The 72,089-nt window shown below is 37.6% G+C and overlaps 1 protein-coding gene across 1 annotated transcript; it reads left to right on the forward strand.

Moving 5' to 3' along the window:
- The first annotated feature begins 15,669 nt into the window (after positions 1-15,669).
- LOC131162023 (transcription factor VIP1) lies at positions 15,670-53,950 on the forward strand. Its single transcript, XM_058118119.1, has 4 exons — positions 15,670-16,485; positions 26,264-26,396; positions 52,645-52,729; positions 53,375-53,950. Exons 1-4 carry the CDS (start codon positions 15,869-15,871, stop codon positions 53,620-53,622), a joined length of 1,083 nt encoding a protein of 360 aa, XP_057974102.1. The 5' UTR covers positions 15,670-15,868; the 3' UTR covers positions 53,623-53,950.
- Positions 53,951-72,089: the final 18,139 nt, after the last annotated feature.

Here is a 72,089-nt window from a genome sequence, read left to right on the forward strand (position 1 = left end):
GTATGGTTATGGCAATGAGAGCCTGGAATCAGGGGAGAAGATGGACGAGAGTGAAGAGCTTGGGGAGGAAAAGGTTGGAGAGGGAAGCAAAGCTGACGACTAGAAAGTTCAGCTTATTATTTTATTATTTTTGATAGTGTACTCTGGCTGTTGAAGCTTCTAAAGCTTGATTGTACAACTTTTTCAGTAATGGAAATTTAAGAATAGTACTTCTTTAACATATCAAAACTTCACGTGTTTTTCATTTCCCTTCCCTCTATGTCTTTTAGAGTGTATGTCATTGGCTTGATTTCTGACGCAATTTTGTATGGTCCCTCTCAATTGGGTTTCAGTTTGTTTGAATTGGGCTCTGCGAGGTTGTTTCGCACCTTCCTGAGGACCAGGTCTCCTGGGTTAAATGTTCGTGCCTTTACCCGAGCTTTATAATACATGGCCACCTTTTTTTGGTATGCCGTGATTCTCATCTGTGCTTGGTCCTGTCTTTGCTCCAGGAGATCTAATTCCACTCTTAACTCTTCATTGTTGCTCTCCTCGTCAAAGTGTTGCCTTCGACAAGAGGGGATTCCGACTTCTGCAAGGATGACCACCTCTGCTCCAAAGGTGAGCATGAAAGGGGTTTCACTTATAGTTGCTTATCGAGTTGTATGGTATGCCAAGATAATTGACAAGAGTTCTTCTACCCATTTCCAATGTGAGGCCTCGAGCCATGTTCTTAGACCGATTTATATTCTCCACATGTCTATTACTTTGCAGATGTGCAATGGATGAGAATAAAAGTTTTATGCCTAAGTTGGCACAAAATTTATCGAAGTGGTCGTTGTCGAACTGCCTCCCGTGGTCTGTAACTATAGCTGCGTGGATACCAAACCTGCAGACTACTGAAGTCCAATATGAACTTGGTAATGTTGCGCTCTGTTATGTGGGTCAGGGCTTCTACTTCTACCCACTTAGTGAAATATAAGAATTTCTGTTGGCCTGTCGCTCATGGTAGTGGTCCGAGGATATCCAGTCCCCATTGGGCGAAGGGACAAGGACTCATCAAGGGAAAGAGAACACTGGCTGGTAGGTGTGGTATGCTTGCGCACCTCTGGCATCTGCTGCATCGTTTGACCATCTTGACTGCTTCTTTCCTCATAGTGGGCCAGTAGAATCCCTGCTGCAGAGTCTTGTGAGCTAAGGCTCTACTGGCCAGGCGATTCCCATATACCCCTTCATGTATCTCTTTTAACACGTACTTTACTTCTTTATTGCCTAGGCATCGCAGGTATGGCAACGTTAGGGATCGTCTGTACAACTCCTAATTTATGAGTGTATACTTGGTTGTCTTCTTCCTTAACTTCACATACTACTTCTTGTCATCCGATAAGGACCCATCTCGGAGGAACTATATTAGGGGGGGTCCTCTAGTCTTCCTCGTTAACTTCTATCGTTGCCATATTGACGTCGATCTCCTCGTAGGAAGGCTTCCCAATTCTTTCTAAGTAGATGGAGTTTTCCTAATCTGGCTTTGATGCTGAGGCCAATCTCACCAGTGCATCAACCTTTGAATTCTTTGCTCGTGGTATGTGCTCTATATCAAATTGAGCGAATGCTTTGATATGCTTTTGTGCTATTGCCATATATTTCTTCATCTTCTGATCCCTAGCCTCAAATTCTCCTTTGACCTGCTCAACTACAAGCTGAGAATCGCTTGAGACTTGAAACCGAGCTACCCCGAGTGATTCTACTAGATGTAGACCCGCTAACAAAGCTTCGTATTCTGTATCATTGTTCGTTGTTGCGAACTCCAACCTTAATGCATACAAAATTTTGGAGTTGTCTAGTGTCATAAGGATTAACCTTGCTCCCCCTCTAGCTTCATTCAACGATCTGTCCACATGCAGTATCCAAGACCTCGACTCCTCTGTTCCTTTGTAGGATTGTTCTACTATGAAATTGGCCAACACCTGAGCTTTGATAGCAGGCTTCGACTTGTAATCTATATCGAATTCTCCTAGCTCAACTGACCACCTTATCATTCTCTCCGAGGTCTCCAACCATTGAGGACCTGTCTTAGCGGCAAGTTGGTTAGCACTATTATCTTGTGCGCCTTAAAGTATGGTCTCAGTTTGCGCGGCACATACGATGGCAAAGGCTGCCTTTTCAGCTGTGGTGTAAATAATCTCAACCCCACTTAGCACCTTGCTGGTGTAGTAAATGGGTTTGTGCTGCCTTCCCTCTTCTCTAACCAAGACTGAGCTAACCGCGTGTGGAGTTGAGGCCACGTATAAGTAGAGGTCTTCTCCTGCTTCCGCCTTTGTTAACAATGGGGGGAGAACCAAGATATTGCTTCAGTTGTTAAAAGGCCTTACCTTGTTTGTCACCCCACTTGATTCCTCCCTTTTTTCTCAACACTTTAAAGAAGGGTAGACTCTTATCTCTCAAGCAGGAGACAAACCTACTACGCGAGGCAATTCTCCCGATTAAGACTTGGATCTCCTTCTTGGTTCGAGGGACCTTCATCTCCAGCAACGCTCGTATCTTGTCAGGGTTAGCCTCTATTCCTCTGTATGTCACCATGAAACCTAGAAACTTCCCTGCAGAGACGCCAAATAAGCATTTAAAATGATTTAACTTCATTTGATACTTATGTAGTAGCTCGAATGCCCCCCTTAGATCTTTGCAGTGCTCCTCTACTTTAAGGTTTTTCACAAGCATGTCATCAACATATGCCTCAATCATTTTTTTGTGTATATCTTTAAACATCCGATTTACCAGCCTTTGATACACTACCCCTGCACTTTTCAATCTGAAGGGCATCACCTATAACAATATAGCTCCCTTTCCATGATGAATGACGTTTTTTCCTTATCTCCTGGGTGCATTGGGATTTTGTTGTATCCCGAATATGCATCCATGAAACTGAGGAGCTCGTGTCTAGATGTCGAGTCTACCAGCTGGTCAATATGGCGAAGAGGAAAACTATCTTTCAGGCACGCCTTGTTCAAATCCGTGAAGTCAATGCATGTCCGCCACTTTCCATTTGACTTCTTTACTAGGACCACATTATTGAGCCATTTGGGGTAGTTGAATTTCGTGATGAACTTGGTTTTTACTAGCTTTGTCACCTCTTCATCTATCACCTTGACCTGCTCTAGCGTGAATCTCCTTTTCTTCTGTTTGACAAGCTTGTGGTTAGGGTCAACCTACAAACCGTGCTCCATGATTTTAGGGTCAATCCCAGCATGTCATCAACCGACCAAGCAAAGACGTCCACAAACTCACTCAGTAACATGCTTAGCTCTATTTTCAAAGTATTTGATAAGTGACTTCCTATTTGGACACACCTCTCCTGATCGCCATTTATGGGGATATTCATAAGATCTTCGTCAATCGTGCTGATTTGTGGATATTCTCCCCTTACCTCTAGGTCTTCGATAGTCAGGGTCTCTCGTGCCTCATTCTTGCCTTTAAGTGCCATCACATAACAATTCTGGGTTGCTGACTGATCTCCCTTAATCATCCCCATCCTATGTGGATTAGGGAATTTTACTTTTAGGTGGTAAGTGGATGTCACGGCTCAAGCCGAGTTGAGTGATGAGAGGCCCACTATAATGTTGTATATTGATGGCCGGTCAACCCCCAGGAAGTTCGCCATCAAGGTGATTTGTTGTGGGGACATCCCCATAGTCACTGGGAGCGTTTTTGTACCCATCGGATGTACCATATCTCCTCCAAATCCAACCAATGAAGTGGAGATGGCTTTTAGGTGTTCTTTACCTATTTTCATCTCTTGGAGCGCCGACCAGAATATTATGTTGGTCGAGCTCCCATTGTCTATCAACACTCATCTCACCTTGTAGTTGGCCACCAGTAATCACACCACCAAGGCATCGTCATAAGGCTGTTGTACTCCCTCATCATCTTCTTCGCTGAAGGTGATAGTGTCATCTTGCTTTTGTTTCTTACCGTCCGACTTCCTTTCCTTTGCTAAGAGTACTTGTTTGGCATACCACTTCCGAGCACCCCCGTTGTCTCCACCACTAGCGAGTCCGCCGAAGATCACTGCTATCTCTCTGACAACCTGCTCTTCCTTCTTTTCTACCTTACACTTTTTTTGTTCGCGAGTCTCCCTTCGGCGATCCCTTTTTTTCACGAATCCTAATAGATGCCCCCTTTTTATCAAGGTCTCAATTTCATTTTTGAGGTGAATGCATTCCTCGGTATTGTGTACGTGATCCCTGTGGAACTAACAATACTTGGACATATTTCGCTTATACGAGAGTGTTCACATAGGCTCAAGCCATGAAACGTATCCATTCTCTCATATATGAATTAACTCATTGGTGCGAGGCGCTTTTAAGGGAGTATAAGATTGAAACTTACTAGTATGTCCCAATCCCCCGGAGTTGCTTTGTGGCTTGTTATTCTCCTATTTTTTTGCGGCCCTGGAGGGTTCACCGATATCTCTAATCCCTTTTCTTTTCAATTTGGCCCGGTCTCTCCTCGTTTCCATCACCTCCTCCAAGTTGATGTATTTTTGTGCCCTAACCATCAGCTCTCCCATGTCGATTGGTGGCTTCTTTCCATATGAGTATAGGAAGGCTTCGGGTTGGAGGGTCATGGTTAGGGTTGCCAGTACCACCCCATGATCTAGGTTGCGAATATCCAAGGTTGTTGTAACGAAGCGGTGTATAAACTTTTTCAACGTCTCCCGTTCTCCCTATACCAAACTCATCATATGGGTCGTGGTTTTGGCAATCCTTCGACTGCTGATGAAATGTGTTAGCCTTGGTGTATTCCCAAAAGGGGGTGAATTGGGTATTTAAAATTTTGTCCTACCTAGGTTTATCCAAATCCGCAGTATTATGCAACCTAAGGTTTGTCTATGCAATTATAAACTCAATCAACACATGTACTACATATAATGACTCAAGCATACAACATACATGTGCTGAAAATAAAAGTGCGGAAAATAAATTTTCGAAAATATAAAGAACACGCACAATATGTTATCGGGGTTCGGCCAACTGTGCCTACAGCCCCACCTTGGCTACACCAATACAAGAATTCCACTACTGCTCACTTAACGAATGGAGCGACACCGATTACAACCAGTTCAATTCAAGGGGCTGACCCCAACCAACACGCCTTACCAGGATAGTGCACCTAGCTTTCCTAACCGGGTCTAAGCTAGTTCGGAACTATTCAATAGGGTTAGTCTCCCTCTTCAGGCCCATGCCTGGAATACAACAAATGTAAATTTACGTACATGAAAATGTGCTTCTCAACTAAGCAGGTATGTACTACAATACGCACAGTATAATCAATGCACCTCAAGAATGTAAGAACTATAAGTTCGGTGCTCTATGTGTGCAATCAACACTCAAGGATGCATAATCTCAAATATGTGCAGAGTGTTCTAACAAGTGAATCTTTGAAAGAAAAGAACATTAAATCTCAATATCATATTAGTGTTTCAAATATATTAGCAATGATATTCAAACGAACTCAAAAAATATTTTCTCAAATGTATCTAGCACAAGAGTTGTTTGAAATCTAGTTTTGTAAGATATTTTGTACACAAAAATAAAGTTATAGGAATCTTGCAATGACAATGCAAAGATCCTTAAGCTTATGAGTTTATCCCAACACAAGATTTTATCAATAAAAATTTGTGGGATAAATTATGCTAAACTCCCTAAAATAATATCAAACAATCAAGTCAACCAAATGAGAGTATTAGCACTATCTAATATATACAAGAACAATAAATAAACTCTCACAATATCAAGATGTATCAAGGGAATAAATATTTGAGAGTATTTTGGGCAAAATGAGATTTTGAGATAGAGAGGATTTTTGCTAATGATTTTTGGCTTATCTCTTCTTAATCTTTACAAATGAACCTATATTTATAGACAATGTCAAAAATATAACTGTTTGGGACCTATTGGGTATTCTTAGAAAAGTCTAAACACACTTAAGAGTAATTAACCCATTTTAACCCTTATTTACCTCGGATAAAATAAATTTAACCTGAGAAGGTTTGGGTGGCTGAACCAAGGTTCGGTCGCTCGAACAGAATCATTTTAAAAAACGTTTTAATACATTTCGGTAGCACGAATATTAGGTTGGTACCTTGAACCAAATTCTTCATTCGGAGTTTTGGGTGCCCGAATTCAGAGGTTCAGTCGCCCGGGCTTGTTTTGAACTGTTTTCCTCGTTAGCCCAAGTTGGTGAGGGGTCCCTTTCAGAGGGTTTGGGCACTCGGGGAAGATATGTTTAAAACATGTTCGGTCGCCCGAGAGCTTGGTCAACTGTTGACTTTTCAACAGTTCGGGCGCCTGAGGAGTTTTGAACCCCTGGGGTTCGGTCGCCTGAGCTCTTTCAAACTTCCCTATAATGTTTAATACAATTCATATTTAACACTCGTGATTGTGAATTATATTTGTGTATAAGTGTTTGGGACCTAAGGTCTTACTAGGGTCTTTTCTAAGGCCGTTTTAAGATAGTCCCAAAAAAATCCGGCTTTAGTCGACTGCCCTAATGACGTTCGGTACCCTATAGTCAGTCTATGGTCATGGTGAGCTTACAAAACCTATATGAATGAAATGCAGAGATTATTACAGATTGATATAATTTATTATAGACCCAAATAATATAAATTACAACAAGAAATAATCTTCAGGGTCTTCGGGCTTTATTTCGTGTGCCATCAATTGATTTGTTAATATAGAACTGCACACAAACTTGAAAGCTATCAAATACTAGAGTATTTGTCATTATCAAAACCGGGTGTGACCTATAAGGTCAACATTCTCCTCCTTTTTTATGATGACAAATACACCATGTAAAAAGTGGGTATAGCCTTGAAAGGCTCCCCCTGATAATATGCATAATGTTAAAGATTTATCAATAAAACAATTTTTACTACCTAATTTTTGCCTCTCATCTTTATCTCCCCTTTTTGGCAACAGTAAAAAGGGTTATGAAATAAATAGTCATAGGCATTGGGTATGATGCATTAATATACAAGATAAGTTTGGAAAATTTTAGAAATTTCGGCAGCATGTCATTTGAAAATAAGACATTTTCCCAAACATAACCGAATAAAAATGACCTGTTTGGAGTTTTAAAATTAACAGTTTATTCACAACTACTTAACCCAAACAGTCCAGTATGATTAAGACATAAAACATAAAGCTAATTATCAATTAAGTAAGATATATGAAAAACATGCATTTCAAATCACAACCAAATTCATAAAGTCTAAAGCAATTATAGGTTTAGCAGTTAAGCACATGAACTATATAACTAGTCATTTAAAGATTTAAATGACATGAAAACAAAATTAGACCATAAATATGCACAAACCATTTCAATTGAAATATATCATAAGAACTGTGGAAGATATGAGTTTAAAACACATGACATAAGATAACAGGTAGAAGGTTTGAGCATAAAACAACCTAACTAGTTTGCATGCATTTTTATGTGAAGTTACCAAACCAGTTAAGCAATTTAAAAACATATAGTATATAATAATAAGGCAAGAGATTAAAAGTTTTTGATTTGAAGGAATATTTTTCCAAATAATAAAGATATATGTAAATGTATATATAAAAAAAAATATATATATATATATATATATATATATATATATATCCCCCTTAGGATGTTGTCAAGAAATACTGGGGGTGCTTGCTGAAAAAGAAACTTTAATTTAAAACAAGCAAGCAAACATTATTTTCGTTTATCAATTAAGCACACATTGAAATATAACCAGAATCATAACCATATGGATCCAAAGAAGATATTAACAGACAAATGCAAGATCATATGACAAATCAAATTACCGTGGCAAATCAATGCGTTTCAAATTATGATTTTTAATAAGAACACTACATTTAAGCACATGCCACACATGATTTCAAAAACAGATCTAAGCTAAACATATGGGTGAGCAAAACAGGGTAGTAATTTAATTCTAAATGCTCCCCCTATCAATTTGATAAACTGCTTATACCAGTTAAAGACTAATTTCATTTAACATGTCATGTAGTATAAGCCTTCATATTTAAGTCTTTTAAAAAGGAGCATACTGGATTAAGATTTATTCATTTTACTATGCGTCTAGTATAATCGTCCCTATAGGTTACAAATGCATCTGAAAATATGTATTAAGGCATACAATAGAGTTCATGACCCAAGAACATTCCATATCAATTCATAAAGCTTCAAGCGCATGATATAATGTTCAAGGTTTTCAGAGGAGTCTCAATATTCAATGAATATTATGATGCGTATAAGTTCTTTGAGCCTTTTCTATAGGGATAGAGCTGAGCTCCTCTAATTAGTTTGATGATTACATGAGGATGAAATTTAATTAATAAATTGATTTTCACTCATCCTTTCAAAAAAAAAAAAATTTTAACATTAATTTTATCATAATCATCTTTAACACGAGGTTTTATATGGGAAAATCCTAGCGAAATTTCGGCAGCATGCCGTTTGTATATAGGACATTTTCCCATAAAAACTGAACCTGATAGTGGGTTGTTTTCAACATATAAATTATATAAAGCAAACAACAATCTAATATCCACTACCATCATGCAATACACAACATACTGCATCAGCCATGCAGTTGGCATTCCATGCAATCCAGTATTATCAATCAGTATATTCGATAACAGTTCACAATACTAGATAATCAGGAATCACTATCCATCAAGATATAATATGAACAATAAACAACAGTGGATAGTTATAAGTTTAGTACTGTGTTGTTTTTCATAAAGGCATATGGAAATATAATAATGAGAGCATTTAGAAGAGTCATGAAATTTTGAAAAGAAATGCTCCCCCCTGAGTTATGCACTTAATCAATTTTATGCTTTTTTCATCTCTAAATGTCTTAGCCAAGGATCTTAAGATTTTTAATGGTTTAAACTTGGCATTGATTGCATTAGGCTTATCAGACCAAAAAGTCACAATGAGTATTCATTAAGGTAATAAACCTATGTCTGCCTCTTTTCTTATGAATCTCAATACGTGTGAGAGGCCCAAGCTAGAATGGATTTCGATTTAAAAATGCACATGCGTAGGTCTACTTGAATTTTATACATTCATCTAGATTGAGACCTAGTGCAACCCATTTAGCCATTCAACACAGTCAAAGGAGAAGTAAAGAATAAATACTCTTAATAGTTAAATTTCTATTAAGTTCATAACATTATTTAAAAGAGGTAGGACATTATTAAATAGTTTTATGATAGTGAATATGTCCAAACCATTTAGACAAAAAGCAACTAGGAGTACATGAATTTTTGAACACTGCTATTTAGTGATTAGAAAGTATCCTTCAAATATGATCATATAGAGGAGTAAGGATACGAACCAATGAGAGGATGGATCTTTACTTGATGTGATCGTGGTATGGTAAAGATTTCCTATGAAGGAGATAGGTGAACCACGATTAGAGGATTTAAATATTAAACTAAAAGGGAATAATTTGATTTAACAATAAAATTCAAATCCCTTAGTAGATGCCTCTAATTTTGATTATGAGAGGGATGTCTTATTGTTAGCACAAGATAGATATGGAATTTATTATCATTGCTTATTGAGTGATGACCAAATTTTTGATTAATGAGATTAGGGTTAAATGATATAAGACAAGGCGAATTCCCTAAAACTCAATTATGTGCAATGGACAATAGTATGCTTAAGCATGTGATTTTCATGTTAGCATGGGTTAAGCATTTTAAATTAAATACTAGGCATAGATGTCATGTCCATTTGGAAATGGATAATAATTCTTAGTATAACAAGATAGTGTTTAGTGAGTGCGTATACTAAGATTTTTATTTTAAGCGGCAACCACTTCCCAAACCTATAGTCATCACAACCCCCTAAACCTAATCCTAAGATCTAAGAAAGCTAAAAATAATTAGGTTATATCTATTTGACTCCGGTCTTCCTCAGATCCTAAGGGGTTTGCCTTCATAATAACCCACATCATTTCTTTGTCTATACTTTTAGAATTTCTAAGTTGGATACGCCCTTTCATTTTACAATATAAGCGAAATTTATATACATGTGACAGATTATGCTTACTTGTTTTATTTTTATTTGATGACGTATGACTGTGGAACTTATAATATGAACCCTTTTTGAAAAATTTATTTCTCTTGGCTCTTAAGGGTTTATTATGATTATTCTTTTCATATTCTACTTTGGGTGCAACTATAGAATAATCATCTATTTTCTTTTCTAAGCAGATAATTTTCAATATCTTCTTAATCTTTCTCTTCTCAAGGATAGCATGATAATCTTTTAATTCTTTTAATTGTATAGCTATCCCCTTATTCTCAATTTTCAAAAATGATTTCTGCTTAGATATCCTAACTAGAAATTTATTCATTTTCAATAAAGCCTTTTCTAGTTTTTCAAATAACAACATGCTTTTATTATTCAATTCAGCACATGATTCATCATAAGAATTAACACAATAGTTTTCACATGAATCATTGCATGCATGTTCAATAGGACTATCACAAAGATTATCAAATGATTCATCATACGATATGCTGCAATACTTTTCACAGGAATCATCTTATACATCATTAACAATATTATCAACAGATGATTCAGCATGAGACACAACACAACATTCAACATAAGAATCATCAATCGAGCTAGAGTGAGAATCATATACCTCATCGTTGATTGCTAGCTCATGATTTACCTCCTTTTCTTGGGTCTCTCCATATCTCCTATCCAGCTCAACCCAGATCTTCTGTGCACTACTACATACCAAAATCTCATGAAGAATATTAGTATCTAAAGCACAGTATAGTAAATCCATGGCATATGAATTTGCATGCATCAAATTAACATCATTTTCTACTGGCATACAAATTCCTTTATCAATCACCAGCCAGACCCTCCAATTCTTAAATTTTACAAATATGCTCATTCGAATTTTCCAATGGGTGTAATTAACACCACAAAATAGTGGAGGACTAGAAGGTAATCGTCATTCTCCGAATGGGGATACACCAAAATGAGTCATCCTGATCTTTAGCAAAAACGTTTAAGTCAATGCTATGAGACTCTGATACCAATTGTTAGCTTTGGTGTATTCCCAAGAGGGGGGGTGAATTGGGTATTTAAAATTTTGCCCTACCTAAGTTTATCTAAATCAGCAATATTACGCAACTTAGGGTCTGTCTATACAATTACAAAACCCAATCAACACATGTACTACATATAATGAATCAAGCATACAACATACATGTGCTGAAAATAAAAGTGCGGAAAATAAATTTGCGGAAATATAAAGAACACGTACGATATGTTATCGGGGTTTGGCCAACTGTGCCTACGTCCTTGCCTTGGCTACATTAGCACAAGGATTCCACTACTGCTCACTTAACGGGTGGAGCGGCACCGATTACAACCAGGTCAATTCAAGGGGCTAACCCCAACCAACACGCTTTACTAGGATGGCGCACCTAACTTTCCTAATCGGGTCTAAGCCAATCTGAGACTATTCAACAGGGCTAGTCTCCCTCTTCAGGTCCATGCCTAGAATACAATATATGTAAATTTATGTACATGGAAATGTGCTTCTCAACTAAGCAGGTATGCACTACAATATGCACAATATAATCAATGCACATCAAGAATGTAAGAACTATAAGTTTAGTGCTCTACATGTGCAATCAACACTGAAGGATGCATAATCTCAAATATATGCAGAGTGTTTTAACAAGCTAATCTTTGAAAGCAAAGTACTTTAAATCTCAATATCAGATTAGTGTTTCAAATATACTAGCAATGATATTCAAACGAACTCAAAAAATATTTTTTCAAATGTATTTAGCACAAGAATTGCTTAAAATCTAGTTTTGTAAGATATTTTGCACACAAAAATAAAGTTATAGGAATCTTGCAATGACAATACAAAGATCCTTAAGCTTATGAGTTTATCCCAATACAAGATTTTATCAATAAAAATCTGTGGGATAAACTATGCTAAACTCCCTAAAATAATATCAAACAATCAAGCCAACCAAATGGGAGTATTAACACTATCTAATAAACACAAGAACAATCAATAAACTCTCACAATATCAAGATGTATCAAGAGAATAAATATTTGAGAGTATTTTGGGTAAAATGAGATTTTGAGATAGAGAGGATTTTTGCTAATGATTTTTGGTTAATCTATTCTTAATCTTCACAAATGAACTCATATTTATAGACAAGGAAAAAAATATAACCATTTGGGATTTATTGGGTATTCTTAAAAAAGTCTAAAAACACTTAAGAGTAATTAACCCGTTTTAACCCTTATTTACCTTGGGTAAAATAAATTTATCCTAAGAAGGTTCGGGTGGCTGAACCGAGGTTCGGTCGCCCGAACAGACTCATTTTAAAAAGTGTTTTAAAACATTTTGGCAGCCCAAATATTAGTTCGGTAGCTCGAACCAAAGTCAGTAGTATTCATTCGGAGTTTTGGGTGCCCGGCTAGTGGGTTGGTAACCCAAACTCAGAGGTTCGGTCGCCCGGGCCTATTTTGAACTATTTTCCTCGGCAACTCGAGTTGGTGAGGGGTCCCTTTCAGAGGGTTTGGGCACTCGGGGAAGATATGTTTAAAATATGTTCAGTTGTCCGAGAGCTTGGTCAACTATTGACTTTTCAACAGTTCGGGCGCCCGAGGAGTTTTGAACTCTTGGGTTCGGTCACCCGAACTCTCTCAAACTTCCCTATAATGTTCAATTCAATTTATATTTAACACTCGTGATTGTAAATGATATTTGTGTATGAGTGTTTGAGACCTAAGGTTTTACTAGGGTATTTTCTGAAATTGTTTTGAGATAGTCTCAAAAAAATCCGGCGTCGGTCGACCGCCCTAATGACGTTCGGTATCCTATGGTCAGTCTATGGTCATGTTGAGTTTACAAAACCTACATGCATGACATGCAGTGATTATTACAGACCGATATAAATTATTATAGACCCAAATAATATAAATTACAACAAGAAATAATCTTCAGGGTCTTCAGGCTTTATTTCGTGTGTCATCAATTGATTTGCTAATATAAACTTGCACACAAATTTGAAAGCTATCAAATATTGGCATATTTGTGATTATCAAAATCGGGTGTGACCTATAAGGTTAACAAAATGACCCTTAAATTGTTGCTCCATCTCAGAGAAGGAGCTGATCGACCCAGACTTCAAGGTTCGGTACCACGCCTTGGCATTACCTTTAAGGGTAGCTTCAAACGCACGACATATGATGGCATCAGGTGCACCCTGCAGTTGCATCAATACCTGGAAGGTATCTAGGTGATCCACTAGGTCATTCGAGCCTTCATACCTTTCAAAAGTTGGCATTTTGAACTTGCCGGGTAGTGGAGCTTCCATCACTTATTTGGTGAAGGGTGGATCTGACGACTTTAAGGAGGCCTCTCTATAAGAGGGGTTGGTTTGACCCTCTTTCATCATTTTTTCTATATGATCTATCTTCTTTATTCTTTCCTCTAGTTCATTTGATTGTTGCTCATTGATTCCCACGCTGTTTGCATCCTCCACCTTCTTTGTGGGGATAGATTTTTCATCACTTTTTTTTTTTTTCGAGTTTTCTGCTTTCTTGGGTAAATCGTGATCAGCCCGCTGGTGGTGGGGGACGAGTTCTCCCTGACCCTTTTGTTGTAAGAGTAGGTTTAATATGTTCTCCATTTTCTTCTAGGAGGCTGCCATATCTTCCATTCTCCTTTGGAAGACAAAGAAATTCTTCCATTGTCATTCTCAAACGGTCTCTGGGTGTAGAATGAACGAACTAGGGTGACTGATCACCCGCAACAGGATTTGATCTGGAATTGGTGGTTGCAGCCATGTTTCAAGAATTGAGATCGGAGGTAGGATGCGCACCTCTCAGAGGCATTCCCATAGACGATGCCAATTGTTGCGGGATAAAAAGTTGAAAAACCTTCGGTGGACCTTCCGATCTCGATCCCCTAAAAAGGACAGAAAAAGAAGCAAGACTTGGAGGACCCGGGGTGTACTCTGAGAGATCACTCTGATGCTTAAGTCAGGGATTGGTTTTGAGAGGTATGAAGAAATAGTAAAGTGTGGTTATGAATGAGATACCTTGGCTTCTCCACCCGAATCCCTATTTATAGCGGAGGAATTTGACCCGAGAATGTAATGCCATTTATTGGCGAGTTATGGCGTAGGCGTGAATCGCTCTGACCTTTATAGAGTTGACACCAACTGTATATGGCACGGACGTGAGTCACTTTGGCCTTTATGGCATTTGACCCATTCTAAGTAATTGTCTTTGAGTGTTGATAACCTTGATTGTTGCTACGTCTTAGTTCTCCCCTATGACAGGTTGACCCTTTGACCTTGGTATATTTAGGGTATATCAATTATTATTTTTTATTATTTTAGTACTAATAAATATTATTATTAGTTGTTATTATTGTTATTGTTTTATAATAATAATAATAATAATAACAATTATTATTATTATTATTATTATTATTTGTTTTAGTTATTGTTTTTGTTTGACTATTATTTTTACTATTTTCATTATTATTATTATTATCATTATTATTCATTTTAGTTATTTTTTTGTTGACTTTTATTTTTTTAATTTTTATAATAGGGATTATTATTTTTTTATTGTTCTTATTGCTATTTTTATTATTTTTATAATGATTATTATCCTTAAAATAATAATAATTATTAGGTTGCCTTTTTTATTATTATTGCTCTGGTAAGCATTATAATTTTTACAATAATAAATATTTCTCTTATTTTAGTTATTATTAGCTGTTATTATTAAATTTTATAATAATTGTCCTTAAAATAATAATTATTATTTTAGCTTTTTTATTATTAATATTGCTCTTGTTGTTATTATTATTTTTTAAAATAATAATACTATTTATTGTTGCGACAATTATCATTAATTGTTATTATTTTTATAATAATAATAATAATAATTAGTATTATTAATATTTATTGTTGTTTAAATTTTTTGTTATAAAATGAGTTTGATTATATGGAATGAAGATCGATCCTAGTTTATCTAAACTGGAATCATAATTTCTCCATTTGTAGGAATTGTATTCCAACTTGAATACGATTCTGTTCTTGATTATGCAAATTTGACTTAAGAATGTAATTTCATTTATGAGATTTGATTTCATTTAAGGTATGATTTCACAAACCAAAATGGGGGTAAGAGATTTAGGTGTTTCAAATGGGATGAGGTATTTTTATGTGGATATGACTTGAAATAAATAAGTCTGTAAGTAATTTGAAACTTTGATAACACATGTTTCTAAAATCAAATTCAAATAATTTATTAATAATCGAAATCTCTAAATTTAGATTCAAACAAATAGATTTATATTTTTAAATAAATTATTAAGGGATTATTTAAAATATAAGTAGGTCAAGTGAATTTCAAATTCATTCATACATCCAAACAATGAATTAGCATGATTTATTAAACAAGTATACATGGATATTTTACTTCCGACAATAAATTCAATAAAACTATTGTAACTAATTAAAAATAAATTAAATAAAACTTGTCTTTCTTTTAAGTAACTCGGCATTGTTGAAGAATGTAAAGTTTCGACTTTTTAATTATTACCTCATTTCTCAGCTGTCATACCTACTGAAGCTTCTCTTGCTGTTGCTGACATCCTTACATTATTATATTACACAAAAATTCAACCCTCTCTCTCTCTCTCTCTTTCTCTCTCCAGGTCATCGATAATTATAGCGTTACTACACTGATTCCACCACCACCACCACCGCCACCACCTTCAGGCTCCAGAAGCATCGAAAGACTATGGACCTCCAGTTCGCCGGAAGACCGGTTGCCGGCCCGTACTCACTTCGGACCGATATAGACCATATGCCGGACACCCCAAAACGCGGGGCCCATCACCGCAGGGCCCACTCCGAGACTTTCTTCCGCTTCCCGGACGACATACTCTTGGACACCGACGTCGATATCAACCTCTCCGCCTTTGATTTCGTCCCCGACGTCGCCGGTGGCAGTGACAACAATAGCAACAGCAACAGCAACAACGGCAACAACAACGTCGGTAGCATCCCCATGGCCGTTGATTCCTCCAAGCCCGACGAATCGAGCGGCGCCGATAGGGCCAGGGCTAAGCCCTTGGGCGCCGCCGGTCATTTCAGGAGCTTGTCCGTGGACGCTGATTTCTTCGATGGTCTAGGGTTCACGGCCGGCGGCGCCGTCGATGGCAGTGACTCAGAGAGGTTCGGCGGGAAATCGGTGATGGAGAAGAGGGGGCCTCATCATAGGCATAGCAATTCGATGGACGGATCTATGTCGTCGTTTGAGGCGGATTCTATGATGTTAATTGATGGTGTCAAGAAAGCCATGGGTCCTGATAGGCTCGCCGAGCTTGCTTTGATTGATCCGAAGAGAGCCAAAAGGTTTGATCTTTTTGGTTAGTTGATTTTTTTTCTAAAGCGTTTTTGTAGCTTGGTTGAACCTCCTTTTGACTCTGTAGAACATCTTTTCGCTTGAAAGCTTTGAGCAATATTTATTTTTTATTTTCTTTTTTCCTTTTTCGCTTGCTTTACGATTCTAATATCAGTAGGAAAGAGGGAAGTATGGAGCTGATAAGAAATTTTGAAATTTGGTTTTTATGTTTTATTTTCCTCATGCCCCACTGTATTTTCTGTGTTCCTTTTTTGTTGAGTAAGAGCTTCCAATTTGGGGTAGGTGATTCTTGAGGGGGTTCTTCAAAGGGAGAGGGTTTCCACTGCACACTGGTAGTACTGTCCTGGTGGTGGCCCAAAGACGAGAACTGCACAATCCTGGTGCTTGGTGGTGGATAAAGAAACTTGGATGGCTGTAGAGAATCCTTTGGGTGGAGGAAGGAGAAAGTTGAGTGAGAGGGAGTTTGATTGATCTAGTCCCAAAAGACCCAAAGTGAGGGATGATGAGACGGTAGATTGGTCATATTGTTAGGATGACTAGAAGCCCACAAATCAACCTAAGAGAAAGGACAACGTGCTATATGGGCATGGAAGGCGGGATGTAGCCCAATGTTTAACATGGATTTAGGTAGTGAATGTGGTGGGAAGAGGGAGTAGCGGATATTACGTAATAGGAAGAGGGTGTAATGACTCTGAGGTTTTGTCAAGCAAATAGATGTTTCATGTTCTCAATCCTTCTTCAAAAGAGTTCTAGTGCTTTTGGATTCACTAATGTTGTTTAGTAAGGGGATAGATTTTAATGAAAAAAATTATATATTTTTTCACTTCTTCTTTAATCATGTGTGATAAATTAATTAATAAAATACGTGATGCACTCTATTAATCTATTAGACGCATAAGACGTATAAGTAATACAATAAATTGAAAAAGTTCTATGATTTTATTTATTATAGTAATAAAAAATTAATAAATTTTGAACAATGAGTTATGTATAGTATAACTATAACTTAAGCTTTAAAATTATAATATATAAATTTATAAAACCTTTTATTGAATAAATAAAGTACTAACAACTTGAACATGACAAAACTACGGAGAAAAGAAGGTTGAAGTTGAAAATATGGAAAAGAAATATCAAATTATTAATTTTATCAAAATAAATATTTTTTAACATAATAATGTTCATATTAAAATCTTAATTAAAGCATCTATTGTGAATATTAATAAAAATAAATAAATTTCGTAGCATCATCATCCTCATTATAATCTTCTCCACCCCCTCTTCACATGTCTTATTGAGAATGACTGATGAAAGGTAAAAAAAGAATAATGAAGAAAAAGTTAAAAATAATATATTTTTTTTGCTGTAACAATCGTAGTGGTTATTTAACAATAGCCTTCTGTAACGACTATGGGAAAAGGTAGTTGAGCAAAGATTAATGTTAGAAATGAAAGTCTCAGAAAATCAATTTGGTTTTATGCCTAGGAGATCTACCACAGAAGTTATATATCTTTAAGAAAATTAATGGAAAAGTTTACGAAAAAGAAGGAATACTTGCATATGGTATTTATTGATCTAGAGAAAGCATATGATAGGATACCTAAGGAAGTTTTATGGTAGGTTTTAGAAAAAAAGGTGTATGTAGTAGGTATACTGATGTCATTAAGGATATGTACGATGAAGTAATGACTAGTGTAAGGACTATAAATGGAGAAACTAGAGAATTTCTAATCACCATAGGTGTACATCAAGGATCTGCTTTGAGAAAGAGCCCTTATCTTTTTGTTTTAGTGATGGACCAACTGATTAAGAGTATTCAAAAAATGAGGTTCCATGGTGTATGTTGTTTGCAGATGATATTATATTAATTGATGAAATTAGGGGCAGAGTAGAGGCTGAGTTAGAATTATGGTGAGAAGTTTTTGGAATCTAGAGGCTTTAGGATAAGTAGAAATAAGACAGAATATATGCAATGTAATTTTAGTAATAGTAGGAGGAATATTGAAAACAAAGTTAAACTTGATGATGAAGAAATAAATAGCACTTGTAGAGTTCAATACATTGGATCTATTATACAAGCTGAAGGAGAAATTGAAAATGATGTAATACATAGAGTTAAAGCAGGTTAGGTAAAATGGAGAAGTGCTTCAAGTGTGCTTTGTGATAATAGAATACCTTTAAAATTAAAAGGGAAGTTTTATAGGACGGCTATAAGACCAGTAATGCTATATGGATCAGAATGTTGGGTGACAAAAAAACAGAATATCCAAAATGTAAAAGTTGCCGAGATGAGAATGCTTAAATGGATGAGTGGTATAACACTGAAAGATATATGGATCAGAATGTTGGGTGACGAAAAAACAGAATATCCAAAAAGTAAAAATTGTCGAGATGAGAATGCTTAGATGGATGAGTGGTATAACACTGAAAGATAAATTAAGGACTGAACATATTCGCGGTAAATTAGGTTTAGCTCCTATAGAAGATAAGATAAGGGAGGGACGACTCAAATGGTGTGGACACTTGCAACGTAGGCCACATAATGCGCCAGTGAGGAAGAGTAACTTAGTTACTGTGGGGGGCAGTAGAAGGGGTAGGAGTAGACTTAAAATAGTTTGGAAGGAGATAATGAGTAAGAATTTAATAGTCCTGAATCTGTCAAAAGAAATGGTCCATGATCGCATAAATTGGCGGAAAATGATTCATATAACCGACCCCACCTAGTGGGACTTAAGGTTTGGTTTTGTTGTTGTTGTGTTATCTATAACGACTGTTTATTCACTTCCCACCAATTTAGCTGTGTGTAACATTATCAAGAACCCCAAAAATTGTTACATAGCGATTGTGACTGCTAGTTGAACCATATGTCTTATTGTTATCTAGTTGCCATGTCATAAAGAATTGCATTACCTCCTCTTATGTGCAGGGTACCCAACCAAGTAAGCGGTACCATTCATGGTTTCAAGTAGTGTCTGCAATTGTTATGTAACATTGCTAGATAGCAGTTTTTTGGGTTCCCAATATCTTTACACATTTCTAAATCAGTGGGAAGAAAATTCTCTGCCATAACAGCCATTATGGATCACTGCCATTACGTAATGGCTACTACAAGCATTACATAATTGCTACATAACTTCATGGTAAAAATGTATTTCTTATTTTTACTTTATTTTCGTTTTTTATTTTTTCCCTTTCATAAGTCATTCTTGATAAGCTGTATAAAGAGGGGGAGGAGAAGATTATAATGAGGACAATAATAATGCTACAAATATTATTTATTTATTAATATTCACAATAAATGCATTAATTGGTAATTTGATATGAACACTATTTTGTTAAAATATACAATTTTTTTTTTGCTAATATTAGAAATTTGATATTTCTTTCTATATTTTTCAACTTCAAACTTCTTTTCTTTCTAGTTTTTGTAATGTTCAATTTGTTAATACTTAATTTATTTAATGATAAATTTTATAAATTTATATAACATAATAAAGCGTAGATTATATGTATACAATACAACTTGTTAGTCTAAATTTATTAGATTTTTATACTTTATCAAATAAAATAATAGAACTTGTTCGATTTATTGCATTGTTTGTATGTTTTATGTGCTTAATGGCATAATGGAGTGTATGGTGTATTTTGTTTATTAAATTAATAAAAAATAAATATAAAAAATATATAAATTTTTTTTTGGTCAATAGCGGTTTAAAACAAATTTAAATTTTATTGGTCTTGCTAAACAACATTAGTAAGTTGAGCTAAGCTCGAGGATTCAAAATGCAGTAAAATTTTTTTTTTAGAAGGATTGAGAGCTTAAAACATGTAAATAAACCAATATACATAAGATTGTGAGTGTTTGAAAAAAAATCATGGCCATTACACCCGCTTCCGGTTATGTAATATCTGCTACTCCTACTTTCTGCTACAACTGTTTCCATTATGCTACCTGCTGCTACTGTTTGAAACCATGATTTCAGCATTCTATCTCAATTATCTCATCACCTTCCATCTCTCCGCTACCCTTCCATGACTCTTCACCTTTTTCTTAAGGTGTTTACTTTTATATAAATGCAACCAAATGAAAAGGGACGGTTATGGCCCCGAGTAACCCATGGCTAGGTTTAGGAGGTAGGAGGAGCCACGAGTCAAAAATGACACATGACAAATGCTTGAGAAACCCAAAGACAGTTTTTGTTTTGTTTTTTTTGGTTTTAAGGAAAGAAGGGGGAGGGGGGGGGGGGGGGGGGGGCTTAAGCCAACCAAATCAAATCTCTCCAGAACATTTGAGAGCCGAGATGATAGTGGATTAGCCACACATTTTCATTTTACAAGTTTGGAGTGGGTGCACTGCAGGGCTAGCCTTTTGCATGTGTAAGCATTGATGATCTGATTAGTGTTTTTGTTGGATTACAGTGAGGAAAAGAAGCTGGTAGTGTTACCATATTTGTCTAACCTGTGACAACCTGTTGCCATTCAACTAACATTTAGAATTCACTTTGTAGATTAAATCAATGTGTACACTAACATTTTAATAAGAAAAAATTAAATAAAATAAGTATTTTCTATTTTTTGTTTGTATTTTTGAATTTGTGTTCTTTTGGATTTTTTTTATTCTATTCATTTTTATTGACTGTTATTTGATCAAGGACAACATGAACATGTGTGCAATCGAGCTGTTAGTTTGTTTTGGTTTTGGACTAAATAATTTTCCAGTTTGCTATTTTTAGTTTTTGAATTCCCATTTTATTTTTGTTTTTGGTTTTAATTTTAAGGGTTTGATAGTAATACCAAACAACAGTAGTAATTATATGTATATTGGTCCAATATGAGACAATATAACCTCTAGGGAAAAATGGTGATTTTAGATGCCTTCTCTGATACTTTCTTTATATTTTGGCTAATGTTTTTATCTTTTGAGTTTTTGTATTTATAGTTTCATTTTCAAGATTCCTCAAATGAAATATTTCATTTGAACCCTGTTGTATGAGAAGAAGAAACTTCTGCGAATACTTTTGGTTTGGATTGATGTTCTATTCTCTTAATTTATTTTGCAATTTGTAGTCTTTTTATTTCACAATCTTTTGGATCTGCTTGATTTATGCTATGTGTGTAATACTTGAATTTCTTTATTTGCACCGATAATTTTAGGAGTATCATCTTTTTAAAAGGCTTTTTGCTTGCATTTATTTACCTTCAATAGAGGCTAACTCTGAATAGTGAACCAATTTAGTGAACCAGTTAGACTTCAGTTTGTTTGAGAAAACATCTTAGCAGAGCTGGGTGGATGCAACTGCCCTCCCTTATTCTCTCTCTCTCTCTCTCTCTCTCTCGTAGAGCTTCCCTTTTCTGCCAAGATAATGCTGTTGCTGTCTCACCTTGCTTCCTTAGTCTTCTCTCAAAGCTCTGGGATAAATATGCAGATTTGTATTGTACGGGGATTCAAGGAAGGAAAGGCAAATCTAGAACTATAATCAGAGTGAAACAGGTGTTCACCAATGCCTTGTTCTTTGTTTTGTTCTGAAGGCCATGGATTGTGAGCTCACCCAGCAGGTCGTCAACATCAAATATTTCATCTTTTAGTTTTGTCAGCCACATACTCACCTTTTGGCCATCAACTGTTGACCCCCTTAAGCCTTTGTACTCTTCAGTCAGCTCAAATTATAGATAAAGTAGACTGCAGCTTCCTGATGTCCTTCAGAGATGTCTAGGCTTGAGTCTGCAATGCAAAATTTCTTGTGTGATACTAATCTGCAATTTTTTTAAGAAGAACCCTTTCATCTGATGCAATCATTTGATGTAATTTCTTTTTCTATGTTAAAAAATTTACCCATTTTTCTGTAATCTGTATATATATTTTTTTGTAATGCATTTGTTGTTTTTTTTTATGTTAGATTACCACTTATCACTTTACTTAAAAACTTGAGCTGTTAGGTTGTGGGCCAACAATGTATATCAAGCTTTAACACTCCACTGTATGTTCAGCTTGACAGCACGTGCAGAGATAAACACACGATAGGTAACACTTATTACAGGGAATACAATAATGTTTTAAGCAACTACACGGTAAACATGGGTAGCAAGGCTAGAACCTAGGACCTCCTGGTAACCAGCTGTGGTACCATGTTAGATTATCGCTGTTGGGAACAAATTGCAATAATGCTCCTTGGATTCACATTTGGAAGACGGCAGCCTCTTCAAAGGTTGCCATTTTTGCTTGGGAGGCCTTACATGGAATATTTTAACCCTTGACAATCTGCATAAAAGAGGGCTTACAGTCACGAATCGATATTTTCTCTATATGGCTGATCCAGAACAGTCAACTACATTCTTCTCCACTGCCTCTGGACAAGGAATTTGTGGAATTTGGGTCTTGGCTGGGCAGCAGTGGGTTACAACAAATTCAGTTGGAGGGGAGATTTGGGATTGGAAAGGCATTAGAGCCACAAAGGAGAAGCGAAAGGCTTTGAACCTCATTCCTCTTGCCATATTTTGGTGTGCTTGGAAAGAAAGAAATAAGAGAGCCTTCAAAGATTTTTCTACTTTGCTCTATACTTGCAAAAACTAATGGATTGCTGCTGTCTGCAGCTGACTTAGAGGGAAAATTGTTAATGACTATTTGGTAGTCCTTGATGTTTGTGACACTCTTCAGAGTGGTTGATGTTTTGTACCACGTGGTTGGCATTCCATTGATGCCTTGCTAATATATTTTCTGTTTACTGACAAAAAAAAAAAACAATGTTTATCAAGCTTTAACAGTTTATAAATTTATTTAATATTTGATTTGTAGGCTGACAACTCTCATAGATTGGATCAAATTCCTGCAAAATATATTATCATTAATCATATTTTAGTAATGAAGATGATCAACATGAGCCTAACTTGGTTTTCAGATGTTGAGAGAAATCATATAGAATTTGCAATTGAACTTGTTGGCGAAATTGCTCAATAATTATTTATTATATTATCACTCTTAACAAAGAAGTTGTAGAGATTTTTCTTATTTAATTGGTAATTACTTTTAAATAGATCTTTTTGCATTAAGGTTAAACTGGTACTTATATATACACACACACACATACACACACGCACACATATATATGTGTGTATGTATATATTCAAAATGTTTTAACAATTCAATTACCAAACAACTCAAATTGCTAAGTATTTGGTGTTTCAAATTTGATTTGAATCTGGTTCATTATTACAAAACTTGAATCATTGTTCAGAGCCTAACACTTAATTTTACCAAACAACAACTAAGACAAACGTTTTTTTTTTTAATTTGTAAAAAATATATATACCAAAAGGGCATCAAGGGATGTCAAACTGTAGTACAAGAAATCAAGCACCCCGTAGGGTGTCACAAAAATAAAAAATTATGTTACTCTTTTGCTATAAGCTCACCGTGCCAACCTGTAACTGCGGTAAACCACTGCTCTTTGCTTAACTGAAACGTTGAGAATAAATTTTTGAAAACCCTTCTGTTCCTCTCTTTCCATGCACACCGAAAAATTGCGTGAGGAATGAGAGACAAAGCCTTCCTCTTTTCCTTTGTTGCTTGAATCCCTCTCCAGGCCCAGACCTCCCCCCCCCCCCCCCCCCCCACCCCCCATCCCCATGGATCTAGCAGTAACCCAATAAGAGTCAAAGCCTTATTCCAAATATTTCTAGTCAAGAGGCAATGGAGAATGGTATGGTCTACTGATTCAGCCTCGGTCATGCAAAGGGTGCACTTGTTGGAAATGGAGAGCCCCTTCTCTGCAAGTTGCCCAGGGCCAACATCTTACCATGAGCTGCTTCCCAGTTAAAAAAAGCAACATTATTTGGGAGGCCTGGTAGCATGTTTGCTTGTCTTGTCAGACTAGGAGCTCTACTAGGCTTGACCACGGGAAATTGACTCTGCTGTCTTCCATAATTGAAACCAAGGGGAGTGAATGTTGATTGATACTCAGGTAAAAAGTTTCTCGTAAAAAGATCTTATGGTGAAGACCCCCTGCTTGTCCAAGGACCAAACCGGAAGGCCATGAGCGTTTTGAGGTTGGATCTTGTAAAGATGACTGTATAAATCAGTCAGCTGGGGAAGTTCCTAATCTTCCACATTTTTATGAAAAGTGATATTCCAAAAAAAACCCCTATAATGATGCTTGAAGGTGCTGACTAATGCAAGCATCTCTATCACAAGCTATGTTGTAGATGGTTGGAAATGAGACACTGGGAGCCTCCGGATAAATCCATACATCATGCCAAAAATAAATGTTGTCTCCATCCACCACCTGAAATCTAATAAAGGAGAAAAAGTCATTCCAACCTTTCATAATGTATTTTTACACTCCTGTGCCAGGTGATCCTCTGCTAGCCCAGGAGGTCTCCCCATTGTGCTCAAGCCAATATTTCATTGCAATGATTTTCCGCCAAAGGGGATCCTTTTCAGTCATGAATCTCCAAAACCATTTTCCAAGAAGGGCTTTAGTGAAGATGCAAAGGGACTTTAAAGTTTAAACCCAAGCCTCCTGAACTAATTGGCTGTTTCACCAGGCTCCATTTGACTAGGTGGAATTTGAATTCTGCCCTCAAGTTCCCCAAAAGGAACCTCTTTTGAATCCCTTCCAATATTTTGGCAATATAAATCAGGAGTGAGAGGAGAAACATGAAGTAAACCGAAAGGTTTGTCAAGGTGCTTTTAATGAGAGTGAGTCTACCTCCTTTTATCAAGAAGTTCCCCTTCCATCTTCAAAACATCTCGATGATGGTGTCCTAGACCCTTTTATCTTTAAATCTGGCTCCAAGAGGTAAACCAAGGTAGCATAGGGAAGGATCCTAATTTGCACCCCAAGAGACTTGCAAGGAGAGATCTTCCTGAAATGATACCAATCAGAATGATTTTGCTTTTTCTGTAATTGATTTTCAAACCTGAAACAGCCCTGAATGCTACTAATATACAACGCAGGTTTAGAATGTATAGAGGGTCATCCTCACAAAAAATGATGGTGTCATCTGCAAATAAAAGGTGAGAGACCCCCCAAGATCTTCCAACACTGCCATCTCTGAGACCTTCAAGGATTCTTTGTGAGTGGCTTTTTCCAACATGAGGCTCAGCACTTCCATCATCACAATGAATAAGAAGGGTGATAAAGGATCTCCTTGTCTCAAACCTCTGGAGGAGCCAAAGATGTCAGAGGGGCCATTTATGAGCACTGAGAAGCTTGGGGTACTTATGCAATGGGCGATCCAACTACACCATCTCTCCCCGAAACCCATTTCTCTAAGAAGATAAAGAAGAAAGTTTCCAGTAGACGTGATCAAAAGCTTTCTCCATATCAAGTTTATTCACCACACTGCTTGTCCTTCCTCTGTAATAGGTATCTACCACCTCATTAGCCATAAGGGCTGCATCTATGATCTGTCTTCCAGCTACAAAGGCATGTTAGTGATGCCCAATAACTTCCAAAATGGCTATTTTGATCCTTTGAGCAAGGACTTTAGCAAGAATCTTATACATACTCCCCACCAAGCGGATTGGACGAAAGTCCTTGATGTTAAAAGGCTCAGATTTCTTTGAAACCAGAGTAAGTAATGTCGAATTAGAAGTACTCAAAAGTGTCAATAAGGTCCTGTTTGAGAGTGTCCCAATTAGACTGAAAAAAGGGTCAGGAGAAGCCATCAGGGCCGGTTAAGCTTTTAAGAATCAATTGCATGTTTGTATAACTTTGCCCTTTCTTATTTTTATTTTTGGGGTTGCTATTTAATATTGGCATATTGCAGGATTCTTGCGAATAGACAATCTGCAGCGCGCTCAAAGGAGAGGAAAATACGCTATACTAGTGAGCTTGAGAGGAAGGTGCAAACACTTCAGACAGAAGCAACCACCCTCTCTGCACAGGTCACAATGCTGCAGGTTGGTATTCTATTTTGCTTTCATATCTTTCAGAGAGATAACAATTGGGTGAGTGCTAAGGATTTTGGAACCAGCAATAAAACCATGTGTTAACTCTGTAAATTTTTTTCATTGATGATGGCTTTTTTTTTTTTTCTTTTTTAAAAAATTTATCAGTATTATTTTGTGCTTCACATAACTCTGTTGTTTGGGATAATTCTATTTTTTTATGATTAATTTACTGGCAGGTCTCATTTTCCTTAAATTGAATTCAGGTTTCTGACTTTCTGTTCATAGAAAATAATCTCGAGTTAGTAGGTTGTTTTAATACAGCTACGTGCATCTGTAGATGTCTTCAAAGTGGAGGACTGCTAGTTGCAAAAATTGAAGCAGGTTGAGGTTTAGGAACAGTGCTGCATTGGTTTTTTCTTATGCTTGCATCATGTTTCCATGCACTAGCAATTTATTGCATGTGTGAAATGTTTAGGACGAACCTCTGCTGGAATAGTTCTTGTCTAATTACTTTGCTCAAAATATTTGACCTTATGTTCCATCTGCGGAACTTTTCGTAATCTGCCATGCTTGCAGGAGTCCTGTTTATTTTGTTTAAGCTATAGAAATTTGAGCAATTGTTGCTTCCCCCTTCTCTTAAAAAACAAGGAAATAAAAGAATTGGGGGTGGGGCGGCATGAGGGGTTTGGGGAGGGGAATGAAACAACAAGAATAGGAAAAACTTGCACATGATCATTATATCTCAAGTTGTCATTAGGGGAAAAAATGAAAATATGCTGACATGTCTGAAGGGGTAAAAAACTGAATTGTGGATTATGGCAGTTCTCAATCCTATTATGGGATTTTTTTTAAGAAAAAGAAATGAAGTAGAAAGGGCTTTGAGGGAGAAAATAGATACAATGTGGATGACAAGATAATTTGCTTGGACAAACAAACAAATGAATACTGTTTAAGTATTGGCAGGTTATCTGGTGCATTTTATGTTTATTGTGTGCAAGGGTATTGGTATTTGTGTAATAAGGAATTATGTTAATTAAATAGGTCAGCCATATGAACAAGCGTCCATTTCACCATCTCCTCCGGTTGACTGCTTGACCTGTTCTTTTTTATTTTCTCGTGCGGCATTTCCCTTCTGGTACTACTACGATTTTCCTAGCCACTAAATCAGATTTCTCAGATTCACAGGTTTCCGAGCACTATGACTTCTCTACCCTAATCAATCCAACTCAAATTGTGACAATGTGGTCTTACTCTTCCTCTCTTCCTGGCCTTCAAATTAGAAATGTCTTTTCCATATGAGAGTCGTTTAGGGGTTTTTTTTAATCATTTCTAAGCCTTGTACATCACTTGTGGGTGTTGCCTGTGTTTGTGATTGTCTGCTGATATGAAGTCAGTCTGCACACTGCTTCTGGCAGTCTATTCTGCTGTTTGGTTGTAGCATTTTGATGCTGCGTGTGTTCATTATTGCTTGTCGACAATTTTATATCAGTTTCTCATGTTTTGGTTGATTTCTGATTGATCTTTGGCTTGTGCTTGTGGCTGCTGCAGTGCTGCAGCTGCTGCTCTCTGATTGGGGATGCTGTTTATGATTCTTTCTTGCTGTGTTGTGGCTGTGATTGACTTTTGAAAGGTTTATGTACCCTTATTCCGGCCTCCTGCTCCTTTGAGAATGCTCAAGTTATTATTCTGTGCTCATGACTGCCTTGTGAAGTTTCTATAGTGCTTCCTTTCTGCCTCTTGTTCATCTTAGGTTGCTGGTTTGCACCCCTTCTGCTCTATTGGGCTTTCCTGTACCCAACGTGGTATCTGGTCCTCCTTTTCTCTGCTCTGATCTATCTTGAGGCTGTCTCTATGCTGTGTACACCGAAAGATTCTGCTCACACTATTAATGAGCTGGTTACAGCCAGTAAGTTGGCTGGTTCTTCCCAGTATTTGATGTGGTCTTGAGCAGTGAGGGTGTACATCAATACAAAAAGCAACTCTAGTATTTGTTTCATTCTCCACTTTCCTGGATTCAAAATTTCAAGACTGAGAGAAGAAGAATGAAATGCCGCTTATGTGGTTATGGAATTGTGTGAAACCAAGAATAGCTGCCACTATAATGTTTTCTTGGACTTCCAAGCGATGATCTTCATGAGAGTTTCTTACAAGAGATGAACCAAACTCATACTTTTTGATAAATTTTTCAGAGAGAATTGGCCTATTTGTGACTAATATAGTACGCTCAAGGGATTGTGGGAGGCATTACATCACCACCAACCAATGTTGAGATGATTAAGAGGCAACAAGCAGAATTCGTAGATGCTAAGTTCCTATTTGTTTGAGTTTGGACCTTCAAATGACACGTGACCTAGTTTTTATTAGACTATCTATATTGTCTATGAATGAAGTGTATGCTGGAATGACGGAATCCAATTGACCACCAAAATGAGTCCCCCTCTTCCCATTCTCAAGCTTCCCCAAGAGAGAGTCTAATCGTGGTTGGGACTGTATCTAATCATGGCATATTATTATGGGCCGAACACTTCACACCTTGTGAAGGGCCGTGCGGCTCTATCTAGAGCACTCTTGCTTAACTAGTTAGCCAAAGTATACTGTGGTTTACCACAAGAACACATTCACAATAGTCGAATGCAGAATGAGTTGAAGCTGAAGCAATTCATTTAAGCAAATGACAACCATGCGGTAAACATTGAAGCGACATAATTCATTAACAATACCTTCGTAGGCAATGTGTGTTTAGTAAGGGAGGCAAGTAGGCTAAACTTGTTTGCATATGCTAGTGAGTTTTATAATGATAGATGAACACTCACCCTCTCTTAAAGAGCTTTTTATGTTATTTTAGCTTTGATAGTAGGAAACATCAAACTGACTGAGGAGTCATACTCCCACTTTATACCAAAGCATAAGCATACTCAAAGCATAAAATCTATACTACCATTTACATGATGGTTATCCATCCATGTACACAAGGCAAGTGGTCACTGGCAAGTATAATGCTCTGAACAAGCTTGGCTTGTGACACACGTAGTTTAGGAAGGAGAGGCCGAGGTTTAGAGGGAGGTCTTGGAAGATGTGGTGGTTTGGGATGGGTGTTTGCTGTGGGAACACTTGTGCATGCACACATTGTGGGAAGGAAAATGTTACTATTTTAATTGTTGTTGGATCTCGATGGAAATTGACTTGGCCAACAAGTCTTTTGCATTTGTCCAGCACACTTGGCTACTCTTACCAATGATATGAGTACATCATTTTCTATGTTAGACAACGCCCTTGAGTTTATTCAAACTTAGATTTAATCTTTTACACTTTTTGCATAGATAAAGAGATTATTCATCATCTTGTGTGCATGCTCCTCATCAAAATGGAGTAACAAGAATGGAAAATATACAGTTATTAAATGTAGAACAGTTCTTCCTTTATGTATATATATATGCATGTTCCTAGAAATATCTAGTGCTACCATGGATGATTTAGGTATAGTGGGACTTCTTGCCTTCTCATCGTAATTTCTCTTGATTATTCATTTTGTTGCCTCATCCCACTTGACAGGGTGATCTATTTTATTTTGTTTATTTTATTTTGATAAACAAAGAATTGTGTTAGAAAAAAAGAGAAGAAGAGTACAACAAAGGAGGAAAGTAAAAAACAAGAACAAGATGTCCTCCCTTTACAAAAAGAAAACAGCTACAGGAATGGAGAAAATAAATACAAAAAAACTCAACGAAGCAAAGCCAACCAATACTTATATGTCTTCCAGATAAACATGTTGAAAGAATCCATTTGAGAAAATCCACAATGTCGCAAGAAACACCATTTTGCTCCAAAGCTAGTTGATAGAAGTAGCCACACCATACCTTTTTAAATTATGGTATTCCTCCAACCAAAACACACCAAACAATGCATTGCTACAAGGCTTTCCTCCCCTTCCCCTTGTCCAAACCCCCTTAACCATAGTTTATAGGGATCAGCATGCCCTACCTATGCCATTTTCAGACATTGTGACACATGGACGACATCCAGATGTCCACATTTCCTTTGATCATATGTTGACACATGGACAACCCCGAGATGTTCACATCAGCTCATAATTATTTTGTAGATGCTTGAAGACTTTTTAGTGTGAGAAAGACCCTAGTAGAGATGCTGAAGCAAGTCCGAGTTCAAGACCCATGTGGGCCCCACACAAATTGGGCCTCCTTTTGACTTTTGTTTGTATTTAATTTGTAAACATGCAAGACAACTTGCTTGCATGTGTATGTTAGGAAATTGTGTATGTATAGTGAGTTGAAGTGTTAGTAAGTTGTGCTTAGTATTTATTGTGTCTAGAAAGTTGGAGCATTTATTTTGTTAGTAAATTGTAAGAGTAATTAATGTGTCTAGTAAGTTGATGTCTTTATTATTTGTGTCTCCCATGCTTGTGTGGGAATTGTTAGTTGTTTAATGTCTTTGTTCCTCCCATGCTAGCTAAGCTTATTAATGCTTTGTTTTCCCATGCTAGCTATATATATACCCCTTCATTGTAAGAACTATGTAGAGAGAAAAGTATTGATATTGAAAGGAAATTCCTTTGTTGAGGCTTGTTAAGCTTTGTCCAATCCTTGTGATTGTGTAGTGAGAGGCTACGTCGTTCTCCTCGGAGATAAGGTGGTGAGAGACCACTATTCTATCCAGCGATTCCATCCCTATCCCACCTTCATGACTTCCCTCCATCACCCACACGGCCATCACCAAGTTGCACCCCAAGGCCACCAATCCATCATTTCATTTGCTGCATACATATCCATATTTCAAAGTGTGCACGAAGAACTTTAGACGAGTTCTAACTATCCTCCAACGCATCCACACGGCCACACAAAAATACCCCCCCACACGGCCACTTCCTCTCCATTAAATTGCTGCGTTCGTCTCGGTGTTTCAAAGCTTGTTCCAAGGAATTTTCTGGTGTGGTCTAAGACTTGTGTTGAACAACGTCAAGTCATCCAAACAATTCTCTTGGTAATTTCAGTACTTGTGATTGAATCCTTGTTATATATTGTAAACCCTTGCTTATATTGAAGCCTTTGCTTGAAAGCCTGAAATTCCATACTTGAATACCACATTTGAATCCATTGACTTCAATACTTGCTAGTTTAAAATCAAATTTGGGAATATTGCTTGCTAACAATAGAACTTAAATTCTTGAAATTTTGAATAACTTCTTTGTTGCATATGACTTGATTCCTTTGTGAAAGAACCAATTGTGACTTATTTCAGAACAACATCATACATCCTTTCAAAATCCCAAAACATGTGAAATGTCCTCTGGTTTATTGTGTTTATGTTCAGATAATTAAATTCTTAATTTAAAGTGTATTGAGTGTATGTGCTTGTGTGAGGGTTGAAACCGTAGGACTAGGCCACCCTCCCTCGTCCTACATCAAATAATGGTACATAAACCCTAAAAGTAGATGTAGAGCCAATTTACACTAAAGGCACCAAACAGCTTATCCCAAAAGGCCAAAGTGAGGGGACATTGTAAAATTAAATTTGAACAGGTCTATCCGCTCCTAAGGCAAAGGACACAAATGTCTGGTGACATGGCCTTATTAAGTCTTCCTCTTGTCAAGCAAATCATTGGTATTAATTTTCCCAAGGATCACAGTCCAAGTAAAAGCTTTTATTTTTTGAAGAACTTCAGCTTGCCTAATCAAAGGAAGAATTGCAAAAGGAGTAATAGCTGAATCATACATCAAGGAAGAAAGACTTGCAAGAAAATTTCATAGTACAATCTAAGCATCAAACTCATTTATGACTCCCCAAATGGACATGAAAAGAATCAAGAACATTAATCAAAAGGGCGGATTCATTAGTCTCTTTCTTATTAAGGTTCCTCACAAAGTAGAAATATGAAGAATGCTCGTCCTACAAGATATAGGAGGAGGAAAGCAGAAATAGAGGTTTCTTGAAGAGTGGAGAATCAAAAGAGACGAGGATGTGCAAGAGCCAAATGCGCCTGTCACACCCAATAATCCTCCTAAAAATTTAATTCTTTCCTCATTACCAACTTTATAGAAGAAATTAGGAAAGAAATGGTAAATTTGAGACATAAATTTCAAAGGACCAGTGTCTTAGATTTATCTCTTGTTTCCTAATGTCAAATTTCCAAGGACTTGACTCCTAGATTAAACTAGGTAGGACTCTCTCATAATGAACTCCTTTGCTGAAATTTCCACCAGAATTGCATACCCACTTCTCAGTACTTAGTGATCAAGCCTACAAAAGCACTCGTCACTATTAGTATCCTTAACCAAAGTTCTTCACTTTATAACCATACATTTTCCTTTTTTCCCTCTCACAGAATCATAACTACTCTCATAATCCTGAATTTTCTCCAAACCCAATGTTTGTAGCTTGTTTTGTACTGAATGGCAATTGTGACAATGAATAGTCAGAGTCATGTGTCTGTTAATAGGGCAAGTTCCTTTTCAAAGAAAAAGGGAGCTCTTAGAGGGTTACAATGGAAATCGAGTGATGCCTTCTCTCCATATTATTCTCATATGAGGAATGTCATTGGATGCGAAGGAGCTATGATGATTCCTAATCTTGAAAACCTTGAAGTCTTTAGGTGAAGACATTTAGGGAACACAACCATGTTGTTTTGGTTCCCCCAAGAGTTAACGCCTCTAGGATATTCGTATTAATGGAAAGATTATGAGTTGAGGGAGTCATCCAAAGAATTGCATACGAGATGGAGTGGAGGCATAAGGTTGGAAAAAATTTTGAGAAGCATCACTGGCTAAAATAGCTGCATCAAAAACTACGATGCTTGGACTGGCATCTTAATTTTCCTTTCATGGCATTTCTTTGGACTAGCGGCATGCTTGTTTGAGTCATCCATCTCTTCCAAAGTTGCAATTACCTATTTTCTAGTCTTTCTTTTTTTAAGTGTTCATCAATTAGGTAAGTGCGTTAAGATTGAGCCTTGTAGTAAATTATTGTTTTTTTTTGTTTATCCTGATATATGAGTCTCCTTTTTAGGGTTAAAACCCTGACTAGTCTTCACTATTTTGTGTCCTTTGGATGATTATTTGTGTATGACTTGTTTATTTATGTTAAAAAGTAGTTTGAATTTCGTAATGTATTCATCCAACTTTATCAAGAAATTAAAAAAAAAAAAACATTTTGTTATTGGCATTCAAAATTTTCTATCTTTTAGCACCCTTAAATTTATTTGAAGTTAGATTTAGTGTTAAACATAAAGGGATTATTCATAATCCATCTTGTGTGCATCTTCCTCAGCAAAATGGAGTAATTGAAAAGAAAAAAAGACATTTACTTGACATAGCACGGCCCTTGCTTTTTCATATGCATGTCCCCATTATTTTTGGGATGGTGCTATTCTTACACGCATTTTTTTATTAACATGATGCTATCTAGTCTCCATGTTTCCTGCCTTCTGTTTTTGAGTTTGCATATATTGTTTATGTTAGGACAAGTTATCTCCTTGTGTGGTTAAATGTTTCTATGTTGGGTCAAGCAAAAAGGTTTTAGGTGTTATGATCCTCAAAACTTGTAGAAACTATTTTTGTGCCAATATGATTTTTTTTTTATGAGACATCTTATTCTTCTAGTGTTGGGTCCTCCTTGGATGAGTCAATTTTTAGTCAATAAACTATTCTTGGTTCGCTTTCATGTTAATAATACTTTCCTACTTTTGTTCCGTTTGAAGATTTCTACTTTTCTGCCCTATATGCTGGGTCCTACATTCGAAAAACTATTGAAGGTCTATGAACATACTATCAATTGTATTGAATGCCTTCTTTGTGAGGGTTCTTTTCATTATATAGCAATGTTTGAGCTAATTACATAACAGTTACATGGCAACTAATTACATGGCAGCTAATTACATGGCTGAATCTCAGCAATTACATCAATTCTGTCTAACTAAATAGGAAGCTAAAATATACAGCTAATCACAAAATATTTACAGCTATAATACAAGAATTGTGCCATAAATAGATAGGCTAATTATAGGCTAATTATGGCTTGATATAATTTGACTGACATCCCCCCTCAAATTGATGCGGGTCAATCAAGAAGCATCAATTTGCCCACGAGAAATTGATGGCGCTGATGAGTCATGGCTTTCGTAAAGATGTCAGCAATTTGGAGGTCAGTGGAAATGTGAGGAAGAGAAATGACACAAGTGTCCAGTGCTTCCCGAATATGGTGACAATCCACCTCAATATGCTTCGTGCACTCACGATAAACGGGATTAGCAACAATCTGAATAGCACTAGTGTTATCAGCATGGAGAGGAGTGGGATCAGGCTGAGAGAAACCTAGCTCAGCATGAAGCCATCTAATCTCAGAACAAGCAGTAGACATCGCATGGTATTCAGATTCAGTTGAAGATTTCGAAACACAAGCCTGCTTTTTACTCTTCTAAGAAATCAAAGAATCTCCAAGGAAGAGGCACCAACCCGTGATAGAATGGCGAGTATCAGGACAATTGGCCCAATTAGCATCACTATAAGCAACGAGACGAAGAGGAGAGCTAGTAGGAAAGAACAATCCACGGCTAGGGGACCCCGAAGATATCGAATGATACAACGAATGGCAGCTAAGTGTAAATGGCGTGGAGTCTGCATAAAATGGCTAAACTACTGGACAACAAAGGAAATATCAAGTCAAGTAATAGTCAAATAGTTCAAGCTACCCACTAGCTGGCGATAGATAGTAGGATCAGAAAGGAGATCACCCTCTGCACGACGATACTTCGTGTTAACTTCTAGAGGAGTATCCACAGAAGAAGTATCCTGAAGACCAGCCAAAGTAATTTAATCTTGTGTATACTTATGTTGATTTAGGAAGATGCCCGAAGGAGTAGTGTGAACTTCAATCCCAAGAAGTACGTAAGAGGACCAAGATCCTTCATATGAAAAGAAGCGTGAAGATGCTGCTAGAAATGATCAATCAAGGTAGAATTGGTCTCGGTGATAACAATGTCATCAACATAAACCGGAAGAAGAACAATACAAGCAGAAGAACAAAGAAGAGTCATATTGGCTTTGCTGAAAGGAAAATTGAAGCAAGGTAGTTTGAAACTTGTCAAACCATGCTCGGGGAGCTTGTTTTAGCCCATAGAGAGATCGCTTCAACTTACATACTTGTGAAGAAGAGGAGGAAAAACTAGGTGGGAGGGCCATATAAATTTCTCTCCATATAAATTTCCTCTTTGAGATGACCATGAAGAAATGCGTTTTTGACGTCCATTTGATGAAATGGCTAGCCTTGTGAAGCAACAATAGAAATAACCGTATGCACTGTAGTCATCTTGGCTACCGGAGCAAAAGTCTCCTCATAGTCCACCCCATACTCTTGCTTGTTCCCAGGGGCAACCAACCGTGCCTTATACTGGTCTAAAGTTCCATCAAAGCAGAGCTTGATCAAGTAAACCCTTTTACAACCGATGGCCTTAATATTAGACGGGCAAGGAAGCACGTCCCATGTAAGATTATCTTAGAGAGCCCTAAGTTCCTCATCCATCGCTTTCCGCCAACATTCATGTTTTACAGCCTTAGAAAGGCATGTAGGAATGGGAATAGAAGTTAAAGTAGCATTAAAACCATACCAATCAAGAGGGCGTGATACTCGTGCAGAGCATCGAGGACCAGGTGCAGGAGCCATGTCAGGCTCATGAGGCGTAGACGGCGTTGGATCGGATGTGGAGGTAGAGTCAAGCTCGAGAGAGGGCAAAGTAGGTAGACGTTGAGTATACACAATTCCAAGTTTGAACCGTTCAGGAAGAGGAGGCAATTCATCATAACACAGGAGAACACTAAGCTCAAGCAAGGGCTCTACATGGGTAGAAAAGTAATATTGATTTTCAAAGAAAACAATAGTACGAGAAGTACAAAATTTGTTAGAACCGGGATCATAGCAAACATAGCCTTTCTGAGAAATACTATAACCCATAAAGACACATTTAACGGATTGAGCAGAAAGTTTGTGACGTTCATGAGAAGGTAAATGAACAAAACAAACACATCCAAAAGCATGCAAATTAAGATAGCTAGGATGCTAATGATGCAAATGAAAATAAGGAGAATCAAAATTCAAGACGTGAGAGGGCAGTCTATTAATTAAGTAAACTGCGGTAGATAATGCCTCAACCTAGAATTTAGAAGGAACAGAGGACTCAAGCAATAAGGTGCGAACAATGTCCAATAGATGTCGGTTCTTACGTTCGGCCACCCCATTTTGTTGTGGGGTATTAGGATAGGAGCGTTGAAACACAATGCCTTTGTGGTGTAAGAAATCATGAAACTTGTGGGACATGTATTCCCCACCCGAATTAGAATTAGACCACAAAATCTTAATACCTGTACAAAACTGGGTCTCAATATATGCTACAAAGATCTGAAAAACAGACAATACCTTAGATTTGGACCGAAGAAAATAGACCCAAGTATATCAACTGAAATCATCAATGAATGTCACAAAATATTTGTATTGAGCATGAGAAATTACAGGAGAAATACCCCAAACATCACTATGCACAATATCAAAGCATTTTGCAGCATTTACTTTTTCCAAGTTTGCATACCGAACAATCAAATGATAAAGCTTTAGAAACATGTTCTTTATTGCCTAACGAACCAGAACTTAACATATGAGACGAAACAACAGAGTTCGGATGACCCAAACGTTTGTGCCATATTTCACTATGAGAATTAACTGTCATACAAGCCAAAGATAAACTAGGAATGGAAAAGTGCAATGGAAAAAGTCTGCCAACTTTAGGCCCCTTCGCGAGTATCTTCCCCAGCACCTGATCTGCACAAGACAACAATCATGGGAGAAATGAGCATCACATTTATTATCAACTAACTGGCCAACTGAGATAAGACTAGTAGAAATTTCAGGAGATACATAAACATCTCTGAAAGAAGAATTAATATCCCCGACTTCTTCAATAGCTAAATGACTCCCATAAGCTATCTGAATCTGGGATGAACCATGATAAGGGCAAACATTGCAAAGAGTATCGGACAATCTAGTCATATGATTGGATGTAGCAGAATCAACAAGCCAAGATTGAGATGCAGTAGTACCATTACCTTGGAGCCCTAAGGCAGAAAAGGCTGACATAATCATCTGCTGAACCATCTTTGGAGTAAGGACAGATTGATCACTAGCTGTAGAAGAACTAGCAGAAGAAGAAGGACCAACTGCAGCCTGATAGGCATGAGCTTGACGGTTCTACAGACAAATAGGACATTCTTTGATAATATGGCCCGACTTCTTGTAGTAATTGCAAGATTTCTTTGATCAGTGAGTAGCAATGTGCCCATACTCCTTGCAACTGAAGCATTGAACCTTCCGCATATCCCTACCCTTGCCTTTCCCATGAGCTGCATACGCAATGACATTAGATGTCATTTTATCTTGCTGAAAAATGACTTTTGTTGCAAGATGTTGCTCCTCCCGAATTAATTCTCCAAAACACACATCCAATGAAGGAGAAGGATCACAGTTCATCAAATTAGAGCGAGTTGCCTCGAATTCAGGCTTGCCTTGAATTCAGGCTGTAATTTCATCAAAAACCGATCTCTCTTGCTCTGTTCATGAACTTCCTAAACAGCAGAGAGAGATGCAGCTGACACCTTAGCATAAACCATGTCAGCAAATTCACCCCATAAGTTCTAAAACCCAGAAAAATAATCTTGAATGGGGAGATCGCCCTGAGTGTAATTGGCAATCTCATATTCCAATTGAAAAAGTCGGGCTATGTTGTCCCAATTATAAACTTTTTTAAAAAAATCCCACATACTTTTAGCAGTCTTGTACGACCTCAGATATCAATAGATCCTAAGATCCATGACATTACTCTAGCATCTTTTACCTTCCATTGAACCAATTTAGGAAGCTCAGTTGGAGCCGGTCACTACCATCAATATGGCCCCATAACTCCTTCCCCATAACAAATACGCGGAATTGAAATTCCCAAGTACCATAATTTTTACCCGTGAAGCGCACACAGCAAGAATTTGAGTTGGTAGTCATGATGCCTGTAACACAACAATAAAAGGCATGACAGAAAATGCGAAAAACACCAACTAGCAAAGCACAAAGCACAAACCAGCCCAATCCACAAAGCCCAATACAGCCTAAAAACAATTGACTTAAAAAAACCCCTCTTGCTTAATACACTAGAAGCAGGTCAAAACCAGTCCAGCTAGCAAAGCCCAAACAGCCCAACAAAAAGAAAACAAGCCCAAAACAATTACCTGCCCTAGAAAGAGAAGCAACCGTGTGTGCAATACAATCTGTCCAGCACAACCAGCCACCCCAGATCAAGCCAACAGCCTCCAGGTATCACCAACAGCCACAAACTCCTCACCCGTGTGCAACACAGTCTATTGAGTACAACCAAGTCTATCGAGTACAACCAGCCACCCTAATTCAAGCCGATAGCTTCCAGGTATCTCAGACAGCCACAAACTCACACCAGAATGTCTATACAACACCACAATTATGCCAAGAAACTACCGATAGCCACAAAATTCTCCCAACAATGTCTTGGCAGCGCCACAATGATGCCTAGACACTACCAATAGCCACAAAACTCACACCACAATGAACCTCTAATGCCCAGAGTTTCCTGAAGCCCAATCACGAAAGAAATTGACCCAGAAAACCTAATTCAAGTTTTAGGCTCTGATACCATAATAATTGTATTGAATGCCTTATTTGTGAGGGTTTTTCTCATTATATAGCAACGTTTGAGCTAATACATGGCAGTTACATGATAGCTAATTACATGGGAGTTACATGGCTAAATCTCAGCAATTACATCAATCTTGTCTAACTAAATAGGAAGCTAAAATATACAGCTAATCACAAAATATTTACAGTTAATACAAGAATCATGCCATAAATAGATAGGCTAATTATAGGCTAATTATGGCTTAATATAATGTGACTGACTCATACAGGCCAAGTAATAACATGACTACCACCTTGTAGTTACCACTTCCATCCTTTAGTATTGTTGAATAATTGGGTAAAATGGAAGACCTGAACTCAATGATAGATCTCGCCCTCTATTTATAATATATGTCGAGCACAATTGGAATGACCATAATACCCTTACTAACTTACCCTTATTACAGACCAAACTCTAACATTTATAAAGAACTTGGAGAAAGAACATTGGCAAGTAGTAAAATGGATTCTTTGGTACTTGAGAGGAACATCGAGGCATTGTTTATGTTTTGGGGGAGCTAAGATTGATGTGTGGGATTGTGTAGACTCAAATCACGCAGGTGACGAAGATAGTGAGAGGAGATCTATAGGATATGTGTTTGTTGTAGGAGGGACAACAGTTAGTTGGATCTCTAAGCTGCAGAAGGTTGTTGCATTATCTACTATAGAGGTTGAATATGTTGCTACTAATGAAGCTAGCAAGAAGATTATTTGGTTTCAAGATTGATGGAGGAATTGGATTTTGAACAAGTGGATTATAGGTTTTAGAGTTATAGCCAAAGTGCAATTCACCTTGCAAAGAATTTGGCATTTCATTCAAAAACAAAGCATGTTCAGTTAGGTACCATGTCATACAGTTATTGTTGGAGGATGGTAAACTGATGTTAGAGAAGATTGAGAGTAGCAAGAATCCCACAGACATGTTGAGGAAGGTGGTTGACAAGTAGATGTGGAGCTTTCGCTCAACTTTGGTTCGACAAGGTTGATTTATGGCGGTTTGAGTTATGATTAGTGTCACAGGTTGCAAGGCCTTCAACAATGGATGTCAATCAACTTCCAAGCGAGAGGTAATTGTATGCGGAGCTTGATTTCTAGTACATGGAATATTACATGGACAACATTATGAGTGCGACATTTGTTTGCAGCTACACGGGGGAGAGTAGGGGGGTGCACCACGCCTCCCAGCAAAATCTCGGTAAATTTTTTTGTTGAGAGAATACTTATATAATTATGTAGTTTTGTGAAGGTTGCCCTAAATCCTTATATAAATTGTCTTATTCTCAGTTGGAGCATAGTTCTATTGAACACGAGGAGAGTGAGGTTAAGGGCTAGGGCATTTTGTTTGTTATCATCACTTAGTAGAATTGGTGACTTGATCTGACTCCAAGGACATAGGCAAATTGCCGAACCTCATAAATCTGTGTGTTTTGTGTGTTGTTTGTTCTTTGATTCCTCATTTTTTTTTCTTTCATTTGTTGGCTTTCTTGCGGGTTTGTGTAAAAGATGTTATGGTCCAAAAAGGGATTTAGTTGAAAAGGTAAGGGTAAGGAGGAAAAGCATGGGGCAAATTTGTTGGAGGATGAGAGTGATTTCATCACATATGATGATGGTTTGTTATTGGATGAATTTTGGGAGCAGTATGGGTATGTTTCTTGAGTCATTTGATTTACTTGGGGACCTGTTGAATGTGCGAGAATTTGGAGGAAGATTTATTGGGTAAAAGCAGCAATGTACAAATGTGATTTTGCTTTTTCCTGTGGAGGAAGTTAATGGGAAGGATGTAGAAGCCCAACAACTATTTGATAAGATGGGGTTATGGCTGTCTGGTCCTGGAGGAAATTAGCAAACTTGCTGTACTTACAGTGGCAGGGAATAAAAGAGGGATTTTCTTAATTAGGTTCTGTTAGTTCTTTTTTATTTTCTTTGTTTTTTCCTTCTTTCTTTTGGCTGCTGCTTTTCTTTTTGAGGATTTCTTGTCCTCTCTAACTGTGGTTGTAGTCTCTTTATTCTTCCCCCTTAATGTATTTTCTTTTTTTAAAAGAAAAAGTTAGCACAGCCCCAAAGAGAAGCAAAGGAATGAACTTTATCCCAAAGAAAAGACAAAACCAAAGAGTTACAATTAAAACTGGGCATTCCTCTCTGACCACATACTCCTAAAAACAATAAATGCAACACAGTATGATCTGCACACTTCCAAAACCTCTAAAATGTGTTTTTGAGAAAGACTAATGAATCTAGGCAAACACTAGCCTCTCCAAACATGCCAAACAATCTGTTTCCCAAATTTCAAGCAACAAAAGAGTGCAAGAAAAAGTTGGAGCAGTTCTTTGCACTATCATAACACATAGTATGAACTCTTAAGTAGGGATAGAACCTTATAAAACTTCCTACTCCACAATAGATTGTTGGTCTTAACACTATTAACAACTGCCAACCAAATAAAAGCCTTGACTTTATAAATAATTTTAGCTTTCTCTGATATGACCACAAAAAGAAAAGCATGGAGAAACAAATCAAACGATCCAAAAAAGGTTTACGAAAAAAATATCTAAGAATGGACTCCAGATTCTAGTATACCTCCAAGAAGGACAAAAAGAGAAAATAAGCAAAGAATAAAGGCTCATTCCCACCCGATATTCAAGGTCTCTATGAAAATTAAAATTTCAAGTAATTAAGTGCCTTCATTAGTGACAAGTGTTCATAAAATTTTCAGCATAATTCTTTCCAAGAGGTTGGCTGGAGGTTTGATTAGCACATAGTTAGAGTGCCTTCATTGGGGATCAATAGATATTAGTGCCACATTGGTGGCAAATGAAGTTGTGGAAGATGCTATTACAAGAGGAAGGATAGGTACTGTTTTGCAATTGGATTTGAAAAAAACAAGAAGTTATAATTGTGTTAGTTTGGGTTTTGGTGGATTAAATATTTGGATGGAAGGGTTTCGGGATGAGGTGCAGGGTGGATTAGAGGGTGTCTCTTCTGCATGATTTTTTCAAATTTAGTTAATGAAGTGGCCAAGTCTCGGTTTAAAGCGTCGAGGGGTGTTAGACAAGCAGATCCATTATCCCTTTTTATCTCAAAATTTTGACTTATCTTCTGAGTAGAATTATTAAGGGATGACTTGATAGAGAACTTGTGGAGGGTTTTAATGTGGGTTCATAAGGATTTTTCAATCTCACTCTTTCTTCCTTTGCTAGGATTGCAGGTTGTCATGATTTATGTTGGCCTATATCTTACTTAGGTGTCCCCTTAGGTGGTACTCCATTGCTTCTTTTTGGGACTTTGCTTATGGGAGGGTTTCTAGGAGGTTGTATGGGTGGAGAGGAGTTTTTTTTTTTTTTTTTAAATTTCTAAATATCTTGAAAGGATGTGTTGCTCTTATTTAGGCCTGAATAAGCGTTATATGTCCCCAAAAGAGAAAGACCACCTGCTCACCAATTGAGTTGCTTAAAAACCTTTAGTCGCCATAGAATGCCAAAACCTCACCAAATGGGAGTTGTCGTCTAAAGGGGCTCCTAAATAGGTCAAAGTCCAATCTAATGCCACATGACCATCAAGGGAAGCAAAACTAGAGGTCACCTCCAGGCTCAAATTATGAGCCTCTAAACAACACTCAACAAGATTAACCGTAAGACGTGAAACAAAAACTCGAGACTTGGAGGATACTGAAATATTACAAAAGGAGGATCTATCTTCTGACAAAAAGAGAATAGTTTCATTGATTGTAAGTGTGAAACAACTATTGCCTCCCTTCCTGCTCTAATACTCAACATAACCTGTATCAGCCTTCCTCTCAATCATCCTGCTCAACGCATCTGTAGCCCAGAAAAACCACAAAAAAAAAAAGCTGCAATGGACCCACATGTCTCGGCCTTTTAGAGCCCAAAATCCAAGCCTTTGGTTTTCCATTATTGATAACCAAAAAGGAAGTAGTAGAAATACATCCCATACTCTACCCTCTCTATCTTGCCCCAAACCCCTTCCTAAGTGGAACACCATCTCAAAAGGTCAAATTGCCCGGTCATAAGCCTTCTCAAAATTTATTTCAAACACTTTTTGATGTAATACAAGCAGTGCTGTGGATGGACCCTCATTGGAAGCCGATTGGATTTCAGTCTAGTAGATTTAGGGTAATTAATTAGGCTTATGTTATTTGGGGGTTTGTTTGTATATTTGTGTATTTTAGGGGTTCTTTTGTAATTTCAGATGTCATTAGGGGTGTATATGTAATTTATTGTATTATAAGCTTTCTTATAAATAGTTTGTGAAAGCCCTGTAAAGAGGTGGTTTTTTGATGAATTTAATATAAATTGAACGCATTATTCCCCCCTCTCCTCTCTCCTCTCTCCCGAATTACTTGTTGGCTGTAATTCCATTATGCTGTCCTGTGTCAGTTGGTATCAGAGCCCAAGCACGATCACACCATTCTTCCATTTTTGATCCTCCCATCTTCCCCTTTTGCTCTTCTTCTCATTCTTCTCTACATATTCCTTCTTCATTTCTATCTATTTCTGATCTGTCTTCCTGTTATTTATCTGTTTCTCTGTTCTTCCTCCTCACTCCTCCTTCCCTTCTCCTTCTGATCTTTCTCTCTCTCTCTCTCTCTCTCTCTCTCTCTCTGATTCTGAGCTTCTACTTCTTCTCTTGCTTTCTTCTTTTCTCCCTTCTTCTGTCTTCTCCTTTTCTCTTCTTTATTCTATGCCTTCTCCCTCAATTCTCTCTTTTTAATTTGGTTTCTCTTCTTTCTAATTTTCTCCTTTAATTCACTTTTCTCTTTTCTTCCCTGTTTTCTTTCTATTCTATTTCCCTGTGTTATTACTGTCTTAAGGAGCGTGAGTTAATGCTTGAGTAAGGGTAATATGGTCACTGCAATGTACTTAGCACATGTTATAAATGGAGGGAGAGGCCTATCATTGTGATTAGGGCTTCCAATTTACCCAGTTCTTCAACAGAGAAGATGGGTTTATTGTTTGACATGATAGGGTTTTAACAAATCCTTCTTGGAATTTTATTTTAGTCTTTTACTATTGAATATCTTTCTCCTATTTCTTATCACTGTCTTGCCTTGATACCTATGAGAGCTTAAGGCTGGGGTATGAATTTTCCTTTTGAATTTCTTAATTGTTGGGTGGACCATCCAAACTTATATTCGTTTGTTAAGAAAGTCTACAACTCAATTATTAAGGGATCTCAACTGTTTGTTCTAGCAGCAAACTAAAGTTTCTTAAGAAGGGATTAAGGATCTTTTTCCTCTTATATTAATGAACATTTGGCTGATGCTAAGATTGATATGATGCAAGCTCAACTTGATCTTTGGGGAATAAATGAGTTTTATCGAATGAAAAAGCTAAGAATTACTTAGAGCTTTTTAATGCTGAGGAAGCTGTTCTTAAGCAAAATCTAGAATTAATTAGTCTGGGTGATCAAAACTAAAACTCTCTCTCTCTCTCTCTCTCTCTCTCTCTCTCTCTCACTTATTGTCTATGCTTCAAGAATCTGGAATTTTATTGTTCCTTTATGATAAGGAGGGTAAGATGCTTGATTCTCATGAGCATCATAAGCTTGAAGCAGTGAGTCTATACAAATTACTTCTTGGTTGTGCAAACTTGTAATTTTGCCGCCATAGCATTCACTATTCTAGTGACCATTTTGAATTTCTGTCGGACTAATTTTAATAAGAAAGTGCTTGGTATACCTTTGTGGTGAGAGGATAAAATCAGGAAGGTTACTTATTCTATTTTCTCTGATTAAGCTCCTATTGTTCCAATGCTGAATTCTTTAGAGTTTAATGGTGTATTGTTGGGAAGGATGTTGTGGTCAAGAACTGTTACTCTTTTTTCAGTGACTGTTTCTTGAACAAACAAATGCTGTTCTTCTGACTCTGCTTTTAAAAATCAAGAATCCCTCCCTTATTTTTGAACTTTAGACATTTTCTTTGTTTTAATCTTTTCTATTATTATTTTAAAAATTATGGCAAATAAATTACTATCTTGTGGACCTTCTTCATTGATAATAATCAAACTATTTTTATAAAGGGAAGGAAAATTCAGGATAACATTCTTCTGGCTTAAAAACTTAATAGAGATAAAGACTTCGAGCCTATTGTTAGAAGAGAATAGTCTATTTTAGTAACAACATGGTGTAAGTGGCGGCATTTTTGTCTTTCATTTTTTTTTATTATTAATATATAAAATAGCAGACCTGGAGATGTACATAAGGCTTCTGCCAGATTTTCTCTTCTCTTTTCCATCTCTTAGTTTACAACACAGCATCAATCTCCTTAAAATCTGATTTATCTGAGTTGATCTTGGACATACTGTTTTTTCTTAACTTTTCTTATCTTTCTCTAATTGGTTCTGTTCTGATGGATAATTGTGGCATGATGATGCTGTTTTGATGCTGCGTCTGTGGTTAATTGCTTGCAATCCTGTATCCATTTATGGTTGGTTCTGCTTGGTGCTCAATGACTATCTCCTGATCTTGCTCGCACTGGCTTCTAGTTGCTGCCAACCATAATGCCTGTAGCTGCTGGCAGGTTTTTTATTAAGTGCTTGTGGTGCTTTGTTGTGGTCAGCCTTGTTTGTTGCTCAAGTAATTCCTCCTAGAATATTTTGACTTCAGTTGTGTGATCATAGCTGCCTCTTGTAGTTCTGGACCTTGTAAGGTCTCAGCTACCACTCTGTGCTACTGTGTGCTGCTTAATTCAGCATTGTTGCTGCGTTGTTCATTATGGATAGCGGTGTGGGCTGATTGTAGTGTACTGGGTACAGGGGGTGGTTTTGATGGGCTATACAGAGAGAGCTTCAGTTGATACTGTTTATCACAGCTGTCAAATTGGTTGGATTCTCTAACTACTTGTGGTCTCAGGCAGTGCGTGTGTATATCAATGCCAAAGAAAAGTCCAAGTATCTTCGATCTTCTCCATCTCCAAATTCCAAGGATTCTGAAAGGATTGGGTGAAAGGATTCCATAAAAGCAGGGGTACGGTTGCATACAATTTGATGACTCTCCCCCCTGCAAAACGTGGAGCCTTATGGCCCGTGGATGCCTTTTTTTTTTTTTCACATGTGGCTGTGGAATAGTGGAGTCACTAATTGTTACGAATTTGATGTTTCATTGAACAACCACATCTGTGTGGGATGATCTCCGTAAAAGCTTCTCACAAGGTGAAAATTGAACTCATGTGGACAAGTTCAGCCTGCACACCTGCTGATCGCCTAGCCAGCCTCCCCTCTCCCCTTGCAGTATTCCCATCTCCCAATGTCCCAAATTGATTGTGCAAACGGAAGTGATAGATATCCCTTCCTATGAATACCAAACGCCATCCTCATTTCAACCCATCTGTTATGTAGCCTAATGAGCTTTGGGGTTTAGGCCCACTGAAGGTTATTGAATTTTTTATTCAACTGTTAGGCGGCGGTACCATGAAAGCCCAAGTAGTGGAAAATTTTTAAAAATCAAATTTAACTAAACTGAACTGGAAAATCTTTGGTGATTACAGATAGAAGGTGTTGAATAATTGGGTAAAATGGAAGACCTAAACTCAATGATAGGTTTCTCCCTCTATTTATAACAAGTACAATAAGAATGACCATAATACCCTTACTAACTTACAATTATTACAATCTAACTCTTAACAATTAATAAGAATGCTAAACAACTAAATAACTATTAACGCTCCCCCTCAAGCTAGAGCATATATATCATATGTTCCTAGCTTGTTACAAATGAATTTCACATGAGCACCTTCCAAGGCTTTAGTGAACAAATCAGCAAGTTGAAACTTGGACTTCACATGAGTTGTTGTAATAAGCTTCCTTACAAGTTTCTCTCACATAAAATGACAATCAACTTAAATGTGCTTTGCCTGCTCATGGAAGATAGGGATGGAGGCAATATGAATAGCAGCCCGATTATCACACTTCAACTCCGTAGGCTAAAAATGTGGAAAACCTAGTTCTTTCAACATGTTCTTCAGCCAAACAAGTTCACATGTAGTGCGCGCCATAGCCCTGTATTTTGACTTAGCTCTCGACCTGGCCACCATGATTTGTTTGTTACTTTTCCAAGACACAAAATTATCACCGATAAAGATGCAATACCCGGTTGTGGATCTTCAGTTGGAAGGTGATTTGGCCCAATCTGCATTTGTATATCCCTGAATATGAGTGTGATCCCGATCCTGATATAAAAGACCCTCCCTAGCGCACCTTTGAGATATCTCAAAATGCGAATTACTGCATCTCGGTGACTTGTTCTCGGGGAATCGAGAAACTGAGTCACAACACTTGTTGCGAAGGATATATCTAGTTGGGTGACTGTGAGATAATTCAACTTTCCAACAAGTGTCCTATACCGATTGGGTTAGACAACAGATCACCCATGTCTTGCACTAACTTGCTATTGAGATCTGTGGGTGTATTAACAGGTTTGGATCCCAACAGCCCGTCTCACCTAAAAGATCAAGAACATACTTTCTCTGTGACAATACAACTCCTATATGAGATCTCGATAACTTTTATACCCAAGCACTTCAATGGTCCCAAGTCCTTGATCTGAAACTTATTCTGTAGGAAAAGATTTTGGTCTTGGATGTATTGATCATCATCACTAGTGATCACAATGTTTTCCACATGCACAATAAGCAAAATCCTCCCAGATGGAGTATGATGATAAAGAAAACATAGTGATCTACTGCACACCAATGAAGGCCAAACTCAAGTACTAAAACACTAAAACGACCAAACCATGCCCTTGGAGATTGTTTTAATCCATACAATGATTTCTTATGTCGACATACTAAGCTTGATTCCCCCTAAGCAACAAACCCAAGTGGTTGCTCCATATATATCGCCTCATGAAGATCACCATATAGAAAAACATTCTTCACATCTAACTGATGTAGAAGTTAATGACAAGTGGTGGTTAAAGAAATGAACAAACATACTCAGGCAAGTTTAGCAACTAGAGAGAATGTGTTTGAACAATCCAAACCACACACTTGAGTATACCCTTTAGCAGCAAGGTGGGCCTTCAAATGAGCCACAGAACCATCATGATTGACTTTCATAGTGTACACCCAGCGACAATCAATCACAAACTTATCAGGATCGGAAGAGGTACTAAATCCCAAGTTTCATTATCATGTAGTGCACACATCTCTTAAACCATTGCTGTCCTCCACCCAGAATGGGATTGGACTTCAGGATTAGATTTTGGAAGTGCAACGAAAGACAAAGTACTAGAAAAACAGTAATGAGAGGGTGACAAGAAATCATAACAAACAAAATTAGAGATCAGCTGTTGGGTACAAGTGCGTTTACCTTTTCGAATAGCTATAGGAGGATCAACATCATGGGAAAATTAGATCATCCAACAACGAGACTAGAGGCATAGTAGTAGAAGCTAAAGGGGGCGCTTCCCCCTTGATTCGTTGTGTGTATACCTACAAATTGGTATGATGCAAATGATGAGAAGGACTTAAACTGGATGAAGATGTAGGGGGATTGGGCATAGATGCTAGGTTTGGATCTGGAAAGCAAGGCAGCGGAAGAGACTCATTAAGGTCAATAGAACTCAAGTAATCAAAGTAGTTTGGTGTAGACTCAAAGAAAGTGACATCAGTAGAGACCAAAAATCGATGTAAAGTAGGATTATAACATCGATATCCTTTTTGAGTATAGGAATAGCCCAAAAAGATACATTTGATAGCACGAGGATCCAACTTATCAATTCCTGGAGTTATTTGATGGACAAAGGACACAATCGAATATATAAGGAGGAAGGGAGAACAAAAGAGCCTTAGGGAAGATAACTAATTATGGGATTTTGTTGCCTAGGACAGAAAATGGCATTTTATTGATGAGGGAGCAAGCTATGAGCACAACATCACTCCAAAAAACTTTGGGAACATTTATATGATACAATAGGGTGCGAATGACTTCAAGAATATGTATGTTTTTTCCCTCTACAATCCCATTTTGTTGTGGAGTATGGGCACGAGAGGATTGATGGATCATACCAGAGCTAGTCATAAAAACTGAATTGGGTAATGAAGTACTCGTTAACATTATGACTACGAAGTATCCTAATTGGCATTTCAAATTGAGTCCTTATTTGGGAACAAAAGGTACAAAAGATATCAAACAACTCAGAACGATCTTTCATTAAATATAACCAAGTCATCCTAGAGTAGTCATTAGCAAATGTAACAAAGTACCGAAACCTCAACTTTGATATGACACGACTAGTACCCCAAATATTGGAATGGACTAGCATGAAAGGACTAACCACTTGTTTGTCAACTCGGGAAGCAAAGGGAGCACAATGATGCTTGCCCAATTGACAAGACTCACACTAAAGATTAGACAAAGAACTTAATGTAGGAACTGGCTGTTTCAACTTGTCTAGGGATGGATGACCAAGGTGACAAAGGATTTGAAGTGGTGTAGCTGCAACTGTGCAGGGAATGGGTGGAGAAGGTGACTCAAACTAGTAAAGTCTATGAGCCTCACGTCCTGTGCCAATTGTCTTTCTGTCTTCAGATCTGAATAACCACAAAATTAGGAAAGAATGTGATAGAACTATTTAGTGACTTATGTAAGCTTACTAACTGACATGGGATCGAAAGGAGATTTAGGAACGTATAAAGTGGAAGAAAGAGACATGGAAGGAGTAGGATTTACTGTTCCTATCCCCTTAACAGCAATAGTGGACTCATCAACAAGGGTAACTTGAGGTAGATTTTTAGGATATTGGAGATAAGAAAAGAAGTTGGTTGCACCTGTTATATGGTCAGTAGTAGCAAAATCAATAACCCAAGGATTAGTAGGAAGGATACCAGATGACATACAAATTTTAGGATTTCCTTTTTGGGCAAAAAACGTAATGTGAGAAGATGCTTGTTGAGACGACTGATACTGTAGAAACCTTGAATACTCCTCTAATATAGTTAGAGTATGCGGTTCACTGAAACAAGTGATTAATGAAGGAACCATACTTTTGGGATTTGCAAACTCCATCCCAACATTCACAAACTCAGACCAATGACCATAAGATTAATTGTTGGAACAATCGGAACAACCAAAAACAAGGTGACCAACCATTAACAAGTCACAAATAAATCAATACAAGACTTCCACAGCACAAGAAACTCAAACACAGCCCCAAGAAAGCAACTCTCAGCATTGAAACAATTGGAGAAGTGAACCACTGAAACTACCATGGAGAAAGCGCCAACTAACTTATATAACACTGCTGTAGCCTCACAAAAAAACAGCTTATGAGCACTGTCACTGCTTCAAGAAAGTCACAAATGACTATTACTAACCCCGAACAACAATGACGAATTACCACGAGTGCATGGTTAAACAAAGGTTGGATCTTTCAGCAAAACACATGTCCAACAGCTTGATATTTTGATATATGGAAGGAATTAGATCATTGAATCAAAAAACACAGCGTATCCCACTGTTTCAGACCCAATAAACTCAATAACCATTGATGAACTGCTTCATGAAGCATCAAGCAACCATTCCTAGGGGGCCACACTTGAGCAATTAAAAAAGGTGAGATCTTTGGGCAAAAAAACATAACAAAAAACTCCAAAAACATGTTAATAGAGAGATTGGATAACTGCTGGATCATTTCAGGTCAAAAACATGCCTGAAAGTGGCTTCAAGCACTGGCGTGTGGGGTCGGCCCTTGTAGCCTTCAGTCGGAGTGTGAGGGCGCGTGGGACACTGCATGGAGGTTGGATTTCAGTGGGGGGCAGATCAGCAGTGTCTGTGGGTGACTGATGTTGGATTTGACAAATCTATGGTGGATTTGATGTTCTCGAACTGGAAGTGTCGCCCAGAAAATTCCAGTGATTGGTCTGAATTTCTGTTGCTGCTGCTGCTGATTGTTTTCTAGGGTTATAGTATCTTTGAAAAATCTTCTATGATGATAGACATGCAACAGATTTTGGGTGTCAGGCTTTGGTTTGATGGTGGTGGTAACATTTATGGTTTAGGTTTTAGAATCATGCTCTGATACCATGTTGAATAATTGGGTATAATGGAAGACCTAAATTCAATGATAGGTCTCTCCATCTATTTATAATATATATCAAGTACAATATGAATGACCATAATACCCTTACTAACTTACACTTATTACAACCCAACTCTAACAATTAATGATAATGCTAAATGACTAAATAACCATTAACAGAAGGGAAATCCTTCAATTTGAGATGGGAAGATGAGGGTAGGAGGTTTGTTGTTTTGATAGAGAAGAACTTGACAAAAGCAAAAATGGGTGATGGTACTTGTGTCAGTGGTACAATGGATCTTACAGTGTTTGACATAGGTGTGGTCTTATTTGAGCAGGTTTGTTCGGAGGAAGAAATTTGGTCAATTTGATTGTATGGTGGCAATTAGGCTGATTCAGATCAATAAATCTCTTGATTTGGTACTTTGATCATATGAGAAATGCGATAAGAGGCCCTATACTTTGGTGGCTTGAAATAAGTGGGTAGGCAAAATGAGTGGGGATGGGAGCATCCCTTGGAATGCAATTAGGAAAACCAAAGCTTAACAAAACTGCTTCCTTCACTTGGAAGAGACTTTGGGAATGCATATCGGCATTGAAAAATGTGCAAAGAAAAGGAAAGCTCTTGGTGAACCTTTTTGGTGCATTTTATAAAAGGTGTCTCTTAATGAGAGTTGTCAAATCAGATGCTTATTGATGTATGACTAAGTGGCAATGCTGGTTTGCAATGGATCTATTTTTGTATTGGTGTTCAAATTTAGGGCTGCCTTTTTGTTATGGGTTTTCTGTTGACTATTCAAGAATTTATTGGGCAATAAGATGTGAATACATTCTATAATGTTTGAACAGAGGAATTGTTCTTGATGCAAGGCAACTATATGATTTTTTGTTTGCCTCTTCCATTGGAAGCCTATGTTAGAGCTTCAGCTACACAATGGAAGGTACCGCATCTCATCTTATATCCCTTCCCTTACTGGGATGCCTCGCAAGGGAGGGAGGCAACTATATGATTGTTACATTGGTATGTTCAATGAATATCATAGGCATCGTTGAGTTTCCTCATCCAGTATCCTGTATTCCTTTTTATTTGATGTTTTTCAATGTCTTTAGTGTGCTTTTGTTTTACAAATCAGCAATCAATAATGAAGTATGATGATGGTTCTAGATTTTCTAAGTTGCTTTCATGTGAAGATTTCTTTTCTATTTACTTTTCTGTATTCTTTCTTCAAGAAGTAGAGGACACGTAGGAGTTATTATATATGTAGGATTCTGAAATGCTATTTTATAGTGCATTGCAGTGCACACACTAGGTATTTTAGGCTTGCTGGTACACAATGTTACCCAACGTTGCTACTGTATTGCTTTTAGTTCATCAAAGAAGAAAAAAAAATGAGATTCAAATAGAAGGAAAAAATAAAATAATATGAAGAAAGTGAACCTGACACTTCATTTTTTTTTCCTTGTGATGCAGCGAGACACAACTGGGTTGACGGTTGAAAATAAGGAACTCAAACTACGGTTACAAGCTATGGAGCAGCAAGCACATCTTAGAGATGGTAGCCGTGATATTTTCATATGGACCATTAAGAATCACATGGAAATGAAATGATGCCATCCTTTCTTGTTGAAAATGCAAGTGTATACACATTGGTTTTTGAGAAGTCATGGAAACACCGTAGAAAAATTTTCATAAAAATCTGAAATACCATCTCTTAAATTTTCAAAAACGAATCTTATATTAAACACATATCTGGAAATGGAAGAGCAAAATGATTTAATTTGACTACAGGGCTTTCATTTCTATTTGGCTTTCAAATGTCTCCATAAATGGTTTCAGTTTGATTACTTTTCAACTTTTATGCTGGGTGATTTCTAACAAATCCTTTTCTTCCCTGGACTATTGACTTCTCAAAAATCAATCCAAGGCAGGCGAGGACTTGGAACCAAATTCTTAAGAGAAAACATCTTTGATAATTTTTTGATCCCTCTTCCTCGAGTCATGGTTAGTTTTTTTTTTTCTTTTTTAATTTGGTGTGAGATGGTGATCGACATATCTCATCTTAACAATGGGGAAACTAATGAAGGAAAGTGGGACAAATGGAGTTCAAGTTTAACCCTTTCTTTAATTTTGTTTTTGTCTTTAATTTTTGTCTTGAAGGATCCTTTGTATTATTATTTCTTATTTACTGTTCTGTCTGCAGCGCTTAATGAAGCACTGAGGGAGGAAGTGCAGCGACTCAAGATAGCAACAGGTCAAACGCAGGCTGTCAATGGGAACAGCTTTAGCAGAGGGCTGCCACCTCAATATTCTTCCCACCACCCACAGGCATACTTCAGTGGCCAACAAACTCAGCAACAGCAGCTTCATGTGCCTCAGTCATCCCCCAACAACCAGGCTGTCAACGGGCATCCCCAACCCACCTTCTTGGATTTCAATCAAAGGGTTTAATGACAGTCAATATATCTCTTTGGCAGGAATCTAGTGCTTGAAAAATGAAAGTAATTCATCCTAGGTAGCATCTTGTACATATGTATATGTATTTGCAGCTAGAGTTGATCAAAAGGACTGCAGATCAGTTCCTTGTTATCTTTACACTATGGTTATGTTAGTTGGGATTGAAATTATGCTGCATTAAAATTGAATCTTATTGGAACGTTTTGTAGGTGGGTTGTCAATTGTATAACAAATCTGCTTTTGGAGCCTGGTGTAATCATACTGAACGATTGTATGTGTAAGCCTGTTAATGTGACTTTATTGTATGAATTTTTTGTGGGCATTTTTTGTTTTTTTGGCTTTTCTGCTCTATTTTTGTCATTTTTGATTACATCAAGTGATTCAATACAATATAATATGGTAAGGCTTCAACAGTATTTTTATCCTTCATGAAAATTAAGACAAAACCTTATATTTTGTACAATTTTCAGCCATTTCTGGACACTTCTAAATTTTTTGGCCTTTTTTGGTTTGATCCCCCCTTGTTTTTTTCCATAAATTTAAAAAATTAGTAAAATAATATTACAATAATGAATATTAAATAAATAAAATAAATATTGAAAATATCTATTTTTAAAAATTTAAAATTAAATTAAAAAAAAAAAAACAAAATATAAAAATCAAGTTAGCACATGGTCGTAGGCCCCAGCGCGTGTAAGGCATGCAAAAGTTTATCCCAAAATGGTGTCATTTTGTTTTGAATTTAACAATTTTAAAAATAAATTGAAATTAAAGATGTATTTCCAAGAGGGGGGGGTAAATTGGGTAATTAAAAATTCATTAGCGGAATTTTAGTTTAGTTTTATCTTTTTAATTTAGATTACCACAATTACACAAACACAAGAATCTAATCAGTGATTGTACTATAACAATAGCAATCCTAGATATATATGAATATGATAACGGAAATTACCAATCAAAATTATCTTTCAAATAATTCAGTTGATCAAATATCACAATTAGATTTTCAATTATAGTCAATAATATTCTCAAGATACAACTTCAATAATTCAACTTGTATTATTTGAGCACTTATGCTTCAATCAGATAATCAATCACACACCTTTTACCTCAACTTTTCACTCAAGAATTTAGAAATTTAAGCTTGTCTGAATTTTCAATCCAACAACCAAACCATACAGCCAATAAAGTAATTTGATTCAATCACAACCAAAACCAATATTCAGCAAGTTCACAATGAATATGGAATCATACATGCAGGTTATATCTTGTAAGAATTTAAAGAGTAAGGGAAGAAGAGCTGAACACCAGATTTTTTACAAGTTTCAGCTAGCAGCCTACGTCCTTGCCTCAAGTAACCCATTTTGAGGATTTTCCTTTTCACTTCATTACCAGGTGTAGTAGCCCTCTCCGTTCAAGGTGGAGATGCCTCTCTAACAAGAACAACCCTCTCGTTAGGCAACGATTCAACAACCTTGAATCGTCAATAACAAAACAAGAAACAATTTTGTTTGTACAAGAAATATACTCTTAGTTAGAGCCTATTTGTATAGGCTAGAATCACAATATATTTCAATAAAATCAATAAAGAGATGAAGCTCAAGATTATATCACCAGTAATCAGATTATAGAGTGAGGATTGTAGAAGAACAAATCAGATTTTCGTTAGAAATCAGCAAGAACACATTGTAGCCCTTTCAGAAAACTTTTAATGGTATAACACTAGATTTTGAACTCATATGTGTGTATGAGTTAATCTTATTGGCGAAAATATAATCTAGATATAGAGCAAAAAAGTTTCTTACGATTTTCCCAAAGTTTTCTCAGAGTTTGAAAACTAGTTATTCAAATTTGGAAACAAAATCAACGCTGTTAAAAGTTTAAAACACAGACATTAGTCGACTAAGTCATATGTTCATTTGCCCAAGCTCTTTAAAAATAGCGCATTCAGAAAGTGAGTATTGGGTCAATCGACTGGTCATGATAGTTCAGTCATCTGATCTTATTTTATTCATTCATTATCAAAGTTAGTAGCATATAAGTCGCCTGATGATTTATCATTAGTCGTTTGACCACTTGGCCACTTATTATTTTTCAAAGTTTGATTCCAAAACTTAAATTTGTAACTTGAAAACTTATTTTAGACTTTATGAAAATATTTTCCATATTTAAAAAATAGGTCTCTAAGTCCATAATGTTTCCTAAGAGCTTCAATCTTCATTATTGAAATTCGAAGTACTTACATGAGACTTTAACAAGATAAAAAACTATCTAAGTGCCTAAGTCTTCATGTCGTACATCTTCAACGCTTTGTCCAAACTTTAACCAATTCTTCAATATGCTTTATATCCATCATGAATCATAGCTTCAAGTATCAACTTCATTCAAGCTCTTCAAACATAATCACTTGATTTCATAAAAACACTTGAGTCCTGAAACTTAACTTAAACAAACATGGTAAGTAACCTTGATTTGTTATAATCAAAACGAGATTAAGCCTTGTTAGGCCAACAATTTCTCCCTTTTTGATAATGACAAATACGGAGCAAAAATGAGAAAGCTTTAATAAGGCTCCCCTTTACAATAAACATATCCTAAACAAGTCATTGTATGAATATTAGAATTTTCAAAACTCATATCAGTATATATATATATCACGCTTTCAACAATGTCAACATATATCATGCTCTCATATCATGCTTTATTGAGTATAACTCCCCCTGAATGAACTATTTTTAATATTCAATAAGGTCATAAATTCATTCATAAGGTATACTTCTCAAAATTATGTGATTGTTGTATACAATCTCAACATATATAAGTAATCTCAATTTCATGTTCTCATTTTGAAAATATACTTCATGTTATACAATCTCAACATATATAAGTAATCTTAATTTCATGTTCTCATTTTTCAAATACTTCTCCCCCTTTTGACATCAACAAACAAGATTAACCAAGAGAAATATCATGCAAAACATCTTAGAACCAAAGATCAGAATTCAGTTCACAAGTACAAGGTCCAAATTCAGCATGCATTTCTCAAGTCAACCATCCGTCAAGATGTCCAATCCAGATATCCAACATTCAACATGCAAAAGATAATCAAGATAAATTGAAACAGCATGCAAAATAACATATCCAAAATAAACATTAAAAAGGAAGTAGCAAAAATACATAAATAAGAGAGCAGTGTTAAGAGCTGTAGCAACTCAAATATTACAACCCAAATTTGTTCAGTGAAATAAGAGATGAAAAACTAAGCATCACCGCCATCGTCAGTTTCCAAACCCTCTTCATCATCATCAGCCTCATCATCGCCATCACCTCCGGAGCTCGTCTCCATGGGAGCCTTCCCTCGTGATGAAGAAGATCCGCCCATATAGTTCTCAAGGTGTCTAAGCTGCTTATCAAAACCAGTATAGCTTGACTGAAGTGAACTAAAACCAGTGCGCATTTCACCACGAAAATCACTCGGCTACGAATTCATATGTTATTGATAAGTTTCAAACCATGAGGGAGCAATTTCTGCTGGTGGTGTAGCTTGTTGGGGTTTAGGAGCATGTTGCGGTGCTGGAGCCTGTTGTGGAGATGTAAGAACCCGACCCGAGATAGGTGTATTAAATAAATAAGAAAAAAGAAGGAAAATTGAAAAGGTAAAAATCAGCAGGGCTCGTCGATGAGGCTTCTTTTTTCGTCGACGAAGTCTCCTGTGCAGCTCGGCGATGAGATTCAGTAGCTCGTTGAAGAGGAGCACCAAGGGATTTTGGGAAATTCTGAAATCTTAGGCTCGTCGACGAATCCACCTTGACATCGATGAACTTCCTTCTTTGGCTCGTCGACGAGGACACCGTCTCGTCAATAAGGCTGGCTAGGTCAACCTTGCTATAAATATCTTGTGGCTTTGCTTAAGAGTTAAGAAACCAAAATTCTCTCTCTCTCTCTCTCTCTCTCTCTCTCTCTCTCTCTCTCTAAGATTTTGAGCCGTCTGTTACTCGAATCAATGATCTGACGTTGCTACGTGGATCAGGAGGAGAATCTCTTCCAGGATAGCGTTTCAAATCTTTGTTTTTAGGATTTTCGGGTTTTGACCCAAAATCGAGGCATGGGTCCGATTTCGTTTTCGTTTCGGTATATATGTAGTAGGGAGAATTATAGTGAAGTATAGTTCTTTGATGTTTAGGTTTTGAGAACTCGGTTTGTAGTTTTGGGGTCGTAGAGTTTGAGTTTTGGTATTCGGGGAAAGGTAAGAGGATTTTGTTTATATTAGTTATTTTTAAAATCTGAATCGGTAAAACTGTAGTTTACGATTCTACGTATGTTTTGGCTACTTATTCGAGAAAATCTATCGGGTGAAAATACGAGATTTTCAAGTTACAGTTTTGGGAAAAATTGGGAATTTCGTGTATCATCTCCGTTTCTGTTTGAAAATGTATGTTGTATAAACTGTGGTATCGAGATGACCGTACCTGTATTTGTATTAAACTATATTCTCGAATTGAAAATGATATGATTTTGTTGTATACCCAAATAAGTGTGGAATGAACTCTTAAATGTAAAATGTTCCAGGTTTGTGAAACAGCCATGACGACTAATCACCGTAAGATGAGAGGTATAGGAACTTGAGTTCCAGAATGTTCTAGGTTTTTTGAAATTGCCACGTCTCGGCTAAATACCATGGGTAAATGCCATGTATCGGCTAAATACCATGGGCAAACTCCATGTCTCGGCTAAATACCATGGGTAAACGCCATGTCTCGGCTACATACCGTGGACGAGAGTGTCCAACTCTATATTCGAGGGTGTGAAATACCACCTGTATACCGATTGGTCACCGATGGGTGTTTTGACACCATTTTAGTAACAATATCGCTGTGGAGCTTCGACTAATGCCATGTTATCGGGTGCTCCGTGTAATGTGGCCCGGCTTAGGCCGAAGAGTGTGATGACACTTACCATATGTTTGGTGAGATGTATACTGGAACTGCGTTGTGAAAATACTGGAACTGTATTGTGTTATGTTTTATGTCGAAATAACACTTATGTGCCATACACTGATATAAACTATTTCTTCCTTACTAAAAGGTGTCTTAGCCTGTCTATGGTATATACACCAAACCCTGAATTTTACAAAATTCCAATTTCTCAATTTAACCTAAAAAATACATTCATATCTAAGCTTATATTTTCAATAATTAAATAATCAACCCAAATAATACCTTTACCTTAGTTTTGGGATGGTACCCCAAAACCCCAAACTGAAATTCCGCTCCGCCTACGTTGTAGAGAATCTTCCCAGGAACCCTATGGTAGTTCCTGGTCATAAAAATAAGGCTTAACGGAGCAGAAATTGTAGAGAGAATGGCAAAAGGGTTCGTGGCTTTGAGAGAGGAGAGAAAGAATTTAATTTAAAAAAAAAATGAAACTCTCGGTTCTTTTATAACTTTCAGCATTGGCTAGAAAACCGTCGTCGATTTTCTCCCGCCTTAGCCAAAAATCCCTTTTTTCTTATTTCTTTTATCATTTTATTTTCTGGGTCTCTACATTCTCCCCTTCTTATAAAATTTTGTCCTCAAAATTTTCTATTTGTGCTATACTCCATCCTCTAAGAGAAAAAAAAATCTGCTACTTATTTTATTAATTACCCTCACTTGTGATAGAGGAATGCCGTGGTTACAACTAGGGTTCTAGGAGATTACAAATATATACATAAAAGAAAATTCTCCCAAAACTAAAAACACTATCTACCCTATAATCTAATCTATAATTCATATTTTAATTACTCTGCACTGAAATAAACAATACTGATTTTATCTAGATTGTTACCCCTAACTTCTACCTATCCCCACCAAACAGATGTGGGTACTTTTGTCATATCTCTTCCTCTAGCTCCCACGAGGCCTCCTCTAATGTGTGATTCCTCCACAGGACTTTCACTAATGGTATTTTCTTGGTGTGCAACTCTTGATCTTTTCTATCTAAGATCTACACTGGCGTCTCCTCATATGCTAATGTATCTCTAAGCTCTGTTTATGATCATGTGAGAGGGATTTGTGACGTATTTCCACAGTATGGAAACATGAAATACGTCATGTATTCTAGATAAAGCTGGTGCTAAAGCTATCTTGTAAGCTACTGGACCCACTCTTTCTAGTATCTCGAATGGGCCAATAAACCTAGGGCTCAACTTACCTTTCTTCCCAAATCTCATAGTTCCTTTATGTGGTGCTAGTTTCAAAAAAACTCGATCTCCCACATTAAACTCTAACTTTCAGAGGCGTGTATCTACATAACTTTTCTGCCGACTTTGAGCTGCACTGATCTTGTCTTTAATTAGTTGGACTTTATTGTACGCCTGCTGCACTAACTTTGGTCCGAAAACTCGCCTCTCACCCATTTCATCCTAGTGTAGTGGGGAAGGCTCCTCCTACCCTACAATGCCTCGTAAGGTGCCATCCTCTGGTCCCAAAACTTGCCTCTCACCCATTTCATCCCAGTATAGTGGAGAACGGCTCCTCCTACCATATAATGCCTCGTAAGGTGCCATCCTGATCCTGGCCTAATAGCTATTATTATATGCGAACTCAACCAGCGGCATATACCGATTCCAACTACCCCCAAAATCCAGCACATACGCTCGTAGCATATCCTCAAGTATCTGGATCGTCCTCTCTGTTTGCCCATCAGCTTGAGGATGAAATGTCATGCTGAATGACAATTGAGACCCCAAAGCCTCCTGTAAGCTCCTCCAAAATAGTGATATGAAGTGTAGGTTACGGTCTGAAACTATGGATACTGTCAGTACATAGAGTCGAACTATTTCCTGAATGTATATCTCTGCCAGTCTATTCATAGGGTAGCTGACTTTAATAGGTAGCGAGTGGGTAGTCTTCTTCAGCCAATCTATAATTACCAAAATGGCGTTCTAGCCATATAGCGCTGGCGGCAAACTTATGATAAAATCCATAAATATATGGTCCCACTTCCACTTGGGGATGTGGAGTGGCTGCAACTGTCCTGCCGGTCTCTGGTGCTCAACCTTAACTTGCTTGCACATCAAACACTGCTCCAAAAACTCAGCTATCTCTCTCTTTTCATACGACTCCACCAAAAAGATTCTCAAAGGTCCTGATACATCTTGGTGCTGCCAGGATGAACTGTGTAAAGGGATCTGTGAGCTTCCTAAAAAATAGCCCTCTTAATCTCATCATCTACAGGAATGCACAATCTAGTAAGGAATCTCAGTGCTCCATCATCTGATATAGTAAACTCCTCTCCCTATCCGTTCTGCACTTTATCTATCAGCACTACCAATTATGGGTCATTTCTATGAGCAGCTTTAATTCTCTCCTGCAAGTTAGGCTATAACACCAGGTTAGAAATGAATGCCTGGTGATCACCCTCCACCAGCTTTACGCCTAGCCTCTCCAAATCCATCTAAATGGGATACTGAATCTCTACTGCTGACATCGCTGCTCCCGCTGCTTTCTGGCTTAGTGCATCAACCACCACATTTGCTTTCCCTAAGTGGTAGCTAATCGTGCAATTATAATCATTAAAGAGCTCTAACCATCTTCTTTTCCTCATATTCAATTCTTTATGAGTGAAGAAATACTTTAAACTTTTATGATCAGTGAAAATATCACATTTCTCACCATAAAGATAATGCCTCCAGATCTTTAGGGCATACACCACTGCAGCTAGCACTAAATCATGTACTGGGTAATTCTTTTCATACTTTTTAAGCTGCTGAGAAGCGTAGGTAATAACTTTCCCATGTGGCATCAACACGCATCCGAGTCCCTTCTAGGATGCGTCACTATATATCATAAACCCATCCTCTCCTTAAGGAATAGATAATACCAGTGCAATAACCAGTCGTCGCTTCAATTCCTGGAAGCCCTACTCACAATCATCAATTCATTCAAATCTCACATTTTTTCTAGTGAGTCGTGTCAGTGGAACCGATAATTTGGAGAAGCCATCCACAAAAATGTCTATAATATCTTGTCAGACCCAGAAAACTTCTGACCTCCTGAACGTTCCTCGGTCTCACCTAATTCATCACTGCTTCTATTTTACTCAGATCAACTGATACGCCATCCCCGGAGATCACATGCCCGAGGAAAGTAACCTACCTCAACCAGAATTCATATTTCCTGAATTTAGCATATAACTTTTCTCCCTTAACACCTGCAAGACCAGCCTCAAATGACCCTCATGCTCCTCTAAACTCTTCAAGTAGACCAGCATATCATTAATAAATACCACAACAAACTGATCTAAGTACTGGTAGAACACCCGATTCATTAAATCCATAAACAATACTGGTGTATTAGTCAATGGCATTACCAAAAACTCGTAGTGCCCATACCTGGTTCGGAAAGCTGTCTTTGAAATGTCCTCTACTATAACTTTCACCTGGTGATATCCCAACCAAAGGTCAATCTTGGAGTAGACCTAGGTCCCCTGGAGCTGATTAAATAAATCATCAATTGTGGGAAGAGGATATTTATTCTTAACTATTACTTCATTTATTTCTCTATAATCGATGTACATCCTCATAGTCCCATCTTTTTTCTTCACAAACAAGACTGGTGCTCCCCAAGGCGACACGCTAGGCCTGATAAATCCTTTATCCATCAACTTCTGCAGTTGGGCTTTCAATTCTTTCAGTTTAGCTGGAGCTATTCTGTACGGCGCTTTAGATATTGGTGCCGACCTTAGTAGTAGATCCACGGTAAATTCAATCTCTCGGTCTGGTGGTAAGTTCCTCTAGAAACACATCTGGAAATTCTCTAACTATTGGAATGTTAGCTTGTTTCAGTTCTTCCCTTGGCAACTTTTTTATGTAAACAATATACCCTTGGCAACCACCCTGAAACAATCTCCTCACCTGAATAGCTGACACCAACTGTGGCGAGGCGTGCACATGTGAACCCATATATCTGAATTCTTGCTCACCTAGGGGTTTGAAAATCACTTCTCTTTTATGACAATCTATGCTAATGTGCTTAGCTGCCAGCCAGTCCATACCCAATATCACATTGAACCACAAGATCGGCTGGTAGTATTTTCTCCTAAATGCCTAATGGAAAATTTTTAAGCACCCTCCTACACCTCATTACTGATCCAGTCGACATGGCTACTAACAATTCAACATCTAACAATTGTGCCTCAATCCCAACTAATTTAGCATATCCCAATGACACGAAAGAATGGGTGGCACCTGTGTAAAAAAAAACAACAATTTTATATGGTAAAGTAGTAAGAATACTTGTCACGATGTCTCCAGCAACCTCAGCATCTCCCGATGTCAATGCATAAACCCTTGTTAGTGTTGTGTTCCTCTGCTGGCCTCCACGAGGTGCCTGGTAACCACCCCAGAACGGTCTGTGAGCTGGTGCAAGAGTCGGCGATCCCTAATATGACCAAGCCCTATGACCGGGTCTTTCACACCGATAGCAGACATTTTCTCCCATTCTACATTCACCCAAATGTCTCCGGCCACATCTAGGATAGGTGGGATAAGTCTTCTCAACCTGAAACCCTTGGTGTCCTATCATCTGCCTCTGGCCTCCACTGAATCGGTCTCCCCTCCATAGGCCCCGGCTAGGACCTACCTGGAAACCTGGAGGCATGGGCCTTTTCCTCTGGCTCGGTACTCCCACATATTTCTATTCGCTCTCCTCTATTACTATGGCTTTGTCTACCAATTTAAAGAAGTCCTACATCTTTAGAACCGCCACTTGCTTATATATATATATATCCTCTCAAACCTGTCTCGAACATCCTGGCCTTCTTAGCTTCATATGGCACTATATATAGAGAAAATCGTGATAGCTCGATAAATTTTTCCACATACTATTGAACTGTCAATGACCCCAGAGTCAAACTCAAAAACCCCTGCACTTTAGTCTCTCTGATAATGACAGGAAAATATCTATCAAGGAATATCTCTCTAAACCGACTCCAGGTCATAAGCTCTGGTATGGGTCTCTACTCCTCCAATAATTTCATGGTCGTCCATCATCTCTCAGCCTCACTTGACAATTTGTACGTGGCATAGAGGACCCTCTGCTCATCGATGCAGTGAAGCACTGCCAGTACTTTCTCCATCTCCCACATCCAGTTCTCAGCAACTGCAAGATCAGCTGCTCCAAATAATGCGGGAGGGTTCATCTTCGTGAACTTTTCTATGGTACACCCTTAGGTTACAGACGAGCCTCCCTGCACCCTAGAGCTCCATGCAATCTCATCCATGACCTGCTAAGTTACGCTGCGTAAAACAGCATCTGAGTCCCCGCCGCCCATGCTAGAAGGCCCTGCTCCATCATCGCTACTAGTGTGAGCACCACTACCTCCAGGATCCATCCTGTAATAACACCAAATTATTCTTGGAGCTCCATGCAATATCAGTCATGACCTGATGAGTTACATTGTGTAAAACAAAATCTGAGTCCCCGCCGCCCATGCTAGAAGGCCCTGCTCCATCATCGCTGCTAGCATGAGCACTACTACCTCCAGGATCCATCTTGCAATAACACCAAATTATTCTAAGAATCCGAACCTCATAATACTATCCCTACTTTCATCTAACTAAAATGCCCTCATACTATCTATTACTAATTTAAGGTCTAGTCCTATCAGATGGAAATAGAAATCAATGATAGTTTACTATGGTTTTCCTAAAATCGTCACCCCAAGGAAAACACAGAAACCACCCCGAAGTTCCTGCTTCCAAACTGCAGAATAGAACCCTAAATTCTACCATATTTTCCCAACATTAACTCACTGATATCATGTTCTATCCTTCTCAAAATTGCATTCCTATATTCTAGTATTTTTTTTTTCCGCTGTACACTAGAGTCTACAAAACCTAGCGACCTAAGCTCTGATACCAAAATATAACGACCTCAAAATTCATACCATTTTATATATATATATATATATATATATATATATATATATGTATATTGATAATCCTTTTACTCTGATACCCCTATAATGACTACTGGAAACACCTATGTAGCAGAAAACATAAAACTATACAACCATTATTATAATACCAGAATTTAGTATTATCCCCAAAATATATATACGTAACTACACATCTTCCCAGCAACATCTACCAAAATACAAACCCTGAATGCTACTAAAAAATACGTCCCCCTAAAAACACTTACCCTAAAAACAGGGCAATGTAAATGACCTCTCTATCTCCGAGCCTGATCTTCTCGTCTAGTTGGATCATTTGAAAAATGTTAAATTACTGGGATGAGAAAACTCTCAGTAAGAAGAAATATGCTATTACCAGTGTGTGGCTATTGAGTTTACAAGAATAATACACTGACAATTAACTGAAACTGAGATAACATGTAAAATATAGTACTATATAACTCACACCTATGTGGTTTAACATACAAATGTTTCTGAACTTACTATTTAATCATACTTTATAATCTATAGGTAAGTCTGATAATTTCTGTAAATCTACATATATATATATATATATATATATATATATATATATAACTTTGAAACCTCTCTAGAAAATTGTATGTCATGATTTAACCCCTCATGACAAAGTTGTGCGGCCCGTCGGTGGGACTTAACACTGGTTGGTCTATCATGATAAGTCAACTAAAACTCTATCAATCATATGACTGGCCTCCTTAACCCAGAATACTGGGGAGCCTGCAATCCCTCAAAAGGTACGGTAACTAACCTCCTCGCCTTCAAATCGGCCATGTCAACCCAGACCCTTAGGGAGCCTGCAATCCCTCGAAGGCACGATTGACTAAAATCCACACACTATCTGAGATATGTGGTTGCACTTTGATTTGAAATAGTTACAGTACCATGTTCTACTGATTGAACTGATTTATCAGGGATCTGATACTGTATAATAATATTCTATACATATATATATCTTACTATTTTACCGTGATTCTATTTCTGCTGAAATATCCATAACGTTGTAATAATTGATCTGAACATACTGTGTAATCTGAATAATCTGTAATATCTGAATATTTGAATACTGAATGTCTGAATAATCTGAATATCTAAATAATTTGAATGTTATGGTTCTGAAATCTGTATATCATGGTATTCTGAAGAAAAAAAATGTTGTAAAATATATGTTTCTGTATATATACTATAAATCATGATAATCTAATAACTGTTGTACTGGTCTGATATTAACTTATGCCACACTACTAAAATAAATAGATATCCCATATCTTGAAATCTATATATTCTGATAATAAAAATAATTTATGATCTGAATAATAATCTTGAAAATCATTTAATTTAATATCTGTAACCATCTGAAATACATATACCAGAATACATATACTTTACTGATAAAAACTCCTAATTTAACTAACATAGCATATTTCTCTTACCTAGCTAACTGAACTCGCCTACTGATTCTAACACATGCCCACGACGTTCATTATTCCATAATCTTGAGTTCCTAAGGACACCCACTAAAAATCCTTAGTTTGTCTACGGTATATGCACCAAACCTTGAATTTTACAAAATCCCAATTTCTCAATTTAACCTCAAAAATACATTCACATCTAAGCTTTTATCTTCAATTATTAAATAATCAACCCAAAAACACCCAAATAACACCCTTACCTCAGTTTTGGGATGGTATCCCAAAACCTCAAACTGAAATTCTACTCCACTTACATTGTAGAGAATCTTCCCAGGAACCCTATGTTGGTTCCTGATCATCAAAATAAGGCTTAATGGAGCAGAAATTGTAAAGAGAAGGGAGAAGGGTTCGTGGGTTTAAGAAAGGAGAGAGAGAATTTGATTTTGTTTAAAAACGAAGCTCTCGGTCCTTTTATAACTTTCAACACTGGCTAGAAGACCATCGCCGATTTTCTATGCTTCTTAGAAAACCAAGCCAGTATAGAGATGACACCCTATGAGGCTTTGCAAGGTCGCTGATGTCAATCTCTGTTGTATTGGGATGAGGTAGGCGAGTGGCAGATTTTGGGACTGAAACTGATTTAGCAGACGTCTGCAAAGGTCGAGCTTATCAAGGAAAGAATCAGAGTAGCCCAGATTTGACAGAAGGGTTATGCAGATACTCACCGACGGGAGTTAGAGTTTGAGGTAGGGGATATGATATTCCTAAGGTTCGCCTTGATGAAAGTGATGATGAGATTTGGGAAGAAGGGGAAGTTAAGCCCTCTATATATTGGTCCATTTGAGATCTTGGAAAGGATAGGTTCAGTTTCTTATTGAGTGGCGTTACCCCTAGCATTATCTAGAGTTCATGACGTGTTTCACGTGTTAGTGCTAAGGAAGTACGTGTTAGACCCTTCGCACATGCTAAGTTATGAACCTCTGGAGATCGATGATGCGTTAGCATATGAGCAGGTACCGGTTCAGATTCTGGATTAGAAGGTACAGAAGCTACATACTAAGGAGATACCATTAGTGAAACTATGTAGGTTAGAGGTACAACCGTTAGATGATGAACTAGCAGTGGCTACACCATCAGGGTCTGTAGTCGTATGTAGTAAGGTGATTCGGGATTTCCCAGTAGACATTCATGGGAGAATATTACCAGTTAGCCTAATTGTGTTTGATATGCATAACTTTGATATCATTATAGGGATGGATTTTCTATATGCTAATTACAGCAGTATCGATTGCCACAGGAGCGAGGTAGTAATTAGGCCTTTCGGGGAGTAGGAATTCAAGTTTTATTGGGGTTTTTGTGTGTTCTGCACCATAAATCCTTTCAACTATTTAGGCGAGGGGGTTACTTTTGGAGGGATGTCAGGGGTGCCTGACATTTGTAAAAGAAACGCTGAGAGAAGAACTAAGTTAGAGGAGATTCCCGTAGTAAGTGAGTTCCTAGATGTGATTCCAGAGGACTTGTCGGGATTGCCTCCTAATCGTGAGGTGGAGTTCGCTATAAAGTTGACTCCGGGCATGACACCGATATCGAAAGCTCTATATCGTATGGCTCTAACAGAATTGAGGGAATTGAGGAGCAACTATAGGAGCTACTAGATAAGGGTTACATCCGACTGAGTGTTTCACCCTGGGGAGCACCGGTACTGTTCGTGAAGAAGAAGGATGGGTCGATGAGGATGTACATTGACTACAAAGAGATTAATAAGGTGACAGTGAAAAATAAATACCCGTTACCTAGAATTAGATATTTTTTTGACCAACTACAAGGCACACAGGTCTTCTTTAAGATCAATCTATGATCCGAGTATCACTAGCTAAAGGTGAAATCGGAGGATGTACCGAAGACAACTTTCTGAACCCGGTATGGCCATTACGAATTTTTGGTTATGTCGTTCGGCTTGACGAATGCTCCTGCCAAATTCATGGACCTGATGAACAGGGTGTTCCATGAGTACATAGATAGGTTCATGGTGGTGTTCATCGATGACATTCTAGTCTATTTAAGGAGCCCAATAAAGCATGAGACTCATATGAGATTGGTTCTTCAGGTACTCAGGGAGAAGAAGTTATTTTCTAAATTGAAGAAATGCGAGTTCTGGCTAGAACATGTTGCATTTTTAGGGCATGTAGTGTCCAAGGAAGGAATATCAATGAATCTGAGCAAAGTAGAGGCGGTAGGTTGCTAGGCAAGACCAAGGAACGTGCATAAGGTTCAGATTTTCTTGGCTCTAGCCGGGTATTATCTTTAGTTCATCGAGGGCTTTTCTAAACTCTGAAGTCTCCTGACACAGCTTACGAGGAAGAATAGTATATTTGAGTGGACTGGGGAGTGTGAACAGAGTTTTCAGGAGCTGAAGCAACGTTTAGTTACTGCTTCAGTATTGACCATTCCGTTAGGGAATGATGGCTATGTGATTTACAGTGATGTATCCCAGAAGGGACTTGGGTGTGTCTTGATGTAACGGGGTAAGGTTATCGCTTATGCTTCTCACCAACTCAAGGAGTATGAGAGGAACTACCCTATGCATGACTTGGAGCTTGTAGCTGTTGTTTTTGCATTAAAGATCTGGCGGCACTACCTATATGGTGGAAGGTGCAAGATCTTTACGGATTATAAGAGTCTCAAATACTTCTTCACCCAAAAGGAGTTGAATATGAGGCAATGCAGATGGCTTGAACTGATTAAAGACTATGACTGCACCATTAGTTACCACCTAGGAAAAGCTAATGTGGTAGCCAATGCATTGAGTTGGAAGTCAGTGGACGCGTCGGTCTTAGCAGTTGTTATGTAGCCTCAGATCATGATGGATCTGGAGAGGTTGGGAGTGGAATTGGTAAAGGAGGATCCATAGGGATTCATTGCCAGTTTAGTTATTCAGCCAGCTTTACAAGAGAGAATCAAAGCTGCCCAGAAGGAAGATGCAGAGCTGATAGAGGTTATGGAAGGGGTTCATAATGGTTTAAAGCTGGATTTCAATATCTCAGGTGATGGGGTATTGAGATTCCATACCAGGATTTATGTACCGAATGACGCTGATATTAAGCGGGTCATTCTAGAGGAGACACATTGTTTGCTCTACATAGTACATCCAAGGAGTATGAAAATGTACAGAGATTTGAGGGAATCTTTCTGTTGGTCTAACATGAAAAGAGAGATCGCCTGTTTCATAGAGCAGTGCCTGACATGTCAACAGGTTAAGGCAAAGCACCAAAGGCCAGCAGGATCACATCAGCCACTTGACATTCCTAAGTGGAAGTGGGAGTATATCTTAATGGATTTTGTATCGGGGTTACCTGTAGTGGTGCATAGACAGAATGTCATCTGGATTGTAGTCGATCGACTGACAAAGACTGCACACTTTATTCCTATTAAAGTCAGCTATTCCATGAATAGGTTGATAAAGCTATATGTGCAAGAGATTGTACGACTCCATGACATCCCTGTTTCTATTGTTTCTGATCGATACCCACGATTTAATTCTCATTTGTGGAAGAGTTTGCAGGATGCCTTGGGATCATAGCTCACATTTAGTACATCGTTTCACCTGTAGACGAATGGACAATCCGAGAGGACTATTCAGACACTAGAGGATATGCTGCGGGCATGTGTGCTGGATTTTGGAGACAATTGGATCTACCGCTCATAGAATTTGCGTATAATAATAGTTACCAAGCCATTATAGAGATGGAAACCTATAAGGGTTTGTATGGTCGCCGGTGTTAATCTCCGTTGTACTGGGATGAGGTAGGCAAGCAGCAGATTTTGGGACCAGAACTAATTCAGCAGACCTCTGCAAGGTCGAGCTTATCAGGGAAAAAATCAGAGCAGCCCAGAGTTGACAGAAGAGTTATGCAGATACTCACCAACGGGAGTTAGAGTTCGAGGTAAGGGATATGATATTCTTGAGGATCGCTCCAATGAAAGGGGTGATGAGGTTTGGGAAGAAGGGGAAGTTAAGCCCTCGGTATATTGGTCCATTTAAGATCCTGAAAAGGATAGGTTTAGTTGCTTATTGAGTGGTGTTACCCCGAGCACTATCAAGAGTTCATGACGTGTTTCACGTGTTAGTGCTGAGGAAGTACGTGTCAGACCCTTCGCACGTGCTAAGTTATGAACCTCCGGAGATCGGTGATGTGTTAGCATACGAGGAGGTATCAATTCAAATTCTGGATCAGAAGGTACAGAAGTTGTGTACTGAGGAGATACCATTAGTGAAAGTCTTGTGGTGTAACCATGCAGTAGAAGAGGCCTCATAGGAGTTACAGTCTGAGACACATCAGAAGTATCCTCAGTTATTCAGAGATGTTCAGAGCTAGATAGGTAAGCAGAATGGTAAGTTATTCGTTTGTGTATATGTTTAATAGATGAGGTTTGTTCAGGTTCAGAGTATGTATGGTCTCCGAGAGAGTCTTGTATGGATATTGTAATCTCCCGAAACATTATGTGTAGCCACGGTATTCCTCTGCCATAATATAGGGCAGGTAATAAATTTAGGACAGGGCTGCTATGTGGGTGGCTGTTGGCTCTTTCTAGAGTTAGAGCAGTGGTAGCTCAGATGATGTGAAAGAAAACAGTAAGCAAATTTCGAGGATGAAATTTTTATAAGGAGGGGAGATTGTAGAGACTCGAACCCGTAAAATAAGGAAAATAACTAAGAAAATGAAAAAATAGGTCTTTCAGCAGGCTTCATCGACGAACTCCATGTTCTCGTCGACGAAGGTCGTTCTAAAGTTCGTCGATGAAATTTAGAGCTTCATTGATGAAGAGATCCAGAACGTCCAGAAAATATTTGGCTTAGGGTTTGTCAACGAGTCCCTTCCTTCATTGACGAATGGCCTTGTGTGGCTCGTCGATGAAGTCGTCATTTCGTCGATGAATTTGACCGGTCAATGGGTCTATAAATAGGATATTTTGTTTGCTTCTTTATTAAGAAAATTAATTCCTCTATTTCTCTCTCTAGAACTCATGCCCAATGTCTCTTTATCTCTTCGATCTTTTGCCATTTGTTGGCCGTTTCAATGATCGGAAGGCCGTTTCAATGATCGGAAGTTACCACGAGGATCAGGGAGCGAATATCTACAAATTTAGGAGAGTAGATTCTTGATCTTAGTTTTCGAGCGTCTCAAGTGTTTTTCAGGAAATAAGTAAGCAGATTTATTTGGAAAATTTAACCATGTGAAATTGCCGATTTTTTTTTTTTTTGGTTTTATGGTTTTGGTAAAAACTAGGGTTTTAAGGCATGGCCTCCATTTTTCTAAAAACTTATTTCTTTGAATTAAACCTAAAGTAGGAGGTGCTTGAAACCCTTATTTTCAATTTAAACTATATTTTACAAACCATATACTATACTAATGCTTTTTAAACCAAATGAGTGTGGTATGAGATGTTAAATGGAAATATACTAAACTGAGAAATATAACTATAAGATATGGGAACTGGAGTTCAAAATTTTTATCAAAAAATGTAGAAATGAGATGCCGGTTATATACCGAGATATGTATGTACCAAGGTTAAACCGAGAGTTGTGTGTGCCGGTTTATACCAACGAATGAATGAATGAATGAATAAATAAATAAATGAATTGTGAAAAATACTGGAACTGCTTAAATGTTTTTTGAATGAAAACATGTTATTGTGCTTTCGATATAAATTGTATATATGATATATGAACCGCTTAAGAAAGCTTGTTACCGGGAAAGCACGGTACCATTGCTAGCATAAGGTATAGTGCAACCACACTTCTTGAGTGTGGGTATTGAACTAGTCAACTTGGTAAGAAGGGCCACTGGTTGATTAAGGACCAGGGTAGTGTGGGCTAAGTTGGACTGGAGAAAGTAGTGTGACTAGCCTGGTGACCCCAGGTCTAGATTGGAGCATTATAAATGCACAACCCGTGTCATGAGGGAAGTAAATGTTGTAGTTATGATGTTTCAAAGCTGAGATGAGTTCGTTATGCATATACATGATTTAAAAATAAAATGGGCAAAGTTAAAGCTTAAAGTACCGAGCCAA

The sequence above is a fragment of the Malania oleifera genome, chromosome 8 (assembly GCF_029873635.1).
Source record: "Malania oleifera isolate guangnan ecotype guangnan chromosome 8, ASM2987363v1, whole genome shotgun sequence".
NCBI lineage: Eukaryota > Viridiplantae > Streptophyta > Magnoliopsida > Santalales > Ximeniaceae > Malania > Malania oleifera.

Coding starts and splice junctions, on each gene's coding strand:
- LOC131162023 (XM_058118119.1), top strand. CDS start 15,869: ATGGACCTCCAGTTCGCCGGAAGACCGGTTGCCGGCCCGTACTCACTT. Junction 16,486..26,263: donor GATCCGAAGAGAGCCAAAAG/GTTTGATCTTTT, acceptor GGCATATTGCAG/GATTCTTGCGAATAGACAAT. Junction 52,730..53,374: donor GCAAGCACATCTTAGAGATG/GTAGCCGTGATA, acceptor TTCTGTCTGCAG/CGCTTAATGAAGCACTGAGG.